Raw genomic sequence first — 72,089 nt, forward strand, 5'->3', positions numbered from 1 at the left:
GAATATACTATGCGACCTGGCAGATCAGCATCCAATTAGTTTACCATTAACCACAGTTTGATGTTGAAGTTGAGCGTCCCGTTTCAGCACGAAGTTTTACATGAGACACTGACCTGTAGAATCCGAACAGTAATGCGTTCAGTGTTTGTAAGGTCTTCCACTGGGAATCGACCACGACCCTAGGCGCACCAAAGACGTACACCACTAGACAAGCGTCAAGGGCTAAGCAAACTTTTAAATTATCAGATTTCAGGAAAGAAAGAAATATAAATTAAATCCTAGAACCACTGCTACACAGGGTGCGAAATACTGAGGATGGCCATTCCCACACTTCAAAATTTTGGAAGAAAATTCATCCTCAATAATTTACTGGAGAGATAAGGTGACATCGACACTGTCAGAAGTATTCAAACTATTTACAGTAAATCTGTGCAGTTAGTGGACAACCTAGTGGATAAGCATTATCCCTAACCTTACATATATCAATAATTTTGGATGTTCAATATATGAAATCTTCATTTCAAAACTTTCCAGTGCATTTTTTTTTTTTTTTTTACTTATTTATTTACTCCTATCTCTCCCCGATCATAACTGTTATGATTTCGCATCCTGCTGCTACATAATTGAAATAAATTATCCCTACATTCTACGCAATAACTGATATAAGGTTCCATGAAAACAATCAGCTTGTATTACAATGTTATTTATTGAACTTATTTACATATTTTGTATTATTTCTAACTTATTTCCTTAATTGGGTTCCTCAACTTCAACGGTGTGACCTTCCACTACAGGTTTTGAATTTCTTCGTTCTCTGCAAAATAACGATCATAAATACGTACTGAAAAACATGTAATTGATTGCACAGTTAAAAGAAAACATTCATATTGTTTACCTTATAAATACGCTCTCATTAAAATACATTATTATTCTTTGAAGTAAGTGCCACACAAGGCAACAGAGTCTGGCACTCGTTTCTCACATCTGGTGATCCATGGCTTGGAAGCACTCCAAATATGATCTCTATAGCATTACGGTAGAATTTTTTATAGTGAATTAATATTCCCTAATCGAGCTCACCTATTGAGATGTTAGATTTGTAGTGTGACACTTCTTATTCAAAGTGTCTTGACTATGTCAAATACAATATAATTCATCTTCCCATACTGAAAATTAATAAAGTAATTTTAAACACTACTATACACAAACATTACCCAAACACTCTTTCGGTTTAGCGGCATCCCTTATATTCTACATTTTACGTTTTATAGCCTTATTTGATTAAATTTTGACGATCACTCATAAGAAACACTTGAAAGGAAAGAATCGCGTTTGTTACAATTACAACATACTCTCCCACAGTCTGATATTAAGTCTGTCTCGGGATCGCACGAATCTGTCTGGGTCATACAGGGTCAGGGATCTGACTACTTCGGGATTACGAGTCACGAAGTATGTTACTCGTTTCATCACTGGTACCACTGCATGGTATTTATTCACTTTACCTATTTCAATGTTCTAGTGCCAGTAAATTTTCAGTAAAGTTTTTTTTTTTTTTTTAATTTCCTAGCTGAAAATGTGCATTGTTCTGTGAGAGCATCAATTGAGATAAATCCAGAAAATGTCATATTGACTCACTCGGTACTGTTGTATAAGCACGGCGTTACGAAAAACAAACGAAGTAATCACTGATATAAGAAATCACTGACCGATGGAAGAACAAATATTTACTTATTTCTGTAATTTTTTCTCCATGCCTTGTATGAAATGCAATCTGATCTCACGATTCACAGGAAAGATAGGTCATAAGTGTGTGAACCTATATACCTTGTATTCTTCACGGAGCAACATAAATGACAGACGATGACTTACAAGGCGTTATCCTGCGTCACGTACAACAGAACGCATGGGAAAGTGTAGTTCGCAATTCACAGGAAAAGTGTAGAATTTACTAAAGTAGGCACCGTGTACACGGACAACTTCGTACAATTTTGCAACGAGTTTGGAACATACCTTAGAGGTTCAATGAAATATTTCTCTTTAAAAATAAAAAATAAAAAAGTTACTGGTGACTAATACGTAAAGAGGTGTTGAACAACAATTCACTGGAATTATTTGTGACAGTAAAACAAACGGATTTTAATCCTGAGCCTTACAGCGGAGGAATACATCTTTGCAACGTTTCATTCTTTCAAAACACAAGAATCACTCATAGGAAGACATGCATATTGCCTTCATCATACATATCAAATGAAGAAGGGATGACTCATTACCGTAAATGTAACACTAAGTTTATTTGACCCATATTCATGGAACGTCGTGTCGGAGTCATTAGCGTCGTTTCACAATTCATTATAGAGAAGTAATAAATACTCCTGCGACCTATCGACCTAGTTCTTTATATCCCATCTTTGAAAGCAGAAACATTTCTCAGTGTACATCGCACAAGGCAGGAAAATCACTTCATTTACTTCAATCCAGTCAAATTCTGAATGCATTTTAAGACCTATGTCTCCCTATTTATTTTCCTGGTAATTTGTTGTTCGAGTGTTTACGCATACGCATACTTTGGCGTGCTCCATCTTATTGAAATCTTTTTGTCTTTGGAGGGAAAAAACTACTCTTACTTTTTTAAATTTATTTTTTTATTGCTGCCACTGCTGAATGAAGTCTTTATCTTGTGGATAAAACATTAACCTTTATTTCTTGTTCAATTTTAGTGTTGATTACTTCTTTTTCATACTGAATGAAGTCTTATCTTCTCGAAAACTCGGGAATGTCTTTGTAAGAGAGAAATGTGCATTTACTATTATTTTGTCTTTTAATAAAATTTTCTAACTGCTGAAGTCTTTATCTTCTAGGAAAAAAAACTGTTTCTTGATTAGTTTTAATGTTATTTTACTTCTTTTCTATCTCCTGAATGAAACCGTATCTTCTGAGAAGGAAAAAAAAAAACTACAATACCATCTGTATCTTAATTAATTATAGTACTTTATTGCTTGTTTCTATACTAAACGAAATAATCTTATCGTCTGGAAGATTCTGCAATTGCATATTTCTCTATTACAATGGCATTGCAGAGTTTTCCAGAATGTAAGATGGTTTCATTTAGTATAGAAAAGAAGTAATTAACTCTAATCAATCAAGAAAGAGGGTGGTATTGTAGTTTTTCTCTCATGAGATGAGTTCGTTCAGTAGATAGAAAAGATGTAAAATAACACTAAAATTAGTCAAGAAAAAAAGAGGTTAGTTGCTTTCTGTTTTTCATGCAGCAGGTAGGAAATGTTTTTAGAAGGCAAATATAACAGTAAGTGCCTATCTCTCTATTACTCTGACATCACAGTTTTCAAAAAATGAAATTTCCTGCAGTATAGAAAAGAAGTAATCAACACCAAAATTAATCAAGGAATAAAAGTTATTCTTAAAAAAAAAAAAAAAAAAAAAAGATTTCATTCAGCAGATAGGAGTAATCAAAAAATAAAATTAACAGAGGTACTTTCTTCCAGAAGACAAGAAAATAAAAATGTAAACAGTAATGAATCTCAATTTTAGTTAAAATTTCCATCCTCCGAGGAAAGTAACAGGAAAGTTGCTAAATTATAAGGGATAATAAAATAATAAATACATACAAGGTAAACATTTCATCTCATTTCACTGTGTACTAATACATGAGTGCGTAAAAATGAACTCATCTCGCTATATAAAATACAAAGACCTAAGTGATTGAGTGACCGACCGATCTTTGCACAGACCAAATCGCTTAAGATAGACAAGTTAAATATGGACAGTACATGGGATTTGTTACGTAGGATACCACTAAGGAAGGATTTTTGCAAATTCGACAGGAAGGGGAAGAAAATAGGTGTGGGACGTATTTTTAAAATATGACCATATCTCCGAATTCCTTAAGGTTACAGACTTGAAATTTGATATTCGGATGTCTCATTTCAAATAATTTGACATATTTAAGCGGTTTTTGATATTTTAGTACAAAGGAAAAAAAGAAAAAAAAGGTGAGAAAGAAAAGAAAAGGAATGAGGATTACAATTATTATAAGATGTCGAAATCTCTGAATTTATGAAGGTTTGAAAAATGAAATTTGGTATTTTCATATTATTTAAAATAAGTAGATAAGAATTTAAGCGCTTTTGAAATATGCCTCGGAGGTAAGAAAGGGGGGTGGAAAGAAAAATGGATGGGGATTATAATTATTATAGTAAAGTATTTAATCCCTTAAGGTGAGAGATTTGAAGTTCAGTATTTCCATTTCTCATTTAAAATACTTTGCCACGTGTTTCGGCCCTTTTTTTCTTTTTTGACATGCTAGTAAAAAGGGAAAGAAACGATGTGGAGAGGAGAAAAAAAAGGTGGGGATTACAATTATTCTAATAAAATGTCGGTATCTCTAAATCTTTTAAGATTTGAAATATGGAAGTAACTTCTCATTTAAAATTATTACAAAAGCGTTTTATGATACATATCCTAGAAGGAAGAAAAAGGGAAGGATTACAATTATTATAATAAGATGTTCATATCTTGGGGTCCGGGAAACTAAGAGGCATTGAAACGGTGGAAATCTCTTTTTCCTCCAAATCCACAGAATTCTATGCATATGATATTGATCTAGTGACCTATAGATGTGAGAAATGTAGTGAATACAAAACGTATATGTAGAGAAGAACGCTTCCATGGACTAAGTTGCAGATCCCTAGCTTATTTAGCAATGGTAAGAACTTTCCGATCTCTCTCGTGATTGTAAGGAAAATAGGTAAAACTATACTTACCTACGCAGTAGTCTAGGCTCCGCCTGCTGCAGCCAAACACCCAATACTTCCTTCACCGTTTCTTCTGTTGCGACGGTGTACATCTTACGAACAGCAGCTGAAAAGAAAGATGGAATTTGAAGCAAATACTAGCGATTTTTATTCTTTAAAAAAAATGTCATTTGAAATAAATTTCCCTCTTAAATAGCTTTACGGAATTATGGTATGGTTTGTAAACATGGATACCTAGAGCTGAAACTAATTCCTATATTATTTTTCAAGTCACCTAAGCTAGGCCCCTATTTTGTGATTTTTAGGTAAGGGTACTATAGAAAGTTATCTTCCACCACACTTTTGGTATATTATATAATGGAAAAGTTACATTTTTCGATACAAGTGTAACAAGACTTTCTTCCGGTGCCCTTAGTGGTGATATGGTTTTGAGTCAACGTTTAAAGTCACCTTAAATAACACTACAAAAAACACATTAGGTTTTGGCTAACTTCGTTGTCACGAAAAATTGAAAGATGAAGACGACAGAAAGACGAAAGTTTGACTATTCGCCGTCTTGAAAGCCTGAAACTTTTCTCTTTTTATACTGGAATTATGGTAACTTCGAAAGCTATGTTCTTCTAGTGTTTTATCTGCGTTCCAGTGTTAGACAAAGAGCTCTGAAATTTTGCACCTTTAAAATATCGGCAGGGGAGACAGTTTGGCATACTATGTAATACTACCAGACTAACAGTGTTGCCAACCCAACAAAGTTATATTCGTGTGGTAGACAGTATCAAATTTACAGGTATACACGAAAAGTCTGGTGCAAAATTATACTTCACAGTAGTGATTCCTACACTGTACTTCAATTTAAATTCGTTGACACTATTGACTTTATTTAGCCCTGGAATCATTCCTACCTTGGAATTTTATTTGGTTTTAGATTTTCCGTACACCTTACAAATTCTTTTGAATGCTTTTTCAAGCAAAGATTTGTTTAAATATGTACTTTGCCAGTAAAGCTTTGTTTACAACATAGAGTGTTGGATCAGTTATTGAATTTCCTATACATTCTACACAGATGTTATATTCACCCAGTAAGGGTGAACACATTTACATATTTTACTACTTGACAGTAAAAGAATCCTAAAGTACTCAAAGCATACTTTATTCATGAAGAATTACTTCTGATTGCTTGGGACATACTAATATGAGAACACACGTCCAGTACGAGAGAAGTAAGACTTAATAATTAGCAAACTGGAATTTTGTATGGTTACTAGCATAAATAAATAAAAGAAGTTAAATATTTCAGTACAACTTTTCAAATCAACTTACTGTTGATCTTATTGCACATTTGGTTGGACCCAAAGGTGTGCTTTTTTGCTTCACGATCCTTGGTTTCCTGCCAGAGTAGGAGAATTCCATTGCGAGTTTGTCGCACAAAGTTCTTATTGCATTGTGAGCGAAACCTTATAAAATCCTTACCACCAAATGACAGTAATACTTTTACCTGAAAGAAAGGAAAGTATTTAGATCTAATGCATGCTGAAATCAAAAAGAAAAACAATATATATAAGGGTCCGTATTGTTATGTTTTTCTACCAGTGGAAAAAAAAAACGAAGCATGAATGAAACTAGATTAATTTTTAGATACCGTAATGTGAAGTGTGAAAAAAAAAGGGCGTGGGGTTCTGAGTTTCACGGAAGGCCGTATCAAATGGGCTACGTGACTGACAAAAACTGTTTGCCTGGGATTTATTTGGTAACTTTCAGCTTTATATCGGAATAGCGGTTATTTAAAAGGACCATTGTCCGTTTGAATTAGAAATATATATATATATATATATATATATATATGTGTGTGTGTGTGTGTGTGTGTGTGTGTGTTGTGTGTGTGTATGTATATGGAAATTACATACACTTTCAAAAGTAACAAGTAACAGTGGGTTAATCAGTGCTGCCAACAAGTAGTGTCAGAAAATAGCTAAATGACGCACAAAAACTAGCTAAAAATGGCTCAACTTACCTTAAATTATAGGTAACAGAATTTAGGAATAAAGAAACTAAATATTTGGTACTTTAAGTCTACTAGTTTACAAAGATGTTCTAATATTATTTATCTTTTGATATCCTCAAATCAAACAGTTTCACAATACAATTTGTTCCTTCATTGACTAGAAGTAATAAAATCTCTTGAATTATTTTCAACTTCTAATGCTGGGTATGGCTTGATAACACTATTGATCTATCACAAAAATATATACATGCACATGCACGCATCTCAACAAGAAAAACTCCACCCAAACTAAAAATACACTAGAAACTAATCAAACAAATTGACTATGGAGAAACCAGATCCAGGAATCCCAATTTACCGTGACGGATAGGTGAGACTGATAAAAGATATCTAATCTACTGTGACAATGTAAGTGCTGTTGTAAACAAAAGAATTAGAAAAATACCAAGATAAACTACTTTTTTTTTTTTTAGGTTTTTCATATTTTCTAAAAAAAAATGACTGCAAAAGATTTAATTGCCGCCTAAATGACTATATTAGCAAGTATGAATGGCAAGTTGACCAAAATTATAGTCCATAGCTAATGCACATGATAATGGCTAAATTGGCAAAAATGGAGTTGATGCTAACATTTAGTCAAAAGAGAGATGTTCCAAAAAGACGTAAATTAAAAGATATAACAAAGATTTGAAACCTGCTTCATAACTTGTACAGGTTTGATAGAATACTTACATATTTCTTTCCGAAGTTAGGTTCTTCAAGCTTTCTCTCAAATGTTTGAAAATCATTGAACGTTCGCAGAGGCAGAAGGCCAAGAAGTTCGGATTCTTCGTTTATGGACTCTGCTTTCACACTCACACCATTACTTAGAAGTGTGTCGATCTTCTTCTCGACGGAAGATACTCTTTCACTAAGGTCAGCTAAAGTAGATTGCATTTGGCCAAATACCATTCTGATATCTGCAATAAATTTTAGGAAATATTGTTTTGAAGGTGTTAATATAACTAGAAAATATATTATTTCACAAACCATTGAAACAATTAAATGTACATTCATGTTCAAAATGATTGTCGTATATCTATAACTGTCTTCTTGTAAGAATATAATTTGATAATGATTTTGCAGGATACTTTTAATACCGATACTATATGTATAATCGAGAAATGTATATTTGTGGAAAATTTTATAGGGAAAGAATTATAAGCACGTAAATTAGAATGAGTAAAACAAATGGAGTAAAACAAAGTTTTATTTTCGTTTTTTTGTTCTTATTTACTGCTCTTTTGACATGAAATTTTCCACATACATGTCTTTGCCGATTATGCACATACCAACATTATAAGAAATACAGGGTGAATTCGTTATCAAATTTTATTCCTACAACAACATGTTTATAGACATGCGACAATAATTTTGGACATGGGTGTACGTTTGTGGTGGACGAACACCGTGTGCGTAGATTTTCTCAGGGTTCTACCGTTCCCCTCCACTTTCTTCAGTTTATTATTTAATTCATTCTCATCATCACCGTCTCCTTTAGGCTGCCCCGCATAACCGTGGGACAAAACTCAAAGATTTTATTTAAATATGATTTCGCTGTTCATTTAATCAGAAATCTTGGGGGGAAAAGTGGGGAACAATTAGGAAGACGTGTGTAGAAGACCACTACGTTGCAGAATTATGACCAGGTCATTAGAGTATGACGTCATTCATCAGCACTGCGGAAGGAAAGGGTTGATTGCTCAGAGGTAGAACGTTGCCTTTTGGTGCGACGGATCTTTGGTTCAATCTCCGGCCTTATGAGTTTATGATGGACAATATCATATTCGTGAGGGTTTTCCCGTTCTCATGCCACTAATTCCTTCATAATCAATCACTATCATTAGTCATCCGTGTATCTTAACATTAACCCTAGGAAGACTAAACTATAATTGGTCACGTGAAAGACTAAGGGGGGTCAATTTTGCTCGTGGTTGTAAATTCCAATTTTAACCCTATTAATGTATTTTAAAGTTATTTAATGACTGCTACTAATAAATGTGAGTTGTAAAATTATTTTAAGACTTGTGAAATTTTATTTTAATAGGAAATATTACAAGTCCCAGTACAGACTACTACCGCATTTGGTTAGCAGACATGAAGTAGCTTGAAATACAATTCGCCTGTGTAGACAAGTTACTATACTAAACCTGAGAGTATTACGTTTGCTCAATGTATAAAAGTAGATTATGTTAATTTAGTTATCCATTCAAAGAATAGATAAGTTTACATGATCCTTTCAAAGTAAAACTGTACTCCTCTTAACACTTCTAAGTTGCTAAAAAAAAAATGTACTTAGTCTCCTGCGCTAAAAAAAAAAAACTACCACAATAATGTGCTTTCTAATAAAACTAAATTTAAGTTTAGATTACAGAAGAAAATACAAAAAAATTCAAACGTTGTAAAATTCATTTGTTCGGGCAAAGAGAAAAAGAAAGTGCGGGCAAATTTGACCCACCTTCGTCTTTCTATGGTTAAGGACATAACAGCGGGGTTATGAAGAACGGGACCTACAGCTTAAAGTGAGATCCGAACCACTACTCAGTTTGCACTCGAGAGATATTGTTCTTCATTTGAACTCGAAACCAGAATCCCTTGATAACAAAGTCGATAAATCCACAGACCCATCATCCACGAAGGTCAACTGATAGAAATACGTTGCAGTGATCTTGCATACTTGTGAATATTTTAGGAGCCACTTAAGAACCAAAAGGGAAAGAACTGCAAAATGGAATCACTCTATAGTTATACACATTAAATCAACGGACAATTTTAAAAGACTATATAGTACAGAAGATCTAATTTAGTCAGTCAGAAATATAGGCTTAATTTAATTTGCTAATCAATACAGGAAGTGACTAATAGTTCTAGACCATTCATACTATCTTTCTAAATAAAACTTTTTATTATTATTATTATTATTATTATTATTATTATTATTATTATTATTAACAAACCAGTCAAACCTAATAGAAATCTCTGTTTCGTCGATCTACTTTCCAATGTTATAAATTTAGACACTTAATCAGCTTCTGTGGAAAAGTTTTGTTGACCATCTGCTAGTGTGACAGCGCACTACAGGCAGTTCGGCGGGAACTCCAAACTTGATAAAATAAAATCACAATTAAAGAGACAAGTTAAAAAAGTATTTTTCACAAATCCCACCCAAACTCAACTTGTGGACTATCATGCCTTCGACAAGGAAAATTCAAGCTTAACCAATGCTGAAGGAGTAGACTGCTGAATAATTTATGATGTAATGGCAAATTATTTGCAGAACTAGTTGACATATGACCTCTAGTTTGAGCGAGTTGCGTTCATTTCTCGAGATTGCGACCTTGTTCAATCGAATCATCAGCCTCAAATTACCTTTACTCTTAAAAAAAGGGGACAACGGTTAATCCACTTTAAACTAAGGTAAACGTATTTAAAAAAAAAAAAAAAAAAAAAACTGGTGTAAAGCAAACATTCCGGTTTAAGTGGAAAAAAAGTTTAAAAAAAAACGGTTTTGGCCAATCCTGAAAAAAAGCGTTATTTCTTTATTACATCCGTTCAGATTGCAAATATTTTTCTGAGATTTTAGAACCAGATTTCATTCACCTGGTAGAAAAAAAAAGTAAACAAAAGCACTAAAATCAATTAAGAGACAGAAGTTACTGTTTTTAGAGGATAAAAAGATAAAAATGTAAGCAACGAAAAACCTAGTTTTCTTCAAACTTACACCCTCGACTTCTTACCTAACAAACTTCAAACTAATATGCCAACTTATTTTCGCGTAATAATCCATTTTGAATTATTATTAATATCTAATAAGTAATTTTTCGAAATTCATCGTTCTTTTACCCTAAACCCAAAAGTCCATACCCGATCGAACCTTTCCTTGCACTTATTGTAAAGCGATGAAATGAGCGATATCACTTAATCTAAGATTGATGAAGTGTACCTTAGAATAAGTAATTGTTACTAAATAAAGTCGGACATAAGTATTTATATTCTTCAATTTTGCCCCCAACCTCCGAATAAATATGGAAGAACATAAGGAACGAAAGATAAGCATGATGCATTCTAAAATGAGTGAAATGTCCAGGCTTGCTTGCTGCATTTAAATATCATCCGTACCTATTCTTGGGGAAGCCACATCAGTTAAAAGTTTTGGTGTATCGGTGAAAGCTAAAACAAGAAAGCTTAGGCAATGTATTAATTCAAAGCAGTTTTCTCCTCGATTGTAGAGATAAAACGTAATTTTCATTACTTTAGCGGACGGCTCTCCAAATTTAAATCGATTTTGTTGATTTTTTCACTAGATTTGGGGCACTACTTTACAAACGCTTCACGAACCACAGCTGAGCGAGCGGAGGGGATTAGAAGCCCCGTAGGACTCGTTTTTTCCCCTTATCTTTTAAGTTACACACGATTGGCATTGCAGCCATTGTAGACTGTCATTTTCCAAAACTTAACATACAAATACTGGCATTTCGTTCCTTGCTTGTATTCAACCGCCTTCCGCCCTGGCAAATAGCTCCACCATAACATACTTACTTTCCCATGTATACTCATTTGCACATACAATTTATTGAGTTTAAAACACTTACATTATCATTTAACTACCTTCATTATTAATATGGGGTTAACTTTAGCAGATGGCTCTACCTAATTAAATAAATTATTTTAATGTGTTTAGACTTCATAAATCGTATCCGTTATATAGAATCCTACGAAATGGAAAATTAAGCATATTATGGTGGATCTAATTGACAAGGCGGTAGGCAGACGAATACAAGCAAGGAATGAGATGGCAGTAAGTACATATGAAGCTTTGGAAAATGACCGTCTGCAATGGTTGCAATGCCAAACGCGTGTAACTTAAAAAGTAGGGGGAAAAAAACGAGCCCTGCGGGGCATCTATTCCCCTTCGCTCGCTCAGCTATGCTACGTAAAGTGTTATGTAACGGCATATTTTTTGAAGTGGGGGGGCAATATTTTGCTTAAATTTTGTACTTTCTTGGTATATATTTTGTATTTTTTTATGGTTTAGGTAGGTTAAGTTAGTTTGGGTTAGTTTAGGTTAGGCTGGGTTAAGATACTTGGGTATTACTCGAGCAGATGGTTCTACCAAATGTTCACACATTGCATTTCCCGGTTCCTTTTTGTAGAATATCCACTAAATGAGAAGCTTGTGCATAAACCACGAACCAACTTGTGCTAGGTGGCCACAAAAAAAGCACGAATGCCATCTAACCGAGTCAGGGCAGGGGTGTAGCTGGGAGTCCCGAGCGGAGCGAGGGGATGCGTCCGTAGAGAGCAGGCATGTCAGCGACGGAGGACATGCACATAAACGAGGAAAGTGGAAAAATACATAAAATATCCGCAATAATTTTTACATGGTGATTTTACCTGAATTCGTACTATCTTCCTATATTTTCTGTTTTTGATGATTTAGGTTAGGTTTGGTTAGTTATGTTAGTAATTACGGTTACGTAACACCAACTCATTTCTCATGTTGTGCAAAGTCACCAGTCCCGCCAGCAGACCCATAGTTCCAGTATGATCCGATAGGTGCAGCACCGAATCGAATATAGTCGGATAGAAGCGAACGACCTACTGTATACATTTTTTTAATTCATGGACGATGCGCTACTTTCTCACCAAATTTAGTTGAGATCCAACCAATAGTTGCCGAGAAATAAAAGACCACATACAGTCCCACATCACCTGGTAGGAACATATAAGCTTCCGTACACTTACACGTGCATCTAATAATACACACACATACAATCATTATTGTATGCATTTTTATGCCGTTGAATATACATGAAAAGCTACTTTTCACTATATTTTATCGTTCTAGCTCGCAATATTTTACCATGTGCAATAATAACAATATTACAAAGTACAGTGAAACCTGTCTTTAGTGAAATCGAGGAGGACTCTCAAAAATTTCCGTTAAAGTCAGGTTTCCGCTTAATAGAGATAGATTTTTCCTTTAAAAAAAAAGAATACAATTCAATTTCATGTCATTCGATTATCTAAGGTAGTTTAGCAACCCATTCATCAAATAATGTTTCACCATTTACATCACATGATTCGCCACAAAATTCGAAAAAAAAAAAAAAAAACTACCTGATGTCTTTTGCGTAAACTTTCTAACTATACATTGTATGCTTTGAATTCAGTTATACCAGTTTTTCAGCTTCCGCTTTAGCGTATTCCTCTAATATAGGGCCCGTCAGTTTCCTTAACTTCTCTTTCTACTTTCCCATTACTGCAGTTTTATGTTTCCATTACTGCAGTTTTCTCACCCCTTTAAAATTTCCATTTTTTTTTTCTTTAGAATCTCGTACACCTGAGTTTTACCGACACGGAACATCTTCATGACTTACTTTAGATTCAATTATCTCGTTCACTAGCATGAATACTTTTACCCTTGTTTTACAAGCCGTAATGACTGCTGCGAACCAATGTAAAAATGTAAGTTTAGAGCTGTATTGGTAAAAGTTTTATTGTAAGGTGATTGACCAGGCGTAAAACCGAGAGCTGAGAAGGTTAAGGACAACAATAAACAGGAATTACTGTATATTTCTGAGTATTGGTGGGTCATGGTTATGAGATTTCAGAATCATACCTGCTGAGAGCAAGGGAAAGAGAGTATCAGAAAGCGCAAATGAGAAACAATGGCATAATTCTCTCAAATGTTCTGCAATTAATTTTTGCTTCAGACCAAGATGCATTTCGTTTAAAACGTTGCGCGGTATACTTCAGGACAGAAGAGTTTTCTCTGGAATTATGAAAGTCCTCTGAATCCTTCACTGCTTATCTTAACGACACGTGATAGAGGTTATAACTCCTGCTTTGTTGCTTCAATTCCTTTTTTCCAGAATCTTGTTTTGTTAATTTACTCTCATTTTTGTCGGCTGTCGCTAGTCGCTATACAATCGGAACAGAAGTACGCCTACAAAGAAGACTAACAGCTGACATGCTCCGTCGGACTAGCCGAAAATTATGGGGGCTGAATATGAATACTGGTTGGGGAAGGTCAACACTGTCCAGAAAGATTTAACAAAACATCGAAGAATTTATCGCAGACAGTCCTCTCACAAGATGCCTAAAAAATTTCTAAACGCTGTAGTCCGGAACTCAGAGTTTTCCGTTAAGGGTTTATTTTGCTTTCCGTTGTCCGCATAACACAGTTTCTGCTTAATGAAGGGACTTTTACATGTTTTCTTCTCCAGACTTCATGGGTCCGTGAAATATTCCCGTTTAAGACAGTTTTCCGTTTAATAAAAGATCCTTTGAAGGCAGGTTTTACTGTATTATTTTAGTCAATATTTTAATAATACTTATTTTTACTAGTAACAGAAACCATTTTGTTCCGGTAATTAATTACTACTAGTTATGATACCGTTAAGTTAGAAATTCCTGGGAATAACCTATACAATAATAAGGCTAACGTTATTGATACATACTATATTTCAGTCAATCTTTTCTTAACGTTATTTAGCGATAACAGAAAGTATTTCGTTCTTCTAATTCGTCACTATATAGTTATCCGAAAAGTATTGTAACATTATTGTTTCATAACAAATATAAAAGTTATAAATGGTACATAACGAAAAAAATAACAAATATATTGCTATACTTGGTTGGATTTCCATCATTTTCGTTATTTTAGCGTTAAGTTAAATCAGCAAGCCTTGGGAATAACCTATAGAGTAATAACGTTATTACAATATACTATATACCTATCAATCTCTTCATAAGGTTATTTAGTGATAACAGAAAGTAGTTTGATCCTACTAACTAGACGTTACCATTATAGTTATCTGATAAGTATAGTAACATTATTGTTTCGTAACAAATATATGAAGTTACAATTGGTACATAACGCATTGTGTTAACAAATATATTACGTTACTTCTGTCTATTTCGTTATGTTACAGTTATGTTAAGTTAGCAAGCCCTGCCCTCCGTTATAAAATTATAATCGCGTATCGCCGCTGCAAAAGGGTGTATTTGCACTCCATCACCTCAAATAGGTTTGGCTATATTTTAGCTCATTTTTAATGAGTTGGGATATAATATTGTTATTATATGATTTCACTATGATATTATTGATTTTTTTGCTTTTCTTTCATTTTTATTTGGCTATGGTTATATATAGACAACTATGCACGGACTCAATGGCTTATAATAAAGTAATCTAACATAATAAAAAAAGTACATTTATTATTTTCCTTTATATTTTTAGTCTGTCTTAGTCCTTCATAAAGAGTGTAGGAAAGGTTCTAGAACTTTGGTTCCATTGGAAGTACGAGGGGTATTTTCGTGAAAAATAAGTTGTTATTTTTTAATGTAAATCAATTTTCATTGTTTAATATATAGCAATAACCTACATGAATTAATCTTATTTTGAGTAATTCTCTACAAAGAACTTATTTATGCTCTTGTACTTCTAATGGAAGCCAGCGTTCTAGAACCTTTTCAACTGTGTGCATTAAGTTAACTGGGGCCTCAAGGAAGCAGTCGTGACAGAATAGGTATGCATGGTCGTGCAGGAAGATGTACTGACCACACATTTAGCACTGATTCCGGTCCTTCTTACGGCCACAGGGCTCACACCTCTAATACTTTGTCTTCTTCGCTGCAGGAGCAGTTGTTGAACTACTGGGACCAGGCGCGAATTTCTGCAGTCTCTGCTGCAGGGGATTCGGAAGGTATCTCCAAAGTTCATCTTGGATAAGGTCAAGGGCGAGAGTCTTGAGAAAGTGTCGACATCCTAGGTTTTTTTCGTGTTGGAAAAGTAGATTATGTGGACATTGATTGCGGCAACATTGAGTAAAGAGAAGAAGATCCCTAGTAGCCATCTTCTGCAGATTCTGCTAACGTCATAACTACCACAGGGCTGGTCCACGGTGGGAACGCCTCCTTTGGTGGTAGTGTAATAAGTAATTATCTCAGGCTTTTTCTTGTCTCCGATCGAGTCGTCGATGTCTTGTCATCAATGTGAGGAGTGAAGAGAAAAGTCATGATCTTTCCTTTTTGGGCACGTAAGACACGAAAATCATCCGGTTTCCAAACCCAAATGTGCTGCTGTGGACTGGACGGGCACTGTTGTTGGAGAACAGTGGCCTCATCTGTCTGAAGGAGTACAGCTATTTTAAACTCAGAATGTTCTATCGAGAAAGATCCTAGCCAGATCTAGAACTTTATTAAAAGCAAAACAGCATTTGTGTTGGGGAAATGGAAAAGGCTGAAAGTGCCAAAAAAATAAAAAATCGATTTTTTGCATGGAATGTGTTGTAAACGACATCGCCAATAACCTAGAGAAGGTCCAAAGTGACAGAAAATTTCCTACTAGTTTCTAGAGCAGTCGCAAGGATACATTTTTAAAGGATAAAGTACAGTTTTAGGAATTTTTAATTGAATACTGGAAATTTTACTTTGTGGCACTTTCAGCCTTTTCCATTTTCATTACACATTTGTCATCAAACTCCCTTACATACAATGATCATGATATCCAACATGTCAATGAAATAGCACAGGCATTTGCGCATTATTTCCATTCAGTGTACAACAATGTACCCGCCACATACAATGTTGGCTCTTTTCTCGCTAATCGAACCGAATGTAATATATTAGACAACTTTGAAATAGATGAAATAAAACTCGAAGAAATAGAAAATGCTATACAAGCGTTGAAACCAAAAGCATCTTGTAGCCCTGAAAACATTCCCTCTTATGTTGTGAAAGGTTGCAGTGATATATTTAAATATCCACTTCGCACTATATTTCTATTAGAACAAACACTTTCCCAGATAAATGGAAAGAAAGTTTAGTCTGTCATTACCAAAATCTGGAAACAAAAGAGAAATAGAAAATTTCAGGACAATTGTTATTCTATCGCCCTTTGCAAAAATTCTTGAAGGTATATTATATGCGCGAATTTTAAATCAGGTAAAACCTGTCTTTTCAACTTATCAACACGGCTTATTACGTAATAGATCTACTTCGACAAACTTATCAATTTTAACAAATTTTATAGTAACAGAATTAGATAAAGGCGGTCAAGTAGATGTCGTTTATACTGATTTTAGCAAGGCATTTTACGTCGTTGATCATGTCTTGTTACTGAAAGTAGCATCTCTGAATTTTTCGAAACAAGCAATGGAGTATCTTGTAAAATACTTGCATAACTGAAAACAATATGTTTCATACAAAGGATTTGTTACTGAAAAATTTAATACTCTATCCGGAGTCCCTCAGGGATCTAATCTAAGTCCCATGTTGTTCCTTCTTGTTATTAATGATATTCCTCTATGTATTAAAACTTCTCAAGTTTTTCTCTTTGCCGATGATCTCAAATTATACACCAAAGTAAGTTCAATTGATGACTGCATGAAACTTCAACAAGATCTAGAGAGAGTTCAAATGTGGTGTGATAAGAATAAATTAGTCCTGAATATTTCCAAATGTAAATCTGTATCTTTCACGAGGAAAGAAAATTCAATTAACTTTACGTATACAATAAGTGGCACTTCCTTGTCTACCCCAAATACTATCAAAGATCTAGAAGTTATATCTGATAGCAAATAAACCTTTGCTCAACACATTGACGCGATAACGAGTAGTGCATATAGAAACTTAGGTTTAATTTATAGGATAGGACAGGATTTCTGCAAACAATCAACATTTATGAGGTTATATTTTTCGTATCTGAGGTCAAAATTAGAATACTGTTGTACTGTTTGGACACCAAATGTCACTAAACACACTGATGCAATAGAAAATATACAATTTAAATTCTTAAAAATGCTTGCATACAAGAAAACCGGTTTCTACCCAAAGTATGTCCCCTATCAAGACTTGGTAATGAATTTTAATTTTCAAACATTAGAAAGAAGATGTGTTTTTGATTTATTGTTCTTACATAAATTATTAAATGGTAAAATTGATTGTCCAGAATTAGTTTCAGAAGTATTATTATGTGTCCCAACAGGTAAGACTAGAACAGCAAACGCTTGGACATTCTATTATAGAAAAGCAAGAAAAAATTACATAAGTCTCCTCTGTGAGAATGTGTGCTTCATATAATGAAATAATTAGATTTCATGTAATAGATGTGTTTAGTATGTCAGAGAACAAGTTCAAAAGAATTATCATACAATAACTTATGTATAATTAGATAACGTAAATTTGTGTATGTATATAATGTATGTATAATAGTGTATGTTAAATAATTCTGTATACGACGGTATAACTGGGCATTAAGCCTGTTGTGTTGTCCTTATGAAATAAATAATAAATAATTACCACTCTTTAATTCATCCCATGTTAATTTGTCAGTTTTCTTTAAGTAATCAATTTCACGTAAAAACAGCAACATCATCATTGCACAGTTTTGTCGAGCCATACAGAAGAAATATTTTAGGAAGTTCTTCTGTGATCCAAGTGCTAAAATCCAGTTTCCAGATCTTACTGCTTTCACAAAGTGTGTAACATTGTTTGAACTATAACCATATATATGCGTGCAAACTTAAACAATTGAGACAATGTTTCTCTATTTTCTGAAAAGGAATTGAGCTTTTCTGGAATTTTCTTTTATTTTAACTTGCGATAACATTCGGTTTAATGTCTCTCTCTGTGGAAATCTTCAATTCATTGACAGATTGATTATCTTCTTCAAGCACATCAGGATATTCATTTTCAAATTCATTCAGAAACAATATTGATAGTGCCGAAATTGTGTTAAGATGCGCTTCTGTTCCACGGCGAATATATTTTCCTTTAAGTATCTGTCTTGTGGTTGCAGGTCCATATCTATCACTTTCCACCCAGAGCTATGGAATTTCACTGCCTTCAATGTATGCCCCTATGGTTCGCAGTTGAGCAATGATTGTATGTATTTCTCTAGTAGCTTTTAAAACCCACTTTCCATTACTAACATCATTAGCCATTTCAAGCTGCTTAAGTGGCTTATATAAAGGCATGTTAACAGTTATCACAACTTTCATATTTTGATCATCGTTCACAAATTTGGTAAGCTTTTCAAAATGTTTGATGAATGTTAGTTGTATTGACCAGTTTGTTGGTGCTACAGGAATTAATGGCAAACAAGAAACTTTTGTAATAGGTTTTGTCTCTCTTATGCTGGACATGAACCCCACCCAAGTAGGAAAAGGCACTCATTTTGAAATATCTGTATTTAAGATAAAAACTTTGCGTATCAGTAGCCAAGCTAAATCACTAAGCTCTGATTTATAGAGAGATAAATCGTCTTCGCTATCTGCGATTTAACTCGTGATATTTGGTTGTGGATTACCTGTAATCCAGTTTGTAGGTTTATAATATAGGCACAATATCAGAAATGGCTTCCTTTGCATGTTTCAAAGATCTGTCATTACAGGGTGATAGTACGAGCGACTTAACACTATTATTTTCTTCTTGTCTTTGATATACAACCACCATTGTTCCATGGAAAGTAATTTTTCCATCGACGGTATCTTCCAGGAAATCAATGTTATCAGCAACACAGTGAATGAAATGTTTTGGAACAACTGGAGGAACATAAACACCTGAATTTTCAGCTGTCTTTTCTAGCACAACTGCAGTAATTTGTGTTTCTAGTCTTAAAATTCGTGGATAATCTACCGAAACACCCAATTTATGAAACACTTCTACAAGGAACTTGCTTCTGGTTGAACTATGAAGAGTTAATCCAACTGCAACATAAAGAGGAGTTTTATGCTTGTGATAAAATTTTGAATCCTGGGGGAGAAGCTGAACTTCCACCAGGCACCTCCCAGGTGGCGGATAGAAGAAGGCCTGCTAGATATAGCAGGTACCGAAAAATTCGGGGCGGACCAAATCAGAACTGCTGCTTTGCAGTTGGGAGGAGGACCTACAAAGGCTAAGGGAAGAGGACCCTGACAGAAAACTCCTGGTCCTCCAGGTTGGGGGTTGGGTGCAGGGCTAACAACCTTGTCTCGAAAAAAAACAAGATGTTCAGAAAAATATGCTATTGCCTCGGATAGGACAGAAGAATGGAGACGACGGGAGGAAGAAAACGGACCTGATACTGGGAACCTGGAATGTATAATGTTACTACCTGGAAAAATGGAAGAAGTAGCAAACGAAGTCACAGAGCACAAAATAGACATCACCGCATATGCACATTAAGGATCAAAGGAAAATTCAGATATATAACCTTAATATCAATACACGCCCCAACAGAAGAAAAAGGTGAAAAAGAAAAAGAAGAATTTTATGATTTACTGGAGAGAACATGTGACAAGATAGCCAAATACGACATGGTGATAATTCTAGGAGACCTCAATGCGAAAATAGGAAATAAAGACACGGTTGACAAAGTTACTGGAAAATATTCACTCCACGATGAAAGTAACCAAAATGGAAACCTACTAAAAGAATTTGCAATACGAAACAAAATGACCATAAAAAGCACCTATTTCCCGCACAAGAGAATACACCTTGGAACATGGAAATCGCCAGATAACAATACTATAAACCAGATAGATCACGTCATCACCAACCAAAGACATGCTACATCGATAAGTTTATTTTCTATACTATATGAGATATTTAGCGAGAAATTTCTAATTGCAAATGAAGTATTCTCAAAAGCATTCGACGAAAGAAAGCATTGAATTACCAATCTCCACGGATAGACTTTGATCTCCAATGTCCACCAGGAACACTAAAAAAAATAATAATAAAATTCCACAGTCTCTCATGTGTGTCCTGTGTTCAAGTGTCCCACTCAGTGGAAATGCGTTACATCGAATGACATAGTGTTTAGAACGTTAATTCATGTCCTCCAAAAAAATAAAATAAAATAAATAAATAAATAAAAAAATAAAATTAAAAAAAAAAAAGCAAATTACATGTCAGATAAATAGTGATCAGTGCTTTTACTCGATCAGATTGTGTAGATTAACTGGTTTCAACCAACAAGACTGCAGTGATTTTCAGTGTATATATTAACCATCGTCTTGTTTTTATATATATATGAAATGTTATAATTTGATATATGATGTACATAACTACATGGTATTCCTGAATCTAATACTCATTCGTGTGCTCTATATATCTATATGCATGTTATTCATCGTCCAATATTCAAGAAGAGTGTAGTGTACACCAGTCCATGTCATTTGAAAAAGATGTCCAACAAACTTTAAGTAATAACAATTCCATGCAGTGTTTGCATCCATTTAAAAAAAAAAAAAAAAAGTTCGTCAAATTTCCCTTGCACTGCATGTTCGCCAAACTTAATACATTTTTTTCTGTTATTCATAGTTGCATTCACTGTACCAGCGAGGCCCAGAAGTCTCAGTGATGGCGCAGTTCCACTTCAGATCCAGAATTTGGTTACCAGTAATTTCGACCTGTACTTCGTGAGTTCGCCCGTCTACGGAGCACCATCTGTGGTAGTCCCCTTCCACAGAACTCTGCAGGTGACGTCACCCAAAAGGTTAGCAACACTGCTGTCCAGTCGGCGAGCCTACGAAGCGGATATAAACGGAAAGCAGCGGAAGAGACTCGTCCACTTCGAACTCGACGGTTGCTGGAGCACGCAGGAACTGGGAATCCGATGGCAGAGGAGCAAGTAGTGAGCTCCTAATCAAGAAAGAAGAATAGGAAAACACGTGCTACATGACAGAACAAATATTATAAGTATCACAGTTTATCTGAATAGTGGACGAATATTTTGGACATATATTTAGTTAAATACTTCCGCAGTATAAAATATTTTAAATTGTATATTTAAATATTGAGGCCTTCAGCCTAATAAAAATTGTGGTTTATATTCGGTTGTTTTCGTTCATCCACCTGGTTAAGTCGCATGCCATTAGCTGTAGCTTTTCTTACATGTGTTTTACCTACGTTTTAAGTAAGTAACGAGGAAGCGTATTCCTGCTGTTAGCTGCCATGGCCAACAACGGTGAAATTTTCATTTGTTGTGAGGGTTTGTGGGTGCCCGGATCATTTAATTTCGAATATCTCTTCAAAATTCTTTTAATTAAATGAGCTGGCGTCCACAATATGTCCAATATTCCCGCTGAAAAAGGTGAAGTTTTAAAGAAAAAGTGAGGCCGTCTTGTTAGTGAAAACAGAGACCTGCAGAAAAATAGAAATATTTCTAAAGTTTTGAAGGGTGAGAGCACGGTTGATGTGGGTTTAGATCCCACCGTTGTCGCGTGCTTTAAATAGCTCCTCTCATATCGGTAGATGTTGGAAGGTCGTTTTCGCGTCTCAAATGAATCTTAACAGACAAGCGACATAATCTTACTGTGAAAAAAAAGAGAAAAAAACTTCTTGTTATTTTATCCAACAAGAAGTTAACTAGGTGCTGTGTAGCAGGACTGCTTTCCCGAGAGCCAATGTAAGCTTATCTCTGCCCATTTCTTAGACATTTCTTTTTTATAGACGCACACGTAAGATTATTTTTGTTAAGCTTTTCCTATGCTACAAAAAAAAAAAAAAAAAAAAAAAAAAAAAAAAAAAAAAAAAAGCTAATATTTTTCTACGTACCTTTTTCTTAATTTGATGTGTCCTGTATTCTCATAATTCCAAGATCATGAATTAAATTAGTGATACTTGCAATGATTATTTTACTCATCATTATTTTGCTATTAAATTTAATAATCTATGTAGTTATTAGAGATCAACGGTTTTCTTTTTCTTTTTTTTAATACTAAGACGAAGTCTTAAAAATAAAACGAATATGTTGAATTCTGCCACATGAAGTGCCATTTTTTTAATTTATTTTGCCATTTTGCCTGCCATTTTTGGTGTTTTATTTTCCCATAACTTCCTGTCTTTAGTTATTACCACGTCTGCTAATGGCACGCAAATCCACCAATAACGAGACAATTCTACACTCCGAAGAATTCTGTCGTGATGCCAGGACACAACCTCGTAATACGAGGTAAACGAGGAGGTACCCAAAAAATCGAACTTTTTTTAAAACTTATTTATTCACATTTTAAGCACAAACTTTCAATCCCCTTCAAAGTACTCTTCACTTGCACTAATACACTTGTCTAATCTTTTATTTAATTTTTCAAAACATTGTTTAAATCCATCTTTTGTGACGCTTGACAGCGCCTCCGTCGTTTTTCTCTTCTCCTCAGCAACATCAGCAAAACACTTTCCTTTCATATCTCTTTTCATTCTAAGAAACAAAAAAAAGTCTAGATCATTTCTGAACTCTTCTTTTAAAGCATAGCATGCTTCCACGCGACATTGTTTTTGTTCAGTCGTGGCACGAATTTGGCAACCACCCTTTTCATTCTCAAATCTTCTGTCAAAATTCGTTGCACTGTGCTCCCAAGTCACTCCCGACAGCTTCACAATTTCTTCACGGTCCGTCGTCGTCGATCTTCGTTGATGGTTGCGCGAATTTTTTTCAACATTTTCATATGTTCGGGCCGTGGAAGGACGACCAGAACGACGTTTGTCGTCAATTGACATTTCCCCATTTTTGAAACGGGAAAACCACTTAAACACTTGAGTTTTCTTCATAGCATTGTCGCCATTTTTAATATTTCAAGAGTTTCTTTTCCACTTTTCCCAAGCAAAAGGCAGAATTCCACCGCCGCACGCTGTTCATGAAAATCAGCCATTGCAAAAACGACGATCACACAAAACAGTTGTCACTATAAACTCTGCCGAAGCCTGGCGGTAAAGTGCGGTACTACGAAAGCTCTGCCCACCAAAAAATTAGCTCGGTTTCTTTTGAGTTCTCCACGTATACGAACCCATGTTACGAACAATATTTAAAGTAGGATGATACACTTAAAATCGTGCTGTATAATGTAAACGTGAAATATTTAATGTAGTATGATATCAGTAATTAAACCTCTTTACAACACCGCCGAGGTTTCGTTGTTCTGCGTACAAGCCACTACCATATTACAATCGCAATCGTCGACGCGTCTCTTAGAAATCTCGTCGAAGTTCTTGCCTCAATAGCTTTTTCCCTGCAAGTACGTTTGCCTCATTAGTCAAATTCTGACAGTTAAATCCACAATCCACTGATTCGAGATCCGTTAAATCGAGGGTTTACTGTAAAGACACACGAACGAAAGGAAGACCTAGAAAAAATGGGTCGATAAGGTGGTAGTAGTAGGGAAGTCAATACGAAAAGAGTTAGGAAAAAAAAAAAAAAAAACACTGGGAAGAAATTTGGAAAGATAGAAGTGCTGTCCACATCCCGACTGAAGGAAACCGAAGGGATGGGTGATTGATCACAGCCAGATTAAAATACTGATAATAAAATGATAAAAGAAATTGGAGTTTCTGTTACAAATCAGGAATGGAACGATCTGTATATTTCGCGAAAATTGCTTTCACTAAGCAACACAGTTTTTAAACTAGGAAGTTTTTAAAATTAAGTTTTGACTGTAGTCACATTGTTTTTTCGTCCATTGTGTATAAAAGCAAGGAGAAATACAGTCTCTCTCTTTAAAAGCACGGAGAAGAAACAATTTTTTTAAAAAAAAAGTTAAAACTTGAAAAAAGAAATAAAGGTAAGGAAATAGGAAATCGTTAAAAGACATACATATGCAAGTCTGAAATAATAAAAAGATATATTCTCCAAGAAAAAAGTTCTGAAAATATTTATTATATTTTTTTTCGAATGACTGTATAAACCATACAAAAATATAAATCCATATCTATATTAATATTGCAATTTTCCCTTTTCAGTCTCGCTCATAGGAATTAAACAAAGAATAGTACCACCCAAAACGTACTACTTAGTGGCAACACCCATAACATGCGTTTGGATTAATTTGAACACAAAGATGTTCCTTATATCAATGTCTATCCTCTTTTGAACAACTTCTGAGAATCCTGCTTTATCAAAATAGTCATCGATATTTCTATTCAGGTGACAGCCACCCCATAAAGAAGGCCAAATACCTGCTACAGTCAATAGACTCTGAATATTTTTTAGACGGGAGTCCTTTCTGGCGTGGACGTGCTCCAGGAAGAAACATTTTCCACCCTGAAACAGTGAAGAAGGTACATTTTAGTAATCCAGTAAAGGCTGTAAATTTGGTCACATATTTGCGGATCCTGCAATTGAGCGGCTCGGGGAAACAACATGCTATGTCACATTTTCTAAATTTTGAGTAAATTGGGTTCAACATTCCCATGCAATCCAATGTAATAACGCATACCAAACAAACTTTTGCTGCTATCTGCAGATACATTCCAAAATCAAACTATCTACATACTGTTCTATGGTTCAATCTCAACCAATACCACCTAATATAACTCAATTTCACCGGAAGCGGCGCTTACCATTATGTTCGCCCGAACCGCTTAATTATACATAATACAAATACAGTGTTACAAAAATTTGTCACAGTATTTTGGGAGTAAAATCCTCACGTCAAAATAAGAAAAAGGTTCATATGAACCTGTGGCCAAAAGTGCATAGTTCCGTTGTTATAGGGTGCCGAAAATGTGAAAAAATGAACTTTAAAGGTCCATAGTTCCAATACTATAGGACCGATCGTAGTCGGGTCAAGACATCACTGAGGAACTAGTATGTGAACTACCTAAATATCCATCTTTCAGAACCTCCGGTACTTGCAGTCATTTTTAGAGACGCTGTGTGGGAGTACTTAATCACTTTCCACCTATCTCTCTAAAAATTGGTGTGTAATTACTGGAGCATTTTTAAGCATGGATATTTGGATAGTTCACATGCCAGTTCCTCAGTGGTGTCTTGACCCGACTACGATAGGTCCCATAGTAGTGCAGCTATGAACTTTTAAAGTTTACTTGTTTTACCTTTTCGCCACCCCATAACTCCGAAACTATCCACTTTTGAACACAGGTCCATATGAACTTTTTTTCTTATTTTGATGTAAGGAAACTGTTTCTAAAATATTGTGATACATTTTTGTAACAAGCTGTATAAGTAAAGCACCTGTTTACTATGAAACTCGATCAAATAATAATTTATCCAAATGCAGCTATTGTTAAGCTGACAAACTAAACTGAGTCGACTATTAAGTTTTTTTTTTTTTTTTGTACCAGCCATGTATGATAGTGCTTAGTGTTCCAAGTTAGCAATCAAATGGTGCTGGGTTCAAGGTTTTCCAAAGTCCCGCCAACAAGTAGCGAGCAGACATTATTTATTGACCATTCCTATTTCGAGAAACTAGCATAAGCCTAATAGGTTCAGCTGAGGAAATGGAGAAGGTACCTAAATTGTCAAAGTTGACAAGGACAGAGTGAACGCTGCAATCCCCTAAAAATAATGCTGTCGTGTGACCACAAACTTTTTTTCCCCTTTTTTGAGAGAGAATTACGGTAAATCAGACTTCAATGGCATTTGACACACGGCTACCTTACCACATAAGGAACTATTATCTATTCCATCACTTTCTCCTCCAACAAATACTAAGGATCCTCTCGACAGCATTCTCCAACTATGGCTACATCTTCAACCTTATCAGCAAGCAATTTAGTCGTAGCAAAAACATACCGTCAATATCCATGAACCCTCTATTCAAACTATCAGTGGTAGATATCAACCATTTCCGGTCTCGATGTTAATCGCCTTAGAACAGAAACCACTCTACTAAAGCCAGAAGAGGTTGAAATATTGATACGAGTCAGTATTGATTTCCTTACAACAAAAATGGTAAGAGATATCAAGAAGCGCTTTTATGCTATATATTTACCGTCTCAAGAACAGACTGGAACTCCTCTTTTAACCTTCTATTCAAACCGGAAATGGTGGAATTTAACCGTTTCCAGTTATAACGTTGATCGCCAAAGAACAAAAACGGGAATAGATAGCAACAAACTGTTTTAGCAATCGATGCAGCGTCTTAAGAAAACATACTGTCGCCGTCCGCAACATTCTACCACAACCGGAAATGGTTGGAAATTACCAGTACTCTCGGTTTAAATACTTATTTCTGTAAATCAAAAGCAGTGAGATATCGAAAAGCTGTTTTTTTGATACAGATTCAAAGTTTCAAAAATAAGTTTTTGCCTCGTCATTTATGTATCCGTTCAAAGCGGAAGTAGAGAAAATCTATAACTTTTCGGTTACAATGCTGATCACATAATAAACGAAATAGAAATAGATAGCGATAAGTAGTTTCTTTGATATGGAATCAGTCCGTAAGAATATGTTTCACTCTGATTTTATTTCCCTATTCCAGAAGTGATAGGCATCAATTAGCACTTGGTCTCAATATTAATCTCCATACAACAAAACAAGTAAGATGTAGCATGCAATGTCTTTTTGATATGAATTCAGCGTCCGAGAACAGGTTCTATATTTGATCCCATTCCTCTATCGCAACCAGCAGCTATAGATTTACTACAAATTGAGTATTGCATTTGCATAGTTTGGAAGTCTATCGTCGTTTCACACTGTGAAACGAAATTCATTTATTATTATTTCATAGTTTTCATAATTCTATTATTTTTGTTAACTTATACTTTTATTTTTGAAACTCTTTTCGACCTATTTCTTCCCCTATTTGAAGAAGCAGTTGGCGAAAGAGCTTATAGCATACTCTTTCTTTAGTGTATGCGTGTGCTTACTATTTCCGGGTTATATATATCCCCTCTCTTAATTCACTTTAATTAATGGAACAGCATCTGGATGCTGTTGAAGAAGTTATATTTTTGAGTATGCACTTCAGTTTCCTCAGCAGGCAGTCTTAATAATCTCCACGTCCTCAAACATACTGCCTTTGAGGTGGAATCTTAACTTGCGTACAGAAAGTAGTTCGCAGGAGATAAATCTGGCGAGTACAGTGGACAGTCGAATATAGTGATAGTCAGTATTGTTTGGCCAAAAACTGCCTGAGGATGTTACAGCTGTCGGGGTAAATATTCCAACTACCTCAGCTGATTTAATTATGCCCTGACAAGAGTCATTCGCTGGAGAACTGACTTTATGGCCTGCCACTGTGAATCTGGCCTTCTGGAACAAATTCATAGTAAATGAGGCCCTTGCCATGAAAAAATGCAAAAAGTACTCGTAACTTCTGCATGCTAACTTTGGTTGTCTCGATTTTCCCGACTGACCATTCCGACTACCATCATTTGGTACGAGGATCTATTTGAAACTCCATATTTCATCCCCAGTTGAAAATGGTTTTGAGGAAATCTGGCTGTCATGAAGTCGTCTTTGGATATTGACATTTACTGCCTCTTCCATTCAACTTTGTGGTACAAAACGGGGAGACAGCTTCCCTTTCTTAAATCGCCTCATGTTCTCATTGATGTTAAATATACTACTGCTTTTCTGGAGGCTTAGACAATTATCAGCAAGAAGGTTCTACAGTTTTGTAATCCATTCGTGTGCTTGGACGTCCTGTCATCTCGTTGCCCTCCAAAGACTCTCTGCACTCAGAAAAACGTTTGTATCCTTTAAATATGCTTGTTCTAGACAATGCTTTATGTCCGTAAGTATTCTATAGCAAGCTATGGATTTCCGTCGCTGATTTTCCAAATTTCACACAAAACTTCATTGCAGCCGTCTGTTCCATGATGGAAACACGACCGAGCTACTGAGCAACGTGCAGCTCAACTACTGGCAGAAGCCTGTTGAAACTTGCTCCAGTCACTCGTGCGCTCGCGGCGCTGCTATCGTTCCTGTAATGACCACTATCTTGCGTAGCAATTTAATTGGGAACTTTATTACCGCACTGTGTAAAAAATGAAATAATTAAATCGCTTTCTCAGACATCCACTCAGAAGAGAATCTTCCGACTGTGACTTATATATGATATTCGGTTTTCACCTTCAATCTTCACAATATACGAGTCTTATTTTTAATTAGAAGCTGTTTTCAAATAAAACGAAAATATGCAAAGAAAAATATTAATTACATATGTGCTTGTTCATACTACTCAGTTACATCTCAACGTAATTTCCATAGCTGTTGAGACCCTTGTCGTAGCGATTGATGAGCTCTTCTAGACCCTCATCAAAAAAATCTGCCGCCAGGTCACATAATCAATTCTTCACGTTCTCTCTAGCTTAATCGGCCTTCTTGAATCGCTTCCCAGGGAGAAATACCTTGAGGTAGAAGAATAGGTAAAACTCGCTAGGGGCGAGATCCGGACTGTACGGAGGTTGGGCCATCCGTTCTCAGGCAAATGAGTCAATGAGCAACTGTGTGGCAGCGGCAGCTTGTAGCCCTCTGTGAGCATTTTGGTTACCCACCGACCACTTTGCAAACACACATCATTCTCACCATACATCTCACATAACTGGCAATAGATATCTGCCATTTTACATTTTTCGCGAACTAAACTTAATCACTGATTGTATCTCACACTCGGCGGGATTTTCAATCACCTGCCACTTCCCTTGTCCACCATAATCACAAAAAGCGTTTCATAACGTACAAACGGCACCTGTTTACGTGCAAGGTATGTTGGTAGCCAACGCACATGCGCAACACGCCAAGCATATAGTGTTGTCAACGTGAGCGCCTAGTTAAAAAATAAGCCTCGCAGAAACAGTATTATTTCTGTACGACAATGTAAGTGGAAAGATTAAAGAAATATCTCATCTACAGAAAAATTTAGAGCAATATGAAAGAATGAAGAACATAACTTACCGGCGCCAATACTCTTTTAACTTCTCGAAGTACTCGATCTACGTCAGAGACTGTACACAGTACAGAAGAAACTACCACTGCATCCATGCTATTAGATGGAATGTTCTTTATATTCTCCGCAGATTGGAAGTAAATTTTCTTTACTAACACAGGCGTATTCTTGTAAAAGTCTTTTAATCTCTGTCCCTCAAAATTTCTATTGCAATTAATGATATAAACATGGCTATTCCTTGGATAAAATCTCAAGTTTGAGTCTAGAATGTAAAATAATTTATAAGTTTTAACACATAGAAATAATTTATCTAACTACTTCCCAAATATAATTTTAAAATAACTATATTACTAAATTAATAAAAATTATGCTTGGAACATCTTCTTAAAATGAAACAATTTGCCCACCTCTTTCATGTGCCCTGAATGGTTTGCTTAGTACGAGGTCCGACAATAAAGTAATGAGAATATTTTTTAGCTTATGCTGGCGACCCTGCAGTCTGAAACTGCCGCCAGCATGTGACCTTGGGCCTGCTCCACTAGCACAGCATGTGGCACTCACGAAATATAATTCATTGTGAAGTTCGAGGTTGAAGAGTGTGGTCGTATGTTGGACCCCCGTCACAACAATGGAAGCACGTAATACTGAGCAGCGCTACGCAATCTCATTCTGTGTGAAACTTGGTGAGACTGCCGCGGTAACGTACCGGAAGCTTCAGCAGGCCTTTGGAAATGAAGTGGTATCAATCGCACAGGTATATCGTTGGCACAAAATGTTTGCGGAAGGCAGAACAAAAATCGAAGATGAACACCGCAGTGGGAGACCCACAACAACACGAAAGGAAGAGAACTTGTGCGAGCGGGTAGACGATTAACCCTGAAAATGGTTGCGAATGAACTAAACATGAATCGGGAAACAGCGCGTCTGATATTAACTGAAAATTTGGGAATGCGAAAAATGTGTGCCAAACTAGTTCCAAAAATCTCACACAGTAGCAAAAAGATAACCGGAGAACTGTGGAGGCTGATTTGTTAGACAAAGTGGGATCTAACCCGGATTTACTGAACAGAATTATCACTGGTGATGGAAGTTAGTGTTTTCAATATGACTCCGAAACGAAACGTCAAAATGCGCAATGGTGTTCGAAAGATTCACCACGACCAAAGAAAGCCCGCATGTCGAAGTCCAAAGTGAAATGCATGCTTGTGTGCTTTTTTTTTTACTCCAGGGGAATTGTCCATAAAGAGTGGATACCTTCAGGGCAGACAGTAAATCAACATTTCTACATAGAAAGACTTCGAAAACGCGTCCGTCGTGCTCGTCCAGAGATTGCTGACACCTGGATCCTGCATCATGATAATCACCAGCCCACACTGCGTTGTCTGTTCGGCAGTATTTGGCATCAAAATCCGTTACAGTGCTACCACACCCTCCTTATTCACCGGACATCACCCCGTGTGATTCTTTTCTGTTTCCAGGGTGAAAGCAGTTCTTAAAGGATACCATTTTGAAGCAGAAACAGACATTCAAACAGCTGTAACAGGGCTTTGGCAGGTATCCCAAAAGATGACTTCCAGAGATGCTACCAACAATGGTAACGCCGATGGAATAAGTGTGTGCAGGCACAAGGGGAGTACTTTGAAGGTGGTCATATTGGAGTTGGTTAAAAATGTACGTAAACTTGTTTTTCCCAACAATTCTCATTACTTTATTGTCAGCCCTCGTGTAATTTCAACAGACTCTTCTTTGTTATTTTCAGCCAAACTTCAAAATGATAAACACCGGTGTCAAAAGTTGAGTTACTTTGGAGTTTAACGTCCCGTTCAGCAGCGAGGCTATATGAGACGTGGACCTACTGATTAACGTGGTATCCGAACCACATGAGCTCTCGCCGGAAATTGAATCCGGGTCTCCCACGCCAAAGGCGTGTACACTAACCGCTAAGCCACGAAGGAACTCCCAGTGTCAAGAATTCACATGTTATATTCGGATTAGTTCTCATTTTAACAAAAAACTAAAAATCCAATCACAATTTGAATGTGCTGATCACCTCTCCAATTGCTCGCAAAGGAACTCAAAATAAATGTTAGGCGTAGTACAAAACATTTTTTACAATTTGAAACAATATATAAAATATTACACATTTAAAATCAGCCATCTTGTGATTGCATACGAATAAATATTACCAAGTCTAAACCGTTGTCAAATTTAGAAGGTTAACACTGGCATTTCTATCTTATCAAAACACGAAGGCACATCTAAATACAATACTAAGGAAGTCAAAATCATTCAAATAAACTGCATCACAAATTGAAGGAAACATTTTTGAGTCTTATTACATTAGGACTAAACTTCAACGTTAAATTTGGATGAGGGTAATCTCAACTAGAATTGAAACTGTGACATTAATTTAGAGTTCCCACTTATTTGGCGTGCACGAATTCCCTGACTTTTCCCGGTCATGATTTATAAATTTGTATGTCTGTATATAATGTAAAACAGCAACTACATTTTCCCCCTCCAGGGAGTTCTTCATCTACTACGCATGTATGTGTAGGTTAAGAAGTTTTCTAAAAAACTACAAGCTGTAAAGTTACATTCCACGTAGTCCGAAATGAGAGCACCGACCTCGAGAGTGAGAGGCTGTTCTGGGAAGCAGACTGGGTGGCGTAGTGGTTAACGCATCGACACAGTGCGCCGGAGTTTCCGGGTTCGAGTCCTGGTCCTGTCAATCACTTTTTCACTCTTTCTATGTTATAGAATTCGCACTTATAGAGAATCTGGCGTGTAAAAAACGGTTGTTTCCTCCTTTCATTAGTATATAAAACAAACTAATTTATTTTATAGCATATTCCCTACCAAATAGCCCGGTATGAAAAAAAAATGTTCTAAGTAGAAATCTGAATTTAGAATTCCCTGACTTTTAAGTGTTTTTTTTTTTTTTTTTTTTTTTAGGTTTTCGTGAAATTCCCTGACTTTTCCTGGGCGTTTTACGAGTAAGCTGAACTCTGACTTTTCCCGGTTTCCCAGAGTTTCCAGGTCGAGGAAATCCCATTAATAGCTTCATTCAAATATTTGCTTCTCAGTTATGGTTAGTCTAATAGACATCTCAACTTCCTGTCTAGGATCTGAGGCACCATAAAGAAGATGGCCCAATGTGTTCAGAATCTACCAATACTAAAGACTTGGCAACATAGCTTGTTAATCATAAGACGGGTGATTTGAAATTGTCAATTGTTTTGTCATCAAATGAAATTTCTAGCTTTACATTTCAAGGTAAAGGTCAAGGAGACGGATGATTAAAGTGGTGGAATGAGAATGTGGGAGGAAACGGGAGATCTCCGAAAAACTCATGGACATAATGTTGTCTCCCACAAACTCGCGTATAAAACTTTTTATTTATTTATTTTAGTTTTTATTTATTTGCAAGAACCTGAAGAGGTGACAAGCAAGTTAAAGAAGCAATGGAGTATCTTGTGTCATACTTGTATAACCGAAAACAATATGTTTCATACAAAGGATTTGTTACTAAAATGTTTAACACTCTATCAGGAGTACCTCAAAGATCTAATCTAGGTCCCCTGTAGTTTCTTCTTGTTATTAATGGTATTCCTCTATGTATTAAAACTTCTCAAGTTCTTCTTTTTGCCGACGATCTCAAATTATACTCCAAAGTAAGTTCAATTGATGACTGCGTGAAACTTCAACAGGATCTAGAGAGAGAGTTCAAATGTGGTGTGATAAGAATAAATTAGCCCTGAATGTTTCCAAATGTAAATCTGTATCTTTCACGAGGAAAGAAAATACAATTAACTTTACGTGTACAGTAAGTGGCACTTCCTTGTCTACCCCAAAAAATATCAAAGATCTAGAAGTTATATTTGATAGCAAATAAACCTTTGCTCAACACATTGACGCGATAACGAGTAGTGCATATAGAAAACTAGGTTTAATTTATAGGATAGGACAGGATTTCTACAAAGAAACAACATTTTTAAGGTTATATTTTTCGTATGTGAGGTCAAAATTAGAATACTGATGTACTGTTTGAACACCAAATGTCACTAAATACATTGATGCAATAGAAAATATACAATTTAAATTCTTAAAAATGCTTGCATACAAGAAAACCAGTTTCTACCCAAAGTATGTCCCCTATGAAGACTTAGTAACGAATTTTAATTTTCAAACATTAGGAAAAAGGAGATGGGTTTTTGATTTCTTATTCTTACATAAATTATTAAACGGTAAAATTGATTGTTCAGAATTAGTTTCAGAAATATTATTACGTGTCCCAACAGGTAAGACTAGAAAAGCAAACACTAGAACATTCTATTGTAGAAAAGCAAGAACTAACATATTACGTAAGTCTCCTCTGTGGAGAATGTGTGCTTCATATAATGAAATGATTAGAGTTCATGTAGTAGATGTGTTTAGTATGTCAGAGAAAAAGTTCAAAAGAATTGTTAGGCAATAACTTATGTATAATTAGATGACGTATATTTGTGTATGTATATAATTTATGTATAATAGTGTATGTTAAATAATTATGTATACGACACTATAACTGAGCATTAAGCCTGTTGTGTTGTTCTTATGAAATAAATAAATAAATAAATAAATAAACTGGTGCCTTGATTTTTACTGTTTTGTTAAAAGATAATTATTCTCAGTATAACGTGAAATGACAATGGCGTTATATCATGTTGAAACTGGACTGAGAATGACATCAGAGCAAGCTGTTGAAAATATATAGCAAACGCATTCAAGCCAAATGAAAGAGGTAAGTAAATCGTTACATTAATAATATTTCACTGTCCTAAAATAACACTTACACTTAATGCATTTCTAAAATTTTATTTGCAACTTTATCGTCTTTTCTCTCTATTCTCTAATGATATTCATTTCAAAGAACTTGAAGTAAGAGGAGACATATCAAGATAAAATAATCCATAGGTATAAAGGCATCTGTACTTACAACCAGAAATAAATCAAACACTATGTATATTCTATATATATTAATGAAAGAAGGAAACAATCGATTTAAACTTATTTCTACACACCTGATTCTCTGTTGCTGTGAATTCAATAACACACAAAATGTGAAAGAGTAGACCGGGACTGGAATCCGGTATCTCCGGCATACCATCCCGATGTTTTAACCACTACGCCACCCAGTCCGCTTCCCAGAACAGCCACACACTCTCTTACTTCTGAAGTCGGTGCACTCCACTCAGATCACATGACTTGTACCACAGCCTAGCTGGTGTGCTTGGTCACTAAGCTATGGTACAAGCCATGTAGTCTGAGTGCAAAGCACCGGCTTCAGAAGTAGGAATGTGTGTGGCTGTCCTGGGAAGTGGACTGGGTGGTGTAGTGGTTAGCACATCAGCATGGTGTGCCGGAGATCGCGGGTTCGAGGCTCGCTCCAGTCATTTACTTTTTTACTCTTTATGTGTTACTATGTTATATTCTGTTCAAGTCGTGCAAAGTATGTAACACTCACCACTAACAGTCATTTCTCGCAAACTGAAAAGCTTCGGTAAACTATGATACTAAGCTAACTTCGTTTTTCAATACAATTTTTCAGTTTTACGCCCTACAATGATGTCCTGTAGGTTTGAGGAGACGAATCATTAATGAAAGTGAATGATTATATAAGGAATTGATGGAATGAAAATGTAGAAGAACTAAAAAATCACTATGTTGTCCACCGAAAACTCATTGACCTGGGATTGAACTAAGGATTCTCATACAAGAGAGTAAGCGCTCTACCACTGACTCATCGTCTTGATGTAGCACTTATCCGTTTTAACACCTTTCATCAAATGTAGCCTCTTTCGAAGTTTCTTTTTCTTTCTTTCTTTTTCTTTTCACCGTACTTCTATAAGGGCCTTCACAGTCGAGTTCCTTCTGAGACAATGCGTCAACCTTTTTCTTTCTTTATACATACAATACAAGAAGTATAAAGGTAACCAAGAAAGTTCTGTCGCTTTTTCACCCGTACCTGGGCGATCAAAAATAGTCCCCATCAGCATCGACGACTTTTGCCAACGTTCTGGAAGGCCATGGATTGCATCACGGTTGAACTTGGTGGGCCGTGAAGCGAAGAAAGTATCAAGTGCATTTTGCACCTCTATTAGGGATTTGAACTGGCGTCATCTACGGTGATTGTCCAAGGAATGGAATAGGTGACTACCGGACGGTGCAATGTCCCGGGAGTATGACGGATCCAATAGTGTTTATCATCCAAGGCGCAGAATGGTGTCTCGGGTCATCCTAGCTACATGGGGCTTAGCGTTGTCCTGTAACAGGAGGACTCCTTTGCTATTCAGAAGTGCTGACTTTAGAGTTTTGAGTTTTTCTTGAACACGGCTCAACTGCTGACAGTACACAGTTGCATTGATGTTCTGACCAGCTAGTAGCAGTTCCCAATGCACGATGCTGCGAGAAGTCCACCAAACACACAGGAGGTTCTTCTTCTGATGCAGTGCTCGTTTCGGCTGTTTTGGAACCAATTCATGGGATCCTAACCAATAATGATGGTGCCGTGGAGCTTCGTACAGGGCCCACTTCTCATCACATGTCAACACCCTATCCAGAAATGGCTCCTTCCTCAGACATGACAGCAAAGAAACACAGGTGTCTGCTCGCGTTACCTTCTGGCCCTGAGTCAAATCATGTGGGGCTCATCGACTCAACTTATAGTACTTCTCAAGTTGATGGATGTGCTGCCGAATGGTTTCTCCACTCACACTGAATTGTAGTCCTAGTTCCTCACATGTCTGGCCACCGTTCGCCTCAATTGCTGCCTGAAGATCTTCATTTTGTACATGAGTTGGTCTTCCGGCAGTTGATACGTCTTCGAGTGTTTCGTCACCACCCTTTACCTTGTTAAACCGCCGCTGCACTGTCCGCGTAGTCACGACACCCTCACCAAAGGCCTGGCATATCTTCCGCTCCGCTGCAGCAGTGTGTGACCCCAGTTTGAACTCATACAGCATACATGCCCTTATGACGCTCTGTGGAGGTCCCATGTTCACTCTGTCCTTACGCAAGTTCACCTTGTAACTGAACTGTCACAACGAGGTAGTATGTTGGATATACCCACACCAACAACTGACCTTCGCCTTATCTTTCTTCGCATTCAACGTACGATGTGAGGGCCAACTGAACACAGTCCTCCACAAAAGGCGACAGAACTTCCTTGGTTACCTTTATAGCTTTCAAGCCTTGAACCACTAGTCGTCGAAATGTATTTATAAAAAAAAAAAAAAAAAAAAAAAAAAAAAAAAAAAAAAAAAAACTTGTATCTGCCATTTTGAGTATTTTAAAACAAATAATACGAGTAGCTACAAGACAATGTCGACGTAAAGTTCGAGAGAAACGAGAAAATGCGGGCAGAAAGTGAAACTATAGGGAAATCTGTACGTAGAACAGCAAGCGCGATACTTAACGCAAAGATGAGCGAAAATGCATAATTTAAAATCTGGGAGATTAAGGAAAGAGTAAGATAAATAAAAATAGATAAACTGGTTAGTTTTGTGTGATATGACAATTATCTTTAGATTGTTTTTTACAATGATTTCTGAAATCGAGACAAAACGACCTAAGAAATGATCTCAAAATCCAGTGCTAAATCTACGAATACATTTATTTGGTCTACTCCTTATAGGTACCATTTACGTTTACTAGCATATTTCTTGAACAAAACACAACGTACTAAACTTTAACGTGATCTTTACAACAATAGTTTATATAACGAAGCACGAAACCTAAAATTATAGTAACGACATACAATAAAATTTAAACTAATAAATAGTCCTCTGAATCCGGAATTGATCATGGGTCTCCAGTCCACATGTTGGTGTGCTAACCACAACGCTACCCAATCCCCCGTCTAGCCAGCCACGCATTGTCAATGTTGAGGCCAGTGCTCTGCATTGAATTTGTACCTATAGAGAATAGGATGTGAGGAAAAATTGGTTGTTTCCACCTATTTGCCATATTGTATCCTATTGAATCATTATAAGTGTGTATTAAAGTCGACAAAAGTTTGTCCAAGTATAACAGAAGCTTTGATACAACCAGTAAGGTTTAAATGGCTGAGCATAGACCTCAAGAGTAATAATGTGTGGCTGGTAAAGATGCAGACTGAGTAGTGTAGTGGTTAGAGCACTGCGTTCGGTTCCTAGTCTAGTCGCAATTTGTTTCCTCTTTGACTTTCATTGGATTCACACCTATACAGAATGTGATGTGAGAAGAATACAGGTTCCCACATATAACAGTGATATCGAATCTCATATTTATACATTTCTTTTTGTAAGGGGTCTGTGTCAAATATAAAAGTAGGAGGGAAGAAAATAGTACAAGTGAATAGTTTTCGATATCTAGGTAGTATTCTTAGTAATGACATGAAGTGCGAACGTGAAATAAAAGCAAGGATAGGAATGGCGAAAGAAGCCTTTAGGAGGAAGAAAAGTCTGTTTTGTGGGACCTTGAATAAAGAGTTGAGAAAAAGACTCATAAAATGCTTCGTGTGGAGTGTTGTACTGTATTGGGCGGAAACATGGACATTACGTAAAAGTGACGAAAATCGACTGGAAGCCTTCGATATGTGGGTGTGGAGAAGAATGGAAAGAATTAGTCGAGTCGAGCGGAAAACGAATGAAAGTGTGTTAGAAATGGTGGGGGAGAAAAGAACACTTCTAGATATTGTTAAGAAGAGGAAGAGAAACTGGTTGGGACATTGCCTAAGAAGAAATTGTGTCATGAGAGACGTCCTAGAGGGTATAGTGGCGGGAAAGAGAGGGAGGGGGCGAAGGAGACTACAATTAATGGATGATATAAACACAGAAAGATCATACGCGAAGACGAAGAGGTTTGCGGGGGACCGTGGAGAATGGAAGCTTCTCAGCTGCGGCAAGTGACCTGCCAATAACGGCAGAATACCTATGATGATGATGATATTGTAATCCCTCGTTTCTACATATTTGGTGTTCTTGTGTTTGATGTGGGAGATCCATATTTTATTCCCAGTCAGAGCTCACGTAATTAGAATTCTGCATGACACTTTGGTGCATGGAGTCCTTGGTTTGATCCCAGATCGCGCCAAATGAAAAAAATGAAATCTTTAAGTTTTACGTCCCACGGTTATGCCGGTTAGGCTAAAGGAGACGGTGATAATAAGAGATGAGTGAAATGAAGAAAGTGGGAGGAAACGGGATAACCCCGAGAAAACCCACGAGCACGGTGTTTGTCCACCACAAAGTCCACCCGGCGCGAGCTGGGATCGAACCAGGGACCCCAAGCATCGGAGGTGAACGCTCTACCACTGAGCCATCGCGCCCCCTCGCGCCAAGTGAGTTTTGTGGTGGACAAACACCGTGTGCATGGGTTTTCTCGGGGTTCTCCCGTTTTCTCCCACTTTCTTCATTCCTCCATTTCATTCATTTCTCATCATCATTGTCTCCTTTTGCCTAGCCGGCATAAATGTGGGACGTAAAACAAAGATTTTCATTTTATTTTTTCTCCATAAAAAATACGCATCTCGCGCAGTAAAAGGAACTTAAACGATAGTTTGATTTACTTCATTAATTTGTATTTACATTCCATGTGAGCAGCGAGGCTATAGTTTAAAGTGAGATCTGAACCACTGTAATCCGTTTGATGCTCTCCCACCAGAAATCGAACCTAAGACCCCGTTCAAAAGAAGCATACGCTCTATCCACTAGATCTGTGAGGAGGGCTAATATAAGTATGAAGCTTACACTTTGCAACATGTAAAACATGTTTACACAAAATTCTATTTATGATTTGAAATGAAAGGTCCATAATATTACTTACAATTATTACGTCCAACGTCAAGAAGACGTATATGTCCTTCATTTCGTAACTTCCAGTCTGAAGATACGATATCGTATAATGGTTCAAAAAGATTTCTTTTTATGTCTATAGTGATGTCACTATATAATTTTTCATGTCTTCTGACTATAAACGTATAAATTCTGAAAAATAAAGAAGTATCATATTATGTCATAAAAATTACTCATCTAACTTAGGTAATAGAACATGAACATATAATGTGCTTTACCGGGACCGAAATAATGTCATTTGAAAGATATTTATTTATTGAACAAATTCCCAGATACAACATAACTTTGCCATTTTACACAGCGACATGCTAACAAAAGAAAGAAAAAAACAAGTCAACAATAACAACAACATAGAAAAAAGAGTGTAAAAGTAAAAGTATTCCGTCAAAACTCATTTAATTGCTCTTTCAAACACTGGGTAGCTCGAAAAAATGTCCATATTAGTTGTTACTTGATTATAACAGTTTGGTATTCTATAAAAAAGAGACCTCTGTATAATAGCCAACCTAGGACGGGCAAGATGGAATAGGTGGGTATTCCAGGTGATGTGGGAAGGGACACGTAGAGCAATTGTGACATGGAGACACGATATTTCTCTGTATAATTTACAATCGTCAGCAAAAAGCAGAAGGCCACTAGGTTGAGCTGATAAGTGCGTGTAGAGATCATCCATATACAGGACAAACAGCAGAGGCCCAAGTACACTCCCCTGAGGCACCCCTGAGATCACGGGTTGGGGGTTAGAAGTCGCCCCTGAAAGAACAACTCTCTGTTTACGGTCCTTCAAGTAGCTTGTGATTGTGTAGCTAGAATATACATGACAATAAATGAATAATAATAGTATAAATATTATTAAGCCAGTATTCTACCTACTAAGTGATATAATTACAAGAACTTAAAAACCTTATGCCAAGAGCTTACATATCTAGTAACGCAATGTTAAATGCATAGAAATTATAACATTGTCTAAGGTATTAACGTTTAATCTCTAGAAAGAATTCACGTACATAGTTTGTCCGAAACAGTAACACAAGAAAATATTATAAATAAAAAGACGAATATCGATAAGCATTCACTGTGTAACCACAAAATATAAACCAAGTCAATGAACACTTCACATTCACATTTCCCCAAGTACAGTTGCTCCTAGGAGAATACCTTTGGGCATTACTTAAAACACTTAAAATATTTTACTTCATTCACTCAAACTGCCTTTTATTGACAAGCAACACTGATATGCCATTGGAAATGATGGGTTCAGAAAAGCCCGCAATTTCCAGATCTACACCTTGTCATTAATGGTGCGAGAGTTATTTGAAAATCACAGTTGAAGCTCTAAAATCAAAAGACGTTACTATGCTAACACAGGAATCTCAAAAAGAAATACTCATTCTGCAGCTAAAAAGCCAAATGTCGGTAAAATGATGCCCCTGATGTTATGCAAATATTTCGATGGGAAATTTCCTTTGACAAAAAAACAAAGACATTTGCTTAAACTAAAATCTACGCCTAGAGTTCATAAGGAATTTTGATTTCACAAAGCAGCTTGTAATTGTGATGTTCGGTTATGTCAGTCAAACTTACTTCTGAATCATGAAACTATCTTATATCAATTATATACTAGTCCTCTTCTATAAGAAATGAAACCATAATAATGGCTAGTAAGTTTACGCACAGTCGTAAAAAATAGGCCTTCAATTAATTTTTATTTTATATATAGAACTTAGGAACCAAAGGGTTTGACCCTAGAAAAGACTGTGATTAATATATGTATGGAAGAAGAGAGGATAGCAAGAGGTCTTCACACCATATTTCATAAGCTTATAGCAGGTTAAGGTCTTCTCCAAGCCAAGTTTCACCCAGATCAGTTGAATTCGTACGATATATGTGGTTCTTGTCAAGATTTTCAGAGAAGAATCACACGAAGGACGAAAACCATAACGCAAGGTACTTAAATCGTTATCCTGAAGATCACATACATACAAAACTATTAACAAAGCATATGGAGACATCTGATTGATAATGCTTGACGCTCTTCTGCAACAGCGAGGTTATATAGGACGTAATCACACTAATTCCAGTGTAATTCAAGAATGTCTTTTAATGAGAAGTGGTTAACGAGCGTGCTTTCTACACGCATGATCCCAGGTTCGAATCTCCGTGGAGGTGTTTGACTTCGATAAAAAATTTGAGAACTGGTTTGGCACATCCCACTTTAAGCAGTATGGTCCATGTCATATAGTCTTAGTGCTGAACAGGAGCGCTAAAGTTCGATCAATCAATCCCTTTGAAGAGATGATTTTATTTGATTTCAGTTTAGCGTCCCTTTTACCAGCGAGGCTATATGAGTCATTGACCTACTAATTAACGTGGAATCAGAACCACATGGGCTCCCGCCGGGAATCGAACCCGGGTCTTTCATCTTTCAAGATATGAATTATGAGATTATGTGAGAGGTCTCGACACGGAGATTGCTGATCATTAATTAACAGTAATGTTAAAAATCATAGAGAAGGTAGAAACAAAGAGCAGAAAACATAGTCAATTTCAGAAATCCAAGAGAAAGAATGTGCGGACATATTATACATATTACACCGTATAATATGAGGTAAAGGTTTCTTGTAAGTTTGGAATGGCTAGAGGGTGTGACACCATATCTTAGAAAAGAGTAATGGAGGTGGATCCACATCTATTATTGTGTAGTACCATCATGGCGGTCATCATGAATAAAGTTCGTCATCTTGGATTTAGATCCAGAATTTTTAATACGAAGGGGTTCATATAACATATCATTTTGGGATAGGTTTTCACTACAAACACTATGTGACGTTATTTTCAACTTAACGTCACTTGGGGCAGCATTTAATATAGTTTTATTAAGCTGATTTTTTTCATGAGTCACTTTGGTCTGATATGGAACCGTTTTAGAGGGAGAAGCTAAAAAAAAACTCGAAGTCGAAAATTGAGGACTAATATATATATATATATATATATATATATATATATATATATATATATATATATCACAAAAAATGTTTGAGAAACACTAGTATTTCATTATGAATCTTCAAATTTGTGTGTAACATATGACTAACAGTTACAGTAGCTACAATAATTACAAAAGAAATTTTGTAAAATCTATTCAACTCTCTTAACAAATACGATGTCTAAAGATCCATCAGTTTTATCTTGGATATCTTCCTTATTCTTTCTCCAATCGCTACATCAAAATGTTACCTTATTTAATGCTAGCACGAAGCATTGTAAAATATAGCGAAGTATAGCTAAAAGTTCATCTATACGCATCCTATAATACTACTGACAACAACAGTTTCAACAAAGCTCCTTCGTCTTCATCAGTTTACAGATAAAAACAGTAACTTCATCAGTTACTTCACTGTTTTATTTGAACTACAAATTAGCGTTTATTATTATTATTATTATTATTATTATTATTATTATTATTATTATTATTATTATTATTATTATTATTAAACATTGAAACGCAATCTTTTACCTTAGAAGAAAAGCTTATTACTCCCCTTTTATTCATCGCTATCAATACGCACAAACTACATGTTGGATGTTTCGTAGTGGTTTATGTAATAACTTGGTAAGTGAATACCTTTTATACTAAAGTAATTTTAATCACATGGTCATTTTAATTTGATTCAAGGAATCGTGAATTCACCGATTTCACCTGTTTATAAAATGAGAAAGATTCCAAGGATTTATACACTTCATCTCCATATAGTTTTCCACTATCTATGAGTTGGAGACAACTTCATAATGTGACGAGTTCAGTAGCATAAATTTTTGTTTTCAATCTACACTGACGTGGTTCGCTGAAACACGTTTATCGCCGTGTATAATATTATTTTTAATCTATAGTAAAACACATCCCTCCAGACAAGATTCATGAATTACCCGTTATCTCCAATAAATTCCTATTTTTCACTTAAATAAACTCTATACTACACGTATATTGATAAGTCAGTTTAAACAAACAATACCCTTATGGAATTCACAATGCCCCGCGCAGTTACTAATGTTCTAAAATTGTGCGCCAACAGGGAAAGTAACAATAGCAGTGAAAGATTTGCTTTTTCTTTACCTGGATATTATAGACTTTCCATATTTCTTCATGAACAAAAGGACTAGAAATGACATAAATAAAGGAACTAAGTAGCTCTGCAAAATCACGTCTATCTCGCTCATTCTGAAAGAAGAAATAAAAGAAAAATACAATAATAAGTCCTGAATGTCGAAATTAGAAAATCGGAAGAAAAGCATGTTTATTATTTTATTATTAAATTAGAGATAAAAAAAAGTGTATTTTGTACTACACTAGATAATATGTAAGTGGGTTCCTTCCTTTAAAAAATAAATAAATAAAAAATACGAAAGTCCTCACTTCCACAAATTGTTAAACGTCCCCTCTTGAAAAAATACGTCATGAGGTGGAGATAGCGTTGAAGAATCTAAAGGTGGATTACAGAGACAGAAGAATAATACACGAACTTTACAGGAACCAGGCAGCTGTTATAGGAAGGGATCAGAAGGAAGCAAGAATAAGTAAAGGAGTAAAGCAAGGATGTGGACTTTCATCTCTCCTGTTCAACGTCTATATAGAAGAGGCTATGAAAGAACTCTCTGATTAACGAGAAAGGAGTAACAGCAAATGGCCCGGTTTTCAGCATAATAAGATTTGCTGATGACATAGCACTGACAGCGGTAAACAAAATGGACCTACAGGAAACACTTTTAAACTTGAACGACCAACTGAAAAAAAAAAAAGAAAAAAGGATAATTAAGAAGAAAACCAAAGTGATAAAGTGCACAAGAGCAGGACAGGAAGGGGCAAACCTATGGCTAGATGGAGAGAAAATAGAAGACGTTAAGACGTTCCCCTATTTAGGAACTCTAATATCCTCGGACGGAAAAAGTGACAAAGATGTAAGTTTAAGCATTCAATAGAAAAGAGGACTACTAACATCAAGAAATGAGACGTTCGAAAACGATTTATTAAGACTCTGTTATGGAGCGTGGTGTTTTACGGATCAGAGACGTGGACATTGAGAAAAGCTGAAATATCCAAGCTAGAAGCATCTGAAATATAGTGTTAGCGCAGAGTGCTGCGCATATCATGGACCGAAAGGAAAAGGAATGAAGACCTACTAAAGGAAGCTAATGAAGGGCGACAAGTCATGAAGATAATAGGAAAAAGAAGAAACAGCGTGCTTGACTATCTTATTCGGCACTCCGATTGGATCACCGTGTTGATAGAGGGAAAGGCAGAAGGAAAACCAGGAAGAGGAAGACCAAGGATAGAATATCTAGATGCAGTTGGGAAGAAGAGACCTTATCAAAGTATAAAACAGATCTCCCAGCAGAGAGAAAAGTTTTAAAATTTGCATGTTGCCCACTAACCTATAGTTGAGGAAAGGAGAAGAAGAAGGTGGAGTTGTATTTCTTCAAGTTATAGCAGCGCAATTGAAGAATTGAAAAAGACGTCACTGTACATTAAAACTGTATAGAGAAGTTTTTGCTTCCCGGATACAAAGGAAAGGTCATTTTATGTATCAAAAAAGTATGGAGAAGTATTTGCTCCCAACGTACAAGGCAAGGTCATTTTATCTCTAAGTTATTCACTACGTATACTATACCTACAATTTGCAAATATTATATTACTAATTTATCCAGTGAATTAAAGTAAGTAAGAAAACCAAAAATTCCCATATACTTTAGGCTCTAAACGGTTCGTTTTCGATATGTATTCACAGATTGATTCTTTCTTGTTAGAATGACTCGGATAAAAACCTGTGTAATGGGTACGATATTACTTTCAGAATAGACCAGAATTTTAAAGTTGCATCACGAGACAAAACACAATCAACAAGTAAACAAAACGCAAGCTTTACTCCTCGCAAATGTATCGAAACAGATCTAAAATAAATCAATATAAATTGATAAATAGATATGAACGGCACTACTTACTATCTATTTATAGGTACTATAGAAGAGAAGTGACTTTTCAATTCAAAAGATTAGATGAGACTGACTCAAAGAAAAATACCGAGGGTTTATGGCTGAAGAAACAACCATACAACAGGAGAAAGCGAAAATTCTACAGGTGATAAACGTTCAAACTCATTCCAGATGCAAAGAACACCGGTTAAAATTATAGTATGTCATGAAAGCATTTCTAACCAGCTATGTACCACAGATCCAAAGACCCAGAAACAATTTTAAACCCTGACCAAACACCGAGTTTCACAGGAATTTAATGAAATTTTCAATATAGGTTTTAAAATTTAGTTTGCATAATTATAAACTTTTAATATTGAAATTCATATCTTCCACCGAAAAGGAGGCCAGCCAATTTCACAGAGGACTCCACAGAAAAAGATAATTTCTTGAGCAAATGTCAATTTGTACTAGGCTTTTAAGTCTCAAAAACTCTCGGAAACATACATCACACTTGAACAAAATCCTCTGGTCATTAATTCCGAAGAAGTTAATGAATTCACTATCATAGATAAAAACGATTACAAAGATAAACTACTATCCTAAATCAACAATACATTCTTTTCCAAAGTTAAAAATTCGCCCAACGAGGTCATTAGGAAAGTAAACACCACCCTCGAAGAATTTTAGATTATAAGACCAGACCACAGCTAAATTCCTTAAAGCAGACGCCCTCATCATCACCGTTCATTTTTGGACTTCCAAAAATTTGCAAAGCAAACATTCCTTTACGAATGATAATCTTAGGCAGAAATTCTCCTACCTACAAATTGGCTAGGTGGCTAACATCTTTAATTTCTGACAACCTCACCAGTTTCAAACATTTCATCAAAACTAGTAAGAAAGTCATCCCACACATCAGATTACTGATTAATGCACCTCATCAAAGTGGATATTTGAAGAAAGAAAAAAAGAAAAGGAAAAAAGAACGAAAGAAAGAACGAAAGAAAAGAAAAGAAACTTTCTAAAGATTTTCAGGTATTCCACAAAAGACATAGAACACAACAAAATACTGTCTGATTTAGAGCAGAAAAATGGCTCTGACATACATATGCCAGAAACATGGAAAAGTTCAGCATGAAAATATCACCAAAAGCAAAGAAACTACAGAAAAACTGACAAAAAAAACGGGTTTCCTTATCCCTCCGACCAGGCATTTCTTTGGAAATTATTTCTCGGTAAATTCAGATACTATTTTTGACTTCCTTATCAACATACAAAAAGTATTTCAAAGCTAAATTCACTTCTCCAGGGATCTACAATATTTTGTGTGAGTGCAATGAATCCTATATTGGTATGACAAAGAGAAACATTTCAACCACGGTTAAAAGAACATATAAGGAACGCTACGGAAGAAGTCCCCACTTCCAGCTTCTCGAAACATGTGCAAGATACAGGACATAACATTGAACGCACCATGATTTTATATCCATGTTCCAATAGTACAGAAACTATTTTGGAATCCTATTTTATCAGGACTAAAGAATTTAAACTTAATTTAAATAGCAGCAACATGGATCGCAGATGGAACAATACAATCAACATCAACAAAGAAAACACAAAATTAATGTATATCATTCAGACAATTTAAAGCCACGCTCAGGAGTATTATCATTCTTCTTACAGTTTTCAGTAATTCCTGAATATTCTTTCTTTCTATTTTCAAACTTTTCAACTCTCTCCTGGAGTCTTGGTCACGGAGGATAAAAACTAAAATAAGTAGTAAAATGGAACGGACTTACCAAGGAAGAGCGACGCTGGAACATACTTTCTCAAATTTAATGATCGACATCAAATCGTGGTGACAGAAGCTGCAACGTAGTTTTTTTTTTTTTTTTTTTTAAAGTGGAAGATAAGTGATCGTTCGCACAGCATTGGTATAACAACAAAAATACTAACACGAACTGACAACTTTCCACTAAAGAACAAAAGAGCGCGCAAATCGACTCAGCCATATTACAACTTGTATCACCCACCATTTGACGTGTGATCGCTGAATTTGACAAAGTATGTTCCAGTAGGCCTACCGCTCACTGGCAACATTTTGTCGGGCAACTATCTTGTTGCTCTGGCTAAATGCATTGAGTCTTATGGGAGTCCGCTCACTGAGGCGACAGCGACAGAAAAGTTGCCGAGGTGTCGCCAAGCAGGGCGACAGCAGGGCAACAGCTCGGCGACGGAACAGTTGCGCAACATCTAAAAATGCATTGAGTCTTATGGGAGTCCGCTCACTGAGGCGACGGCGACAGAAAAGTTGCCGAGGTACCTCCAAATAGAAAGGTAAAAAATAAATGTTTTCTACAAGTTTTTTCACGTAACAGTTCGTTCCATGTGTAGCGCGTGAAAAAAAGTGTTCGCAATGGAAACTAATACATTCTTTGATTAGTGACTACCATGTCTTTAGTGATAAAGACTATGACAAATTAATTGAGGATATAGAGAAACGCTCAGCGTTAAAGAAGAAATATATATAAAGAAGAAATTATGAAAGGAAGTGTGTTTCACTGTTATAAGAAACTAGAATGACCCTTCCAGTTAAGAAAAAAACAACACAAATAGGCACATTTTTCGATAATCACATATCGCTGTCATACTACACACTACTACCTTCATTAGTTTCCCACAATTAGAAAAAAATACAGATAAAATTATCATTTTCAAGTTTCTTTCCATTTCAAATATAAAAAAGAAAAAAAACTGTACTGTATAAAAATGGCCGATTTTAAAACGTGAAGAATACGCGGGAAGAACGAAGAAAGCCAATTTTTATTTTATGGCTATAGCCCTACGTAGAACATTGATAGTACAGTTACTGTACAGTGTTGTCGGATTGCCGCTTTTGTTAGTTTCGTTCTGTTAGTTATTTCTAGTCGTTTTATATTTTCGTTATTCTTGTTATCTTTTGATTCGAATAATCGTCCCCGTTCGTATTAGCTTACACAATGCTGTTATTTTTGTCACTCATTGACGTTCAGGGACGTCATTTAGTGGGGGCAGGAGGTGCATTTGCTCCCCAAGAGTTTGAGGAATACATATACTTTAATCAATTGTCTACTAATATACTAGTACAAAACGTGAAAGTCTTATGTCGGTGGTGCTCTTGCCCCCCTCAAGTGAAGTCCCCCTCAAATAACGCCCCTGTTGACGCTACCTTCGAAAGTTTATTTAAATTTATTTATTTAACCATTGGAATGGGCGGTATATTTTTTTTAATGTCCGAAACCAGCGATTATGTGAACTGTTCCGGTTGCCGATTATGTAAATTGTGATATCAAATGCTCGGCAACTTTTCTGTTGCCGTCGCCAGTGAGCGAGGGTATGGCAACAAAACTGTTTTGTCTCCTTGAAGTTGCTGACTGCAGGCGACAGCGACGAGATAGTTGCGCAACTGTTTTGTCGCCAGTGAGCGGTAGGCCGTACCGCTCTTTCCTTGGTAAGTCCGTTCCATGTTATTCCCTGATGCTTATATTTTTGCATAAAACATAAAAGAAAAGGATTTCAGGCTTCAAAATTCATACGTAAGTTCTCTAGAACCATTTAAAGCAGGGTTGTTAGTATTAGAAACGATGCTTCTATATTATATTGAACCATGCATATTTGAAGATTTAATTTAGGATTATACAATCAATATAACACTGTTGGCATGGTCCAATATAATTTCTAACCGATTCGATTATTGAGAAACTGATTCCTAGGTACATTTAATAAACCGCTCCAAAGAATCAGTTCTTTAGGAATCGATTAATTGAATGAATTACCTCAAGATTTGGTGTAATGCTAAACGTCACAAAATGACAGTTTGCAAAATACACCATGGCATTAATTTCAGGTCCAGCCCCAAAGCGTCGTTTTAAGTTTAGTTCGGGAGTGGATCTTCACTGTCGTAAGTAGATTTATTTGTTCGTTTTTTGAAGTATAGTGTCCTCTGTTCAGCATAAAGAATTACAATTTAAAGTGGAACCCGAACCACTGTAATACACTAAAACGTCTCCCGTCGGAATCGACCAGGATCCCGTGTACCAAAGGTGCGTGAGCTGTCACTAGATCAACGGACACGAATCTGATGTAAGTGAAATTTTACATTTTTCAACAGTATATTAGTGTAATATTGATAAGAGCATATACTAGGTGGAAGATAACTCCACCGAAAACTTCGGAAGATGATTCCTTATATGAATTAAAGGATTAATTTCTGATAACCCTGCCGCACCAAACCAATGTTAAGGTAAGTGAATGAAACCAAAGCTAACCTCACGTAACCCACAAATCCCCAGCGTATCACAGGTGTCACATTGATTTCCTGTTCACCTTATAAAGTTAGTTTCAAACTTTTTACACAAACACTCATTGTACTTTACAAGTCACACATAAACCTTTGTAGCAAGCTTTGTTTCGTTCCTTTTCTTCAGATTTTAGCATTCACCTTTTCCGGTCAGTACGTGCATGTGGCTTAGAGAGCTCTAGAGCAGCTTTCAGCTTCCGGATATATTTTATTTATTCTTATGATAAGTAAGTATTTAAATTCCTAATTATTTATTTATCCTGTATCTAGAAGCATCAATAATTACTCTGGTAAAGTAGTAATTACTGGTAAAGTAGTAATGTACTAAATTAAGGTTATTACGTTTGTTTCTCGCTGTGTCACAAGTGTCACATTGGGTTTCCAATTCATTCGAAAACTTTTTTTTGGGGGGAGGGGGACATTTCTGTTATCTAAGGCACTCACTTAGTGAACCATGAAAATTTTGTTCAAAAATTCTTACTTGAACTATGTTTGGGTTTTTGTGGGTTAAACCAACTTTACTTAATCTAATCTAACCGAAACTATTCATAAATCATTATTGTCCTATTGAAAAGCTGAGAGGAAGGTGTTACGATATAAATGCTAAATGGAAGAAGAAAAATCTAATAAACACGTTCGAAAAATACCTCAACCTCCGATAATTCGAAAAATCACGTTATCACGTTTCAAAACTATAGGATTTATTGCAAGCGATTCAGCGAATTACACAGGAACTTGTATGTGCTCTATTTAAATATCCATCTGAGCTCCCTCTTGGCTAAGCGGTTAGGGTACGTGCCATTGGACCCCGGTGAGTTGCGATCCAGGCGGGAGCTCATGTCGTTCAATTCCCACATAAAGCTATAGGTTTACATCTCACATAGTCTCACTACTGAGAAGGACGCTAAACTAAAATCAAATAAAAAATCCATGTTTTATCATACTCCGGTCCCGGAGAACGAACTGTATAAAGGAAGTTGAGGTATGGAAATACTCTACTAATGAAGCATTCGTTTCGCCGGTACCGGATGATGGTAATCAGTGGCGTATTTAGGGGGGTGGCTTCCGGGCTTAAGCCCCCCCGAAATCTTACTTAGTATAGTAAAGTAAATGAAATATCTTGCAGAATTCTCACATTTCCAGGCAAAGCCCCCCCCGAAAGTAAGCAAAGCCCCTCCCGAAACAAAATCGTAAATACGCCACTGATGGTAATAGATGGATATTGAGATAGAGTGTAGGTATACAAATCCCTGAGTAATTCCTTGAACCACTTGCGATAGATTCTATAGTTTTCAAGCCAGGGCGTTTTGAAACGTGATTTTTCTAATTTTCAGTGGTTTATAACTCTGAAAAGAGGCGTTATTCGACTCATGTCGAAAAGAACTTTTTTCTTGTACTTCATGTAAAGAACCATCTTCCGAATTTCTTCGGTAGTTACCTTCCACCCTGTATATATACTTCAAATTCAGCTGTGGAAAATGATTTCCTGCCCTCAAATGGCGACCCTGTAACAACTTTTGCTCTGCTTTGCTATGATTTAACGTAAAAACACGGTTAATTCCTATTCTTAAAAGAAAAAGAAAGAAAAACTTTCGTTTGTTGACAATTATGTAATTAACGTTTTTAATCTTGTACTAAAATGGTAACTCTTCCTACAAATTATGATAAGCACTGACTACGAGTAGATTTTCCGAAAAAAAAATAGACATGTAATAATTATTTATTGGTGATCCTATTCTGAATCTGCTCCCATTCGATCCTCTATTGGTAACCTACTCTTAATTTATGGTTGAGACGCATAGATATTCACCATATTATTGTGTAGTTACCGAAACAAAAATTAAAATACTGGAAATATATTAATCTACGCGTTTGAGTGCAAGGCTAATCAGCAAAATAAAGTTGACATTAGATGATCTGATCTTAATGATTTGAAAATCGATATTTTTATATCATACGCTCAGCTAGATTTACCTGTTGCTATAATATACGGTGATACTTCTCACCAGCAATGACAAACTACACTAGCCCTGTCAATTACCATTTCACTTTCCATTTCCATTTCCTTGTGTTTACACAATTTACACAATTCTTGCAGTGTTGCCAATGGTCGAACTCGTTGAGTCGCTGTCGCCGTCGCTACAAACAGTCAAAAACAAAATGTCGCGTAACAGTAGCGTGTCTACTACAAATAACACAGAGAAAACAAATGAAATGAAATGAAATTTTAAGTTTTACGTCCCACAGTTATGCCGGTTAGGCTAAAGGAAACGGTGATTATGAGAAATGAATGAAATGGTGGAATGAAGAAAGTGAGAGGAAACGGGAGAACCCCGAGAAAACCCATGAGCACGATGTTTGTCCACCACAAACTCCATACGGCGCGAGCTGGGATCGAATCAGGGACCCCAAACACCGGAGGTAAACACTCTACCACTGAGCCACCGCGCCCTCTACAGAGAAAACAAGCAACAAAATATTTTGACACTAGAACGGATGGCTGATGTGAAGCAATTTATAGCCATAACTTTATTTATTAAAAAAAGAAAAGAGAGAAAGAAAAATATTCAATTCATATGCTTACCGTAATCCGTAACTAAGGTATTTTGATTGAGTGGACCCGTGACCTCTTCTCAAAATTGAAAGAACCTTACCTGTGATCTACGGTATTCTAATGGGAACAACACTGTTCTACAAGGGGCTTGGCATCTCTTTAGTTATACCTGTGTTCATATGCATGACAATTCTTGCAAACGACTTTATATAAATATAGTATGACCACTTTTATATCAATATAGTATGTTCTTTATACAGAGTGTTTCAAAACAACACCGACAACGTTTGGGAGGTGATTCCTGACACCAAGATAAGACAAGAAGTATAGATAATCGTGGGTGCACAAATGCTTCCTTTCGAAGTTATAGGCTGCCGAAAACATGAAAAATTAACTTTAAAGGTCCATAGCTTCAAAACTATGGGACCTACCGTAGTCGGGTCAAGATTTCACAAGGAACTAATATGTGCGCTATCTAAATATACATGTTTCAGAATCCTAAGGAAATCACGAAGCTATTTTTATAGAGGGAGTTTGGTTACGGGCATATAATTTGAAGTACTCTCCAACTACCTATATAAAAATTGTTGCGGAAGTACCAGAGGATTCTGAAACATGAATATTTGGGTAGGGCACATACTAGTTCCTAAGTGAAGTCTTGACTCGACTACGGTAGGTCACAGTAGGTTTGGAGTTATGGGCCTTTAAAGTTCTTTTTTTTTATGTTTTCGGCAGCCTATTACTCCGAAAGGAAACATTTGTGCACCCACAATAGTCTATACATTTTGTCTTATCTTGGTGTCAGGAATCACCTCCCAAACTTCGTTGGTGTTGTTTTGAAACACCCTGTATAAATATAGTGTTTGATAAATGGGAACATTTACTCTTTAGATTAAATAAGAGCTTTCTCTTTTACGTCCCGTAATTTAAAGCCGGTCATGCGTAATGAGCTATGCTCTGTAGGTTAGAAGAGACAGATGGACGATGAAAGCGAGTACTTATGCTACTTATGAGAGGGATAAAGCGAGAGTAAATGTGAGAGGACAAGAAAACTCACGTATACGATGTAGTCAATCATAAACTCGCATAGGCGTAATCTGAGATCGAATCAGAGACCTCTCGCACCAGACTTAAGCGCTCTGCAACTTAGCCACTCATGAAACTTATAGTGGAGACACATTTTTTAAAAATGGGAGTAAATTCATTTTCTAATGGTTGACTGATTTCAACTTCAAGCTATAGAGTTGTTTGGAAAGCCTCAAAGAAAATTACGTCATGTTGTATTAATAATTTATTTTTATTTTATTTATTTATTTACAAAGAGTATCGTTGAAAATTATTTCCTTACCATGTTTTATACATATAGAAACTCCTATGAGCCTTAGTCTGAGCAGATTTCAATCACAAAAAGCTGTTTTATTTCCTAAGTCAAGCTTAATTAAAACTGGGTCTGCCTTATGCAGTCATTTTGACCTAATATTAGAATCATACTGAAGACCTGACTACTGCAGGAAACTTGTTAGTCGAACTCTTTAGTATGACACTAATCACGCGTCAAAACGACTCTGTATAAGGCCCGGTAAATCTTATGAAGTTACAGTATCGTAGAATAGACAAACTCAAAAACACATATCAAAGCGAGAGATTTGTCTCTCTGTATCGCCAGTATCGTCTTAACAGCATTATGGGCCCCTGGACAAATCAATGTGCTGAGCCACTGCGAGTAAATTTTACACGCAATACATGTAATCCGGTTTGTAAGGCCCTGGGGAAATTATCATCGAGCCCATGGTTTCAAACAGCTCTGCCACCAGAAACCCTTATGTTAATGGTACTTGTTTCATAATATTTTGTTTTTTCCTTCAGCCAGAAGACCGTTTGACCATGTTAGTGAAAATGATTTACAAAGCTAGGAATTTTAGGTGAGCTATTCTTTCTTTATTTTTTTTTTTAAATTAAATGATCAAATAAAGTTGTCTTGCAAAGAAAATATTAAATAAGCATTTCCAACTGTATTTTTGTAACACTGTTTTTCTTAATGCAAGCACCTTTTCTCAATTTCAGTTTCTTTTCTTTTCTTTTTCTTTTTTTTTTTTTTTTTTTTTTTTTGCGCCTTTTAAAACTTCTTTTAAAATGTTATTGCCTCAACTTTTTGCTTTAGTGCAGTCCCATTTTAGGCGAAAGCTATCAAATAACAAGTAAAGGGGGGATGACAACATCAAACTGACACTGACCAATCACGGTTGCCACTAATCGGTTGTTGAGTTCTTTTGTACGTACATAGTGACCGGAGGAGTTGATTTGGGCTCAGCGCCCCGTTTGGCACAATGACAATGTAAGACGTAGACAGCTTAATATGAGTTCTGAAGGACACGAGCCCCCACCAAGAATTGAACCTGGATCTCCCACTCCGAAGGTACGTATGTTAACCACTTACCCATGAGACTTATTTTAGTGACTGAAGATATAGTCTCACTGGAGAAAGCAGTTTTCCAGACGTGAATTTCGTTGATTGTTTTAACAGTGTTCGGAACTTGTGACTTTAACAACATTGAGCCTTATGCAGCCATTCTGACGCGTGATTAATGCCATACTAAAGAGTTCGACTAACATGTTTCCTGCAGTAGTTAGGCCTTTAGTATGACGCTAATCATTCGTCAAAACGACTCTGCATAAGGCCCATTGTGTTCTAAAACTTGTTTTAAGCAGACTTTATAATGCGCCACTGATTTTTGAGTCCTTATATATATATATCGATAACCTTATATATAACAACTGCTATAAAGACTTTTCCCAGACACCTGCATTCGCTCGCACTTTTCATATCCGTAGCATATCTCTACTTTCAAGGAATTTCTAGATATGACCATCTTATTATGACGATTGTAACCCCCATCTTCTTTATTTCCACCTTTTCTCCTCTCTTCTAAGGGAAACATCAAACAACGCTGAAACACATCTTTAAATATCTTCCGCCTTATGCAGAGTTGTTTCGCCGTACGGTTAGCGTCATACTAAAGGCCTGACTACTGCAGGAAACATATGGTAATCGAACTCTTTAGTATAGCACTAATCACGCGTCAGAAAGACTCTGCATACGACCCATTGTCTCTACTCTTAAGAGATTTCGAGATTAGGCCATGTTATTTTAACAATTAAAACCGTTACCCCTTTTTCCTTCCAAGCTTTTTTATTCACTACTGTGCTACTTCAAGTTTGAATATTGAATTCGCATAGTTTAGAAATTTATCGTAGTTTTAGTGTTTTACACAGTGAAACGAAAACTCACATGTTTTGAAAGATATAGGGCCTTATGCAGAGACGTTCTGACGCATGATTAGTGCCATACTAAAGAGTTCGACTAACATATGTTTCCTGCAGTAGTCAGGCTTTTAGTATGACTATAATCATACGTCACAACGACTCTGCATAAGGCCCATAGAGACTAAATTGCTGCGTTGGCAACTCTGACACCTTCATCTCGTCATCTAAAGTCAGTCCAAAGTCCGGAAAACTAATACACTGACGTAAAGTACATATATGCTTGTGCTCATCCACCAACTTGACCAAAGTTTAATTTAATTTTAGAAAGCAGTAGAATCTTGTTCACAAAGTTAGCTTACGAACTTTATCACAATGTTTTATTATAATGAAAGTCTCGAAGATATGAACGAGATATATTGATAGATAAATAGAGAAAATTCTTGTTTTATTATTATCATTTCGTAATTTGAGTTCCGCGAATAATAATAATGATCTCCATAACTGACACATTGGAGTAGAATAATTAGATTCACTTTAGAAAAAAATGTCGAAAGTGCTTCAAATATACTGTGCATGAAAAAAATTGTGGCTCTCGAGGGAAATCACATCAATAAAAGCTGAACTTTTATCACTTCAAGCTACGTGAAGAAAATTTACCTAATGTTCAAATTTTTAAGGGGTTAGGTTTATCAAAACTTATTTATATATTTATTCTGTCTGTCCGTGTGTCCGACCAACCGCGCGTCGATGGAGGTGATCGATCTTCCAGTTAATCCGAAGATTTGGCCCCCATATTTTTCCCATAGAAGTTATTATAGTTAAATTTCTCCTTGGTAATATGTAACCCAACTGTATCTAAAGGTCGAGTTGGTTGCATAACTTTCAGTATCACCATTTTAACCAAACTCCTTCACGTGGTGTACACGTGACTCTGCTTCGAAGATATATTCCCCATTTATTCCGATAGGAGTTATTATAGATGAATTGCGCCTTAGTAGTATGTAACCCAACATTATATAAAGGCCAAGTTGGTTGCATGCGTTTCAGTTTCACTATTTGAGCCAAACTCCCTCACGTGATATACACGTGACTCTGCTACTTGTTATGAAGCGATAAATGTTTATTTTTTATTAATGTGACTTCCCTCGCGAACCGCCTCTCCCTGAAACTTATTCATGGTCTCCCATTTGTAGATAACGACAATTATTACATTTTAATTTTTTTTCTCCTCAGATCAACAATAAACCTTGAGCTTACTAAGCCATGATAATAATACTGACAAAATTGTACCTGTATGTGCGATCTCGAGGTTAATAGAATAGTAAGGTTGGGTCATATAAGACACGAGACGATGATTGGCTGGTGATATTATGTCATTAGAAGACAGAAGCGCATAGCCACAGACAAATGATGGTTGGTGTTTATAGAAGAAATATTAACCGCTGCGTACGATTTTTCTGTTAATTGATTGTTTTCGGCTTAGTTGAGTTTTGAATGTTTTTATTCCTGTTCAAGTACTTCATGTGAACAAGGGTGCCCATGTTGTACTTTCCAGAGGGGGGGGGCAAGTATAAGCGACATTTCAAAAATAGTTTCAGATTTTGCTGTAACTAATGTAAAAATTCTATTGGATTTTCGATATTCTGAAGTACAATTTCCTCTAGGGGTCGAGCGCCCCACTTTGCCCCCCCCCCTGATGGGCGCCCTTGCACGTGAATGAACATCCTAGTTCTTACAAAGATTAATTAATCGTTCATGCATAGTAGGATATTTTTCACTTACTTTTGCAATAATTTTGTTTTTATATTTGTTTACTGAATATTAGGTTGATGTTCCTGAAATACCCAAATTTCGGGTAGTAATGGATCAGGATACCCAATTCCCGGTTCCAGATCCAGGTATCCGATTCTCGGTTCCGGATCCGGGCACCTGATTCTCTGTTCTGGAACCGGGTACCGGATTCTCGGTTCCAGATCCACATACACGATTCTCGGTTCTGGATCCGGGTACCCGATTCTCACTGGATCCGGAACCGGGTATTTTTGGAACTAGATAACCCGTATCCGAAATTTTCTAACATATACAATTGTATTAAGCGATAAACAGCAATAGTCGGAAACAATAACTGGAAATTACTTATATGATTGTCTCTGGCAAAAGGGGTGTCATGTTATTAATAAGGTTGGGAATTATTATTATTATTATTATTATTATTATTATTATTATTATTATTATTATTATTATTATTATTATTATTATTATTATTATCCTTAAAAAGTGCTGCTTTTCTTTCCCTTTCAAACTGAACTTTGTTGTTCAAAGCGGACATTCTTCACATGCCTTCTGACTGTGAGAGATATTCTTTTAAAAATGCAGGTGTGGCTGCATGCCACGCAGCATGGTTTGTCTATTACACGTGGGGAGGTTAATACGACAAACAGTGCCGCCAAGGTGTGAAGGATAGTATTACAAATTTCCTGCATTAATGAGAAAACCGCAAGAGAAAGACGTCACTCTGTTTATTGTTGCGAGAGCTGGGCGTTGATGCGTCCTGGTGGGAGCCCACAATACTTGAGAAATGTCAGCAACACTCGCCAGAAAAACGAATCGGTATGTGGAAGAGACCACGACCTCTCAGGCTCACAATGTTGTTATTTATTTGAGATAATGACATCGATGCGAACAACGTATATCAGCTATTTAGCATTGTTATTGTTAAGAAAGTTGCTTGAAACTTGATTTGCCAGTTGCTTTCTCTTTTCCGGCAGTTTTTTTTTTTTTTTTTTCCAGATTAACACAATATTTTTAAGAGTCATTTAAGCTTAATTCTCAGATTTTGCAAATGAATGTTCTGGACAAGATTAACAAAAGAAAGTTAATCAAAGTTGTTTCTCAATAATAACAAGGATATGAATACTACTTAAATGTATTTGTTGAAATGAAATGAAATTTTGAGTTTTACGTCCCACGGTTATGCCGGTTAGGCTAAAGCAGGCCCGCAACTAGGGTTTCTGTCACCCGGGGCAAACACACAATTCGGCGCCCCCCCCCCCCATGTTTAGTCGAAAAGTATCACTTACTTATGGATTGCAACTGTAAGTAACATTCTTAATGAAACCAGTTATATCGATTTTTAAGTACTTTAATCAAACTTACTTTAACCACAAAAATATATTACATTCGTTATGTGCTCACAAGTTTTAGGAATAATTTTGTACATACATTTTGTCTTAATGTTGTATGAAGAAATCAAAACAAAATGAACTAGAAAATATCTGCCACATTATACAGTTATTAATTGAAATAACACATTTAGTTTTAATAACCCGAAGAATAATTATGTACATACGCTTTCATATTAAAATAAGAAACTAATATAAAACAAGCTGGAAAATATCTGGTACATCATAAAGTTATAATTGAAATAACATTTAGTTCTAATAAACCCAAAAATAATTTTGTACATAAGCTTTCATTTAAAAATAAATAAAATACAAAATAACCTTGAAAATATCTGGTATATTATAAATAGAGCAACCCAAAAGCATAAAAAGCATAATAGCAATTTAGACATATGGTTGGTACCTTGAACATGGGTGTGGTTGTCTAAGGGTCCAGAAGAAACTAATTTTAAAAGAATAATAAAGCATAATTTTAGAAAATAAAGCATAATTTAAAATATATAGCATAATTCTTGGAAATTCTACTTAACTGCAAGTTTAACATATACTATATTAATATTTAAAAAAATATTTACAATGCAAAATCATTGAGAACATAACAATGCAACAATGAAAAGTTTATTTTTATTTTTGTAAATTTTTCGGTGTAATCCTTTGATGTGGAGAAAAGAGAAAAGAAAAGAAGAAAACTTTCCGTCAACAATGAATAGTACACAAGAACTCCACACTATAATGTTATGTGTACCTCTCGAACTTGAGCACTTTCTGTACGTTTTGTGCACCTTTCTGTATACTTTCTCTTTCTGTATATGTGCACCTCTAAGGTGCACACAAGTGATAAAAAAAACTGATTCGAGCAAAGCATATCTCTTTACAGTGCATTAACTAGAAAGTTCATTAAATATGAAAGAAATTGCTTCATAAAATATTAATAAATAGATCAAGATATTTAGATTATTTAATGTATAGTAAATATTATACATTATACACGATTAATGTAAAACAATGATTAAAATTAACAATAAAGCATAATTTGGACTGATAGATAACAAATCAAAATGCTTCGAAAAGCTCTCAAGCAAAACTAATAGATAAAACTGCATACAGCCTTTACTTGCAAAATCCCTTGGTAGGCGTACAAGAAACAAATACAACGAGGCATGTAACTTATCTTTTCCGCCACAAACTGTCCTCTAGTTTAAAAACATTACAGCAATTGCGTAACATTACAGGGGGCGCGTCTGAGCTAAACTCTTCAACCACCACCAAGCAACAACAATCGGTAACTTTTGGCCCCGGCCCTATTGATAACAGCGTTGTAAACTTCAGAGCTGTTCTCAATGGAATTATACAAACAAACAGCTCCTTGTGGTAGGAAAGGAAAGGGCAGGGAGGGCGGTTTCTCAGTGGTCGCCCAAGGGAACAAACGCATGCAATATTAGCTTTTAATGTATGACATTACACCTATTTAGATGTCTCTCTCTCTCTCTATCTCTCTCTCTCTCTCTCTCTCTCTCTCTCTATATATATATATATATATATATATATATATATATATATATATATATATATATACAGTCTGTTACAAAATAACTGCACCACCTAAGAAAAATCGATACATTTTGCGAATTGTTATATATATTATGGCAGATATTAATTGCAATGATTTCAAATTATTTCTATACATCGTTTGGTTTTATCTACTACATATTAACAACCTCCCTGCATCGGGTCTAAATTTAGTGGGGATGAAAGTGTTTAGTTTGATGCAGTTCGGCCGCTTCTGTCCACTATCCGGAATGGACAGGAATAAACCATAGTTTAGCGAGAGGATAATAATAAATGAGTGAAATCAATTATCTTTAAATAACAAGTATATTCTGATTAAGTAATTTAAATTGTATTGTGTGATGTTTATGCTTTTGGATATAACATGACACTCTCAGTCGCAGAACCTATAAACTTCTGAGAATTTAACATAGGCCACAACACAGCCGATGACATACCTGTTAAGTCTGTTGTTAGAACCATGGGCGATGATTGAACTGGAAACTCGATGTCTGGTATCCAGCTGTCACCCGACAACTGGATGTCATCTGGTCTCGAACCTGCGACCGAGGTATCGTGGAACCTCGTTCAGCTTCTTCTTAGGATGTTCACGCTTCAATCGCTCTATCCAAACTTCCTCCTTAATCCAACAAAGAATAGCTTTTTATTCCATCTTCCAGACGATGGAATGTGTCCCCTCAACTTTGGAATGACGTCAAAATGTCACAGCTGTTAGAAACTTTCATTTCTCGATTGTTGTGCCATGTCCAAAATTCTCAGACAATTCATTTCTGCTAAACTGCATATTATGTCATACCCGAAATGTGTATTTGTGAACAAAGCTGAGTACACAAAATATTTTATAACAACATAGAGCTTACACGCTCTTTTCTTAAATTCTGTCTTTTCATCATTATTTACACATTATGTCTAGACGACATATAAACAATAACAAACATCATGCGTAATTACTTACTGCATGACAATGTTTACTTTTTCTGATTCCTGATTAAACACAACATAATTTTATGTTATTAAGATTTTGAATCAGATTAACTTTTACAACAATAACAATAAAATGATATTAAAAATTGATTACTTATCGGATCTATCCACAATATATAGAGACAAAAGATTCAAATACAATATATTATGTAATAATAAGCTACAAATAGCCATTATTACAAAATGTATGAACTTATTTGTTTTCATGCACTTTGTATGAGCACATGTTAAGATCTCATTAATGAACAAGAAATGGATGCGAGTTTTCTTGAACAGTATTGTTAAGTGTATAAAAAGCCTTAACTGTGTATATACCCCGTTCAGTATTTTGTATTTTTCCCATGTGCCGCTTTCAGTGCTGCCAATGTACTTGGCATGCTATGTACGAGAGACTGGCACAAGGATTCGTCTAGCTCATGGAACCAAACTTGCACCACAGCTACAATAAGCTCCTTCCTTGTTTGGAAGCACTTCCCTGAAAGCTTGCGAGATATAATATGCCATACATTTTCAACAGGATTCATCTCTGGAGAGTTAGGTGCCCACCACAACCTTTGGATAAGCATGTCTGAAAACCACTTCCTAACCAGAGCAGCTCTGTGACGGCGCATTATCATCTTCAAATGTGAAGTAATCTAAGTTTTTTGCCTGAGAAATGATCCTTTGCTGTTGCTAGAAGTTTACGTTTTAAAATGTCCATGTAATACTGTGCATTAACTAACCTGTTGCAAATTTCTAGTCTTCCGACACCTTTAGACGTGAAACAGTCCCACACCATTACACTCTCACCAAACTTCTCTGTCGATGATATACAGCCGCTATTAAGTTCTTCCCCACTTCTCATCCATAGTCGGACGCCACTGTCATTCCCAAGCACTCTAAACGTTTTTCAACAAAGAAAATCATCTGTTCCCATTCTTCAACACCCGACGCTTCGTACATGGTAAGAAAGTATTTCCTAGCATTTACGTGATTTGCGTTAAGTACCTATCGGCTTCTTTCTAGGTGTTTTCTTCCGAATTCCTTGTTCCTTTAGCCGTCTAACAACTGTTACGTAGTTTGTACTAATACCAGTATCATCGGACACAGTTTGAGAAATTTGTCGTAAAGACGATGCTCTGCTTTAGGGATGCACGCGAGACGCGAGAAGTCTCGTCTCGTCTCGAGTCTCGCCTCGCATTTGCGAGACGAGCCACGAGACGAGACTCAAAATTTTATGCGAGACGCGAGACGAGACTAAACCATGCGAGACGAGACGCGAGACGAGACTCGGTTAAGTCTCGCACGAGAAGTCTCGCGAGACTTCTCGCAGTCTCGGAACATTTATGAATTACATTTAATTGTATATTTAGTGATTTTAAATTTATTGAGTTTTCTAAGTTGAGCGTTAATGTCTCCAGTAACAAAAAAGTGATTGGGGAAATAGACATTTTATGAGATTTATTATTATTCAAGGTTGATTTTCAGAATTAAAGCCTTCTTTAGTTTCTAAACATCATTAAAAAAGAAAAGCTTTGTAAATTGGAAATTTATTACAGCATCGATTTAGGACTTTATTTTGCGACACAAACACACGCGGGCGCGCACGAATACATAAACTTCTGTTTTTGGTCTGAAAAGCGAATAAGACTCCCTATTGCTGCGAAATGTGATATTTCTGTTGTTTCTATCTTTTTCACATTACTGCTAACGATTAATGTTGGGGAATGGCGGGGAAATCCCCTCTCGTTAAAGTTTATCCCCGGTCCGGCTCGCAGAAATAACAATATTTTTACATGGAATAAGTATTTTTTCTATATATTTATCAAAAACATCCCCCTCTAGTTCGGAAGTTTAATTCAAACACTGGTTTGGTAGGATGGCCCTATAGGTTTGGTGGGAGATGGTAGGAATGGCCCTATATCTGTCAGTAATTTTATTTTCTAGATATGGCAACGCTATATAAGTTGAAAGCGAAAGTTGATAAAATGCGATAATGCAACATTGCTATAAGCGCGAACGAACCAAAGAATTGGGTCGTATTGTGTTGTGAAGAGTTCTTTTGTTATTTACAAGCACTTTTGGTGGTATAAAAACATCTTTATAATGGAAAATCACCTTTCAAGGAAACGACCAAAACGTGTAAATGTTGATAGTGGCGACGATATTTTAGAAGTGCCAAATGGGGACCCAGTTGAAAGTGAAACGGATTCAGGTACTGTTTCTGCAAGTTCGAGTCTTGATCCATCCGAAACAGGAGGGCGTAAAAGTAAGTTTCAGGATTACTTTGAAATTGTGACGAATGCTGAGTTAGCTATTTGTAAATTATGTAAGCCTAAGAAGATAGAATTGAAAATGCATTCTCGTAATATAACGCGGTGAAGAAACACTTGCAAAATATTCACAAGAAAGAGTACGCGAATCTCTACCCCGACAGCGACAAAGATCAGAAGAGTAGCTGCAGGAAGGAGAATGTAACAATATATTTCCCTCAGAAGAAGAAAACTAAGGTAAGTGCATAGCATACTTGAGAGTGTCTAAAGTGTTGAAAATTAATTATCACTATTCCCCGCGGCGAGCCATTGATATAATTGTTATTAGTATATAACATAATTATGTTGTATATCAGTTATTTAGGTTAGTATATTAGTATATGTTATCCACAAGTCCGTTCACACAAGTAATGTTATTCCTTGGTGGCTGGTATAAAGGGAGATAGGCGACAATAGATGGCAGCACTGTTCTCCTACACAAGTAACGTATTTTTATATTTTCTCTGCTGCTTCCACAAATTTAATGCTAGAGAGTTTAAACGTTCTGAAAAGAAAGTTAAAACCTATTCTAAGGAAACAATCCGTGTCAATTTTGGATATTGTGACGTTAGAGCATTCCTCGGACTAGAAGCAGGCAAAGACAAGGTTGAAATCCGGTTAAATAAAGATGAAGAAATTTAGATATAGATTACCACATTGCGCTTCGACAAAGCCGACTGGCCAGGATTTCGAAATTACCTTAGTAGCATTTTTGCAAACTCAACTCTATCATAAACGGAGGAAGATCTTCATAATTCTTTGGATAGAATAACTACAGCACTCCATGACGCTACCAGCCGTTTTATACCGACTAGTACATCCCATAGTTATCACCCAACGCTCCCACCCCATTATTTACCACTTATCAGACGGTCACGAGCACTCTACAGAGATTACAAACGTACAGGAAATCTAGAGTAATTGCATTTACATCGTCAATTTCAACGCACAGTTCATAATTATGTTAAAGCATATAAACTCCGTCAATGGATAAAAGCTTGTAATAATTTGGGAGACGATGCACACCCATCCAGATACTGGAACCGTTTCAACATGCTTACTGGTCGCAAGACCCACACTACCTATCCTCTCCTAGAAAATGAAAATACTCTTCAGACAGATAAAGAAAAAGCAGACACCTTCGCAACCTACCTACAATCTATTTTCACGCCGTCTGAAGCAGCCATTCCTCGCAGGCATCCCACACATACCTTTAACATAAATTCACCAGAACTTCAACCCAGCACGTCTCATGTTTTACCCGACCATCCTCTTGCTACGCCTATCATTGTAACAGATATCAACTCCGTCCCGGCTCACAAACGCAATACTGCCCGTGGTCTGGACTCAATCACTTACCGTCATGTCAAAGAAGCGCCTCTCGCCTTACTACACCTTTTAGCAACTATATTTACGTTTATTCTCCGCACAGGTTATCTTCTCCCTCAGTGGAATACTTCCAAAACACTCATGTTTGCTAAGCCTCACAAACCACTAAATTCCGTATCATCTTACAGGCCCATACAATTAACTCCGACTTTCAGCAAAATATTGGAACGCATCCTTGTCAAAAGACTTCACACTCACTTAACAGCGAAAAATTTACTACCTTTACATCAAGCTGGTTTCCGACCAATATATAGTATTAACGATCAGTTACTTCGCCTCACCAACATGACCACTAATCATTACAATTCTTCCAAGCCTGCCTGTTTAGTTTTATTCGATCTCAAAAAGGCATTTGATAAAGTATGGCACCTGGGACTTTTATTCAAGCTTCTGTCTTTCCGTCTTCCTATCACGTACATCCGCTTCATCTTTAATTTTCTTTCAAACCGCCTGGCTTACATCTACATCAATGACAGTGTCTATTATCCTGTTTTTCTTCATATCGGCGTTCCGCAAGACGCTGCCTTGTCCCCACTGCTGTATCTGCATAATGTCGCTGACATGCCGTCCTTACCGCAAAACATTCATACTTTTCAGTACGCCGATGACACAGCTTTCCTGGCGTTAACGAAAACTATCTCTCAAATAAACAATGCGATGAATGAAGCTATCCGTCGCTTTAGCGATTGGTGTCGGACGTGGCGCTTAACAATAAACGCTACCAAATCTCAGGCCATAGTATTTATTCCACCACAACGTCGATCACGAGTTCATCGAAACCCAGCTCGTCTTGCCCTTACTGTCAATGATACTGCCATACAGCACTCAAAGACAGTGAAATACTTGGGTATAACATTTGATCATCATCTTACATGGCGTCCACACCTCGCTACTGTTCCAAGCAAAGCAAAAAATAGATTAAATTTACTTAAATGTCTCATAGGTACAACGTGGGGTCTCCTTTCTTCTACGCTCACCAACACCTACAAGATCTTCCTCCGTCCCGTTCTTACATATGGTTTTACCTCATGGGTATCAGCAAGCGCAAAACATTACGAAAAGCTGTTAATAATGGAACGACATGCTCTCCGCCTAGCCTACCGCATTAAATTACCAAGTCCAACCCGTAAATTGTACGACCGCATCACATTTCCTCACCTTCTTTATCATATTGAAGCTCTTCGTATTAAATATATAACTCAACGGTATGACAGCGAACACGCTTTATTTTTTGAAACCGTTTACAGCGACGCTCCCTACACTCACACCCACCACCACACGTCTACACCTCTCTCACTGCTTTTCGCATTATATAAATATACCGTACCTCCAAATCATCCGGACTATAACATCATCAGGATCCTCAGCACATCACACGTACCGGCCCATATCTCACCTTCATATCATGCACAGTAAACCCGCTTGTTACTAACAGGACCTCCTCACGTACAACAAAAATAAATAAATAAATAAAACTTATGGATATTTAATAAAGTTAATAAATGTCTCTTTGCCCAACAGAAATTCATTTTTCTTCTCCATAATAATGTTAAATCTCTTTCCCAAATAGAGGGTGTAGCCCTCGCAATGGGTGCTAGCTACACCATAGCTAGCTAACTTCAAAAAAAATACATATAGATATAGTAAAAGGATCCGGGTTTGGTTCAATGAGTTCAGAAAAACATATACGGAAACGTTATATTCTTTATATCCTAATTACATTGGCGTTTTTTTTTTCGGGGCAAAAATGTGCCCGCATGGCATACTGGAAAATATTGCTGGAGAACTCTAAGCTGGAAAACAATGTTGGATCCAGCAAACAATTTATGCTGGTTTTGCTGTCAATTATGCTATGCGAAAATTAATGGTCCAGCAACCAAATACCAGCACAACTTGTCTTTTAACCCGGCAGTTCCCAGTGTCACCTACAGGTGACACTACTTTGAATGCATGTAATTTAATTTCTTTTTATTGAAACTTAGTTTCGATTGTCAAAGGGTGAAGAACTGTCCTTAAACAAACAAATGAGTGGCACTAGAACCCTAAAGCCATTTAGTGCAAACTTCTGCATTGATGTTTCCAGAATGGCGTCACCGAATGTTAACAAGATGAGCAGGTGTGCCCGAAATGACGCTTCTACCAGTCACAGAAGGTGAGTGGGTGTAATATAAATGTTATAGTATTTTTCTTCAAGTATCAGTTAGGGATAATATTTGTTTTGTAGAAAAGAAATCTAAACTCTAATTTATCTTATGACCAGTTGAATTTCCGTTGTCACCTACAGGTGACACTGGGATATAGAGCTACTTTTTGTATTGAAAAACGTAATAAGCACTACTATCATATAACCTGGAATATTGTGCTTTTGTGTGTCTGTGTATGTGTGTGAATGCGCGCGTGTGTGTGTGTGTGTGTGTGAGAGAGAGAGAGAAAGATTGAGAGAGAGGGGGGGAGAGAAAGAGAGAAAGATGTACGTAACTTATTCACTTGTGGCAATAGAAAGAGTAAAAAAAAAGGCCCACCTTCTATATTACTATTTGTGTTAGGTAAAGTTAGTCTACTTGTGTGATAAAAGATAAGAAGTCAAGATTGCTGTTTGATGATATTTTGTCCCTTGTACAGAAGAAATTACACAATTAGTTACCTCCTACATTGGTAGAAAAATTTAGTCATATTTACCGTCAATAAACTAATAAATTTAGTTTTCATTCGGTGCAGAATTTTCTTGCAAGGAATATACACCTTTTGTAGAGCTTTTATTTCATTTCGTTTACATTTCTTTGATATCCTCAACTAAAAGAGACTTCTCAGGTTCCATTCAACCTAATATCCAATGAATATGTGCGAATCCAAAGCAGCCAGAGTTTGGTTCCGAATATATATCTTGCTTCAGTTGAGAAAACTACTTATCCCACAGGTATTTCATATTATTTTGGAATTTTAGAGATTCGAATTCATCTGATATTTTATACAAAATAACTGTTTGTTACAGTGATTCCAACATTACTTTATTCAAAAAATCTCTCCTTTTTCAGCTTGAAGCTCCATGAAATTCTCGACTGTTTGGAAGAAAACGAATCTGATCTTAACCTACAAGAAATAGTTCTAATTCCTCCTGAAGATGACTATAACACTGAAGAAGACAGCGGAGATGAAGATGTGGTTGATATGAATCGACTACCGCCAAGAGTTTTGAGGTCTTCTGTTGAAGTAAACATTACTTCACAAGAAGTTGAAGATGAACACACAAAATATGGTGACAGGGAGAAAAGTATTTATAATAGTGGTGATGTACCTTACAAGAAAAAGAAGAAAACAAGTAAATCAGTGACTAAACATTCCAGTTTTATCTCTGAACGTAGAGAGTGGTCCGGAAGACACGAGGTATTCACAAACCAATGTGGACGGAGAGTAAAAGATGAAGTGGTTTCTCATAACAAGAACTTGATAGCTTCTCCAACGGCGTGCTTTGAACTGTTTTTTCTGATGAAGTTATTGAACACATTTGTGAAATGTCAAATAGGTATGCTTCACAAAACAATCATGCGCTCGACGTAACTACAGATGAGATTACGGTTTATATTGCGATTCTGCTTTTAACAGGTTGTCTCACACCAAAATACTTAGGTATGTTGTGGGAAATCAAGGCTGATACTCACAACAAGATGGTTGAAACTAGTATAAGGAAAAATCGATTTTTTGAAATTCAAAAATATGTCCATCTGTCAAACAACCTAAATCTCCCAGAAAATGAGGGCATATTTTACAATTCTAAATAAGAAATTTACTGACAATTTCAAAAAAGTAGGTTCCTCTCATATATCTATAAATGAAACCATGATTCCTTATTTTGGTCGCCATGGCACCAAACAGCATATCCATGGCAAGCCTTTGCGCTTTGGTTACAAAGAGTGGTCTGCTGCTACACGCGAGGGATACCTGATCATATTTGAGCCTTATCAAGGATCTAAATCTGCTCATTTACCCAAGCAAGACGAATTCGGTTTGGGAACTCCTGTTGTACTCGAGATGGAATCACGTCTTCCTCGTGAATTAGGTCCTTATAATCTGTATTTTATCAACTTCTTTACATCATTGCCCCTTCTAACAGAACTTTCAAACCGTAAACTGGTGGAACAGGGACTATTAGAGAAAACAGAACTCAAAAATGCCCTGTCGAAGACACACATCTGCTAAAGAAAATGAATCGAGGATCCATGTCTTTCAAGTGCACCAAAGACATTACGATTGTCAAGTGGAATGATAATAGTGTAGTTACTATTGCATCTAACTGTCACTCCCCACTCCCAATTTCGAAAGTTGATAGAACAGGAATGATCGAATTGAAAAGAAGAAAGATTCAAATTGAATGCCCGCATCACCTGTTTCATCGAGAGTTTCATTGGAACAGCGAAACAGTGGAAGTGTTGAAGATCATGACCGTATGGATTGTCCCCAAAGAAGATGCGGTTTCTGCCACAAGAGAACTAGAATAATGTGTGGAAGGTGCGAGGTTGACTTACATCAGCATTGCTAGTATAAGTTCCATAATGCCAATCAATGATTTTTTTTTTCAAATCCGAACGCAAGGTTGGCAGAAAAGGCAAACAAACTCTCAGTTTGATGGCGTTCAAACTGTTTCATGAACTGCTTTGGTTTTATGCTGGATATTTGTTGTAATGTGTGTGCAATCTCTTATATAGGTTGAATTTTTGTTGCATTCAAAATATATACACGAGAACCATATATACTTTTACAATAGAACTTTCACTCTCATTAGGTTTAGCATGTTGTTAGTTTATACACGTATTGCCCAGTGTCACCTGTAGGTGACACCATGGTACCGGGGTACTGGGGTATGAGTTTCTCAAAATAATATGAAATATGTATTAAGGAGTGCCTAAATAAAAACTTTTATTTGCGAGAATGTTTAATCTTTATAAATAACGCTATGGGAATTGCCGGGTTAATTTGGAGCGGAGTGGACACAAGTTCGGATACCATGTTGAACTCTAGGTTCCGTCTCCTTAGGATGTTATGAACATTCATCCCATGGAAAGCAATGGCAAACCACCATGGGTTCACCTTGCCAAGGGACTTTTAGGTCAAATATCTGCCTTCGGACAGAATATCACATCATCATTCATTAACAGCCATAAAATAAAACATTGCAAAATTTTAACCCAGAATATATGCGAGACTGCGAGACCATGCGAGAAAGTCTCGCGCGAGACGCGAGACGAGACTCAAAATTTTATGCGAGATGCTAGACGAGACTTCACATTTGCGAGACGAGACGAGACCAACATTTGAGGCTGCGAGACGAGACGAGACTTTTTCATTTCTCGTCTCGTCTCGTCTCGCGTGCATCCCTACTCTGCTTGTCAGAGCTAGGGCCTTACTTTTTCTGTCTATCCGTGGGCTTGTTTTTCGCCTTCGGCCACATTTGTCTCTCAAAGATGACTTATTATACATTGTTTGATTTTTAATAACTCTACCAATCGTTGCATGATGCAGTTCAAGTTGTTTTGCGATTTGACATTGCGAAATGCCACGATAGTACAACGCCAGTATCTTCCCTTGTTTACGAGGGGATGTGTCGTTCAGTAATTTTCCCATTTCTAGTACGTAATCACACAAACTATAGAGGATCAATCACAAATATCATATACATATCATAAACACAAGCACAAAACTCACAAGCACAAAAGGTTACGTACGGAACAAATTTTGATCAACAGCGATCAGCGGATCACCATTCACTTGTGCATACATGAGGCAACCACTTGCATAATGAATGCAGTGTCACCTGTTGAGCAAAGATCACACAAAATTTATGAGGAGCAATAAACAAAAACGTATCAAAATGCATTGGCGAACAATTGTATGATATGTTAAGCCCCTTTAGAGATGAAATTAATTAACAATTTTCTAAGGGAATATAAAACCTTGAAATTTTAGCGGTGGTGCAGTTATTTTATAACAGACTGTATATATATATATATATATATATATATATATATATATATATATATATAATCAACGAAAAGAGGTCCCATGGAAAAGGCCAAGTAAACTTTTGATTTCTTTTGACCTCTAGAATAAGTTCCTCAAGGGGAAGGGTGCGATTTTTAAAACAACTTATATATTTTCTTTCCGGCGCCCCCTCCAACCACGCGCCCGGGGCACGTGCCCCCTCTGCCCCCCACCTAGTTGCGGCCCTGGGCTAAAGGAGACGGTGATAATGAGTAATGAATGAAATGGTGGAATGAAGAAAGTGAGAGGAAAGGGGAGAACCCCGAGAAAACCCACGCACACGGTATTTGTCCACCACAAAGTTTACTTGGCGGGAGCAGGGTTTGAACCCGAGACCCCTAGCACCAGAGGTGTATTTGTTGATTGATTGATTGATGTTATGTTCTCTGTCAGCAGCGAAGCTATAGGACGAGACCAACAGTTTTAACATGAAAGCCCAACAACTGCGAGTTCGATTTTTTTCCACTGGGAATCGAACCCATGCCTTCTTGTCAGACCTATAGAAAGAATATTAAGATAGGGGCTAGATTTTTTTGAGGGGTGAAGTTAACTTGAGTTCACTTTACATTCTTGGCTGCTTATTTTGTGAACACTATTTATCTGAACAAAGAACCGTAAGTTTCAGGGGGACTGAGGATGATCGAAGATGGGCATCAGTTCCCCTGGCCAACCCCTAGCTACGGACTTGCTTCGTGTAGCAAAGGAACCCCGTCTTACTAATAGTCTAGGAAAGTGGTTCTCAAACTTGTTACCGCGACCCATATTAAATATTAAAATGTATTCTGTGACCCACCTACTTTTATTCAAATACACATTGTCGTTCTACGTAATTGTGGTTTATTTCAAACCAATTATATTCTGTAATTCATATTTCTAGGTTTTTTTTTCATAGAAAGGTAAAACAGAGGTAACACGCAGTGCTCTACTCCGTGAGAAATTTTGACTTATCCATTCTCTTTCCTCCTAACCCAGCATCTCTACTGACTGTAGAATATAACAGGGCAAGGCTTTGAGTAACCACTTACTCTTCACCTCATTAACAAACGCTTCCAATTTTCATTTTCTGAATGGTATTTACTTTACAATATATGTTTCTGCATGAAAATAAAATTTTCATAATTAAAAAGCAAAACTTCTGGCGACCCACCATCAAAAAACCAGCCCGGGACCCATCAATGGGTCGCGACCCACACTTTGA

General features: G+C 36.4%; 3 protein-coding genes and 1 non-coding gene across 5 annotated transcripts; 1 reads left to right on the forward strand and 3 right to left on the reverse strand.

Annotated features, from left to right (window-relative positions):
* Nucleotides 1-687: 687 nt before the first annotated feature.
* On the reverse strand, nt 688-8,721 carry LOC145685865 (uncharacterized). Its single transcript, XM_081758524.1, has 4 exons — nt 7,510-8,721; nt 6,096-6,270; nt 4,785-4,881; nt 688-814 (listed from the first exon to the last, which is right to left on the reverse strand). The coding sequence occupies exons 1-4, from the start codon at nt 7,831-7,833 to the stop codon at nt 751-753; spliced, it is 660 nt and encodes a 219-aa protein (XP_081614650.1). The 5' UTR covers nt 7,834-8,721; the 3' UTR covers nt 688-750.
* Nucleotides 8,722-24,426: 15,705 nt separating this feature from the next.
* LOC145685866 (thiol S-methyltransferase TMT1A-like) lies at nt 24,427-51,754 on the reverse strand. 2 transcript variants are annotated; one of them, XM_081758525.1, is made up of 5 exons: nt 51,597-51,754; nt 43,428-43,532; nt 39,285-39,445; nt 29,447-29,700; nt 24,427-24,844 (listed from the first exon to the last, which is right to left on the reverse strand). In XM_081758525.1, the coding sequence occupies exons 2-5, from the start codon at nt 43,529-43,531 to the stop codon at nt 24,590-24,592; spliced, it is 774 nt and encodes a 257-aa protein (XP_081614651.1). In that variant the 5' UTR covers nt 43,532; nt 51,597-51,754; the 3' UTR covers nt 24,427-24,589. The 2 variants fall into 2 exon arrangements, with proteins under 2 accessions (XP_081614651.1, XP_081614652.1); XM_081758526.1 differs by having other exon boundaries at nt 51,664-51,715.
* Nucleotides 38,716-38,787, reverse strand: TRNAR-CCG (transfer RNA arginine (anticodon CCG)). The gene has a single exon. It is a non-coding gene; the product is annotated as a tRNA-Arg (tRNA).
* Nucleotides 51,755-66,758: 15,004 nt separating the features above from the next.
* Nucleotides 66,759-69,774, forward strand: LOC145684632 (uncharacterized). Its single transcript, XM_081757022.1, has 2 exons — nt 66,759-67,007; nt 67,891-69,774. The coding sequence occupies exons 1-2, from the start codon at nt 66,880-66,882 to the stop codon at nt 68,411-68,413; spliced, it is 651 nt and encodes a 216-aa protein (XP_081613148.1). The 5' UTR covers nt 66,759-66,879; the 3' UTR covers nt 68,414-69,774.
* Nucleotides 69,775-72,089: the final 2,315 nt, after the last annotated feature.

The sequence above is a fragment of the Thermobia domestica genome, chromosome 5 (assembly GCF_964235325.1).
Source record: "Thermobia domestica chromosome 5, izTheDome1.hap1.1, whole genome shotgun sequence".
Classification (NCBI taxonomy): Eukaryota; Metazoa; Arthropoda; class Insecta; order Zygentoma; family Lepismatidae; genus Thermobia; species Thermobia domestica.

Excerpts from the sequence above, each read along its gene's own strand:
- LOC145685866 (XM_081758525.1), bottom strand. The coding sequence starts at position 43,531 with ATGAGCGAGATAGACGTGATTTTGCAGAGCTACTTAGTTCCTTTATTT. Across the intron at positions 39,446-43,427 it reads GGAAAGTCTATAATATCCAG|AATTTATACGTTTATAGTCA; the intron begins GTAAAGAAAAAG and ends TTTATTTTTCAG. Across the intron at positions 24,845-29,446 it reads TTAAAAGAGTATTGGCGCCG|GGTGGAAAATGTTTCTTCCT; the intron begins GTAAGTTATGTT and ends TCACTGTTTCAG.
- LOC145684632 (XM_081757022.1), top strand. The coding sequence starts at position 66,880 with ATGAGTGGCACTAGAACCCTAAAGCCATTTAGTGCAAACTTCTGCATT. Across the intron at positions 67,008-67,890 it reads GCTTCTACCAGTCACAGAAG|CTTGAAGCTCCATGAAATTC; the intron begins GTGAGTGGGTGT and ends CTCCTTTTTCAG.
- LOC145685865 (XM_081758524.1), bottom strand. The coding sequence starts at position 7,833 with ATGAATGTACATTTAATTGTTTCAATGGTTTGTGAAATAATATATTTT. Across the intron at positions 6,271-7,509 it reads CTAACTTCGGAAAGAAATAT|GTAAAAGTATTACTGTCATT; the intron begins GTAAGTATTCTA and ends CCTTTCTTTCAG. Across the intron at positions 815-4,784 it reads GAGCCTAGACTACTGCGTAG|AGAACGAAGAAATTCAAAAC; the intron begins GTAAGTATAGTT and ends GTTATTTTGCAG.